Source organism: Phyllopteryx taeniolatus, chromosome 7 (assembly GCF_024500385.1).
Source record: "Phyllopteryx taeniolatus isolate TA_2022b chromosome 7, UOR_Ptae_1.2, whole genome shotgun sequence".
NCBI lineage: Eukaryota > Metazoa > Chordata > Actinopteri > Syngnathiformes > Syngnathidae > Phyllopteryx > Phyllopteryx taeniolatus.
Genome location: NC_084508.1, coordinates 30,237,149 through 30,309,237, shown reverse-complemented (window position 1 = coordinate 30,309,237; position 72,089 = coordinate 30,237,149). Strand labels below are relative to the sequence as shown.

The 72,089-nt window shown below is 41.5% G+C and overlaps 3 protein-coding genes across 4 annotated transcripts; 1 reads left to right on the top strand and 2 right to left on the bottom strand.

Moving 5' to 3' along the window:
- Positions 1-6,182: 6,182 nt before the first annotated feature.
- fetub (fetuin B) lies at positions 6,183-13,036 on the bottom strand. The gene is made up of 7 exons (XM_061780342.1): positions 12,757-13,036; positions 12,279-12,392; positions 12,049-12,136; positions 11,772-11,938; positions 9,220-9,333; positions 8,834-8,920; positions 6,183-7,065 (listed from the first exon to the last, which is right to left on the bottom strand). Exons 1-7 carry the CDS (start codon positions 12,970-12,972, stop codon positions 6,325-6,327), a joined length of 1,527 nt encoding a protein of 508 aa, XP_061636326.1. The 5' UTR covers positions 12,973-13,036; the 3' UTR covers positions 6,183-6,324.
- A 21,816-nt stretch (positions 13,037-34,852) lies between these two features.
- Positions 34,853-40,121, top strand: LOC133480754 (regulator of G-protein signaling 4-like). Of its 2 annotated transcripts, none has more exons than XM_061779325.1 (5): positions 34,853-35,126; positions 35,308-35,412; positions 36,019-36,083; positions 38,001-38,161; positions 39,293-40,121. In XM_061779325.1, exons 1-5 carry the CDS (start codon positions 35,083-35,085, stop codon positions 39,533-39,535), a joined length of 618 nt encoding a protein of 205 aa, XP_061635309.1. In that variant the 5' UTR covers positions 34,853-35,082; the 3' UTR covers positions 39,536-40,121. The 2 variants fall into 2 exon arrangements, with proteins under 2 accessions (XP_061635309.1, XP_061635308.1); XM_061779324.1 differs by having other exon boundaries at positions 34,858-35,126; positions 37,998-38,161.
- Positions 40,122-54,863: 14,742 nt separating this feature from the next.
- On the bottom strand, positions 54,864-65,430 carry LOC133480933 (regulator of G-protein signaling 5-like). Its single transcript, XM_061779688.1, has 6 exons — positions 65,284-65,430; positions 62,668-62,909; positions 61,632-61,745; positions 60,782-60,843; positions 58,054-58,220; positions 54,864-56,936 (listed from the first exon to the last, which is right to left on the bottom strand). Exons 2-6 carry the CDS (start codon positions 62,709-62,711, stop codon positions 56,772-56,774), a joined length of 552 nt encoding a protein of 183 aa, XP_061635672.1. The 5' UTR covers positions 62,712-62,909; positions 65,284-65,430; the 3' UTR covers positions 54,864-56,771.
- Between the last annotated feature and the right edge of the window lie 6,659 nt (positions 65,431-72,089).

The window sequence follows — 72,089 nt, the reverse complement described above, 5'->3', positions numbered from 1 at the left end:
TTTAAAGCTAATTGCCTGGTATTTTTTCACCAGTTTTGAGATTTGGAGATCGCAACCAACCAAGCGATCGAATGGCACTGCATTCCTAAAGCAACACTACCACCTCCCGTTCGTAAACGTTCCCTACATCACGTAACTTGATTTAGCCTGCCACAATCCAATAGTAAACAATTACTTCACAGATTCATTCACGAGTGGAGTTTACTAATTAATGGCTTGGTTATTTTTAATCACTTTGGCGGTTTTATATATGTATTTTTTAATTTGATTTGAATGTTTTTTTATTTTTTTTTACTCCCCAAAAACTATTTTTCTTTTGAATTTATTTTCTTTTTTCCCCTCTCTTCACCGCTCTGCCAAAGTCAACATCATTGTGAGTTAATTAATACGCTCACATGCCGAAGTATGAATATTTTTTAACTTCCTTCATGGTCTATGTTTTGGTTTGGGTTGTGTTTTTCATGTCTTGTGCGCTCATTTACCTGTTCTTGTCAATCTACCTTGTGTCGACCAATCAGCTCCCTCCACCCACTCGTGTCTTGTCCAGGTGTTCATCGTTGTCTTGTCAATCTGTTTGTATTTAGTCCCCTGGTTTCTTTCACTTCTTGTTGGTTCATTGTCGTTGTCAGGTGTCATTCTCTGCCTGTGCCACATCATAATCCCCAGTTGTCGCACAGTTATTTCGCCAGTCATGTTTTGTTTCCAGTTTTAGGTTTATTCAAGTGTTTCTTTGTTACTTTGGTTATCGGTTGTGGGACTTTGTTTAGTTGGCTTTTTCCACGTTCGTTGTTTGCCTTTTTGGGGGGAATTAAATATCATTTTTAGAGACTCCTGCACTCCTGCCTTGCTTCCCTGCTTCCCTGCACTTGGGTCCTCCATGTTTTTGCCTTTCCATCCTTTCCTTCAAAAACCCTAACAGTGACAGAATGAACCAACCGAAACGGGACCCAGCGGGAAGAACGCGGCCTCACCCTGCATGCCACCAGTCTGCCTCCCAGTGCTCTCAGCTTGCCAACCATAACTACCCTCCTCCAGTAAGCCCTACCGTTCAATCTTTTGTCCTTTTCACGTGTCCCCCACTTTTCCTAGTTATTCCCCATGCTCTACAATTTTACCTCCACATTGTTTTTTTTTTAGATTCAGATTTTTCTGATTGTGGATTCCCGAGTTTTTCCCGTCCTCGTCAATTTTTGTTACGTCTCTCCTTTTCCAACCCCTGTGAGTTCAAGCCCAAGTCATTTCCCTCTGACTTTTGCTTGGGCACCCGTTGGCCATCTATCCGGACTGCCGGGTGGTGGCCAACGGACGTACCTGAGTAAAGGGGGAAAAAAAAAAGGAGGACAAAATCCTTTTTTTTTTCCCCCTTTCCCTCCTGCCTTGCCTCCCTGCTTCCCTGCATTGGGTCCTCCACATTTTTGCCTTGTCTTCAAAAACTCTTAACTGTGACAACTTTTTTACCAAAGTTAAATAAAACTTAAACAAAGTTCTAAATTTATTTCACAAGTTGAATTAAGTTGCTCAGCAAGTCATGACAGCCAAATCGATTTACTTAATCATAACAAAATTTAATTGAAGGTACATTTTGTTGCATTAGTTGAAGGTTCAAATTTAATGAGCTGATTTGATTTACTTCACCACGGTGCCCTTTGCAATGGTTTTAAATCAACTATTAAATTGATGTCAATTTTAATTTGATCATTTAAACTGCATAAAATTTGACTCAATTTTATTCTATCCGATCACTTCTACACATTTGCGAACAGATTCAAAGCTACGTGATAAACCCTCACACCATAATTTGTGAATGCCATTTAACTGTTTAATAATTACCTCACTTGTACTGTGCATGTATCCCAAATTAGATGCGCTGCTTAAACGAGCTTGCAATACTAACAAATGAGTTGCGTACAATGTACAGTTACTGCACACGCAACGCAATTATGGCGGAATGTTGAGAAAGCCCCCATCAATATGACAATTTTGACACGTTACAAGAGCTCGTGAGTAACCTAACTAAAGACCTCGTCCCGGGTTATCAAGAATCTGTCAAATACTCTCTAGTCTTGAAGTCCTTAATAACATCGCACAAATTATGAGTGATGCCGAACACAAAACTAAAGATAAAAATCTCACTTGCACGCTCGGTTGCATGGTGTTTAACTTAATGTCCCGATTAAAATGGAGCGACCTAGAGGACGCCCAGGTGAAGTGCAGTCTGGAAGCTTAACAATACAAACAAGTCCAGTTAACTGCACAACTGACACACTATCGCGTGTTTGAACTTGGCTGAAGCCCACCTCTTCAATGTTGAAATGCAACGTGATGATGCGGAGGCTCGTATTGCCGACCTCACCGCTGCAGTTGGACCACTTGGGTGTCTGCGAACTGTCAGACCGCACTCCTTCAAGTGACACCACTCCAAGTGACCACACCGCCAAGTCCCCTGTAGCCACCTCACCCCCGCTGAACTGACTAAGAGAACTCGACACGTTCCTCTGCCATCTCGTCCAACCACCGCACGAAGAGCACTACTGCCCCAATGTTGCTGGTTTACACAATCATTGCGTCAACAGCACAGGACGTGGATTTTGTCTCTTCTCAGAGATCTCGAACTTTACTCACACATCCTCTTTGGCGTCCCAACCGGGCCTCGGAAAGTGTACCTCGGTGCCATTTTGCCTACCCTACCCACCCCTTGGTCTCCCAGGCAACGCCTTGGTCCTGACTCTTCGACTGCACCTCGACTTAACCATCCTCAGTAACTATATGACTTTCGGCATCGGCTACCTGCTCTATCGGAAGACTCAGAAATTGCAGGGTCTTCTGAATCAGCGCTCAAATGCGTGGCCCAAAACTTTCCGTAGGAAAAGAACGGCTGAACCCGAACCTGACCCCATACGGATAGTTGAAGAGGCCCTCCTTGACCTAAATTGTCCACCGGACCTCTCCGCCTCCTTTTGAATCTAGATTAGGATTTAATTCTTTCATCAAGATTAGAACCTCTACTTAGCACCTTCCCTCTCCTTGATTGCTGAATTGGGTTCTACACCTAACTGTCATTCCCCCTGTGTGCTAAGTTGAAGCTAGTTTTCTCTTGTCCCTTGTTTCTTCGGAACCTTGTTGAGTTCTTTTGTTTTTGTTTTGTTTTTTTGCCAAGGACTCTACACATAGTGTTTACCCTTAGTAATAGCTTCTTCCCGGCCCCACATTACCGGTCTCACTGCCATCCAAAATACAACCCCACTTCCAATGAAGTTGGGACATTGTGTTAAAAATGAATAAAAACAGAGTACAATTATTTGCAAATCATGTTCAACATATAATTAATTAAATACACTACAAAGACAAGATATTTAACATTCAAACTGATAAACTTTGTTTTTAGCAAATAATCATTAACTTAGAATTTTATGGCTGCAACACGTTCCAAAAAAGCTGGGACAGGGTCATGTTTACCACTGTGTTACATCACCTTTTCTTTTAACAACATTCAATAAACGTTTGGGAACTGAGGACACTAATTGTTGAAACTTTGTAGATGAAATTCTTTCCCATTCATGCTCGATGTACAGCTCCAGCTGTTCAACAGTCCGGGGTCTCCGTTGTCATATTTTACGCTTCATAATGCGCCACACATTTTCAATGGGAGACAGGTCTGGACTGTAGGCAGGCCAGTCTAGTACCCGCACTTTTTTACTACAAAGCCAAGCTTTTGTAACACATGCAGAATGTGGTTTGGCGTTGTCTTGCTGAAATAAGCAGGGGCGTCCATGAAAAAGATGTTGCTTGGATGGCAGCATAGGTTTCTCCAAAACCTTTATGTACCTTTCAGCATTAATGTCGCCTTCACAGATGTGTAAGTTACCCATGCCATTGCACTATCACAGCCCCATACCATCACAGATGCTGGCTTTTGATCTTTGTGTCCATAACAGTCCGGACGGTTCTTTTCCTCTTTGGCCCGGAGGACACAACGTCCACAATTTCAAAAAACAATTTGAAATCTGGACTCGTCGGACCACCGAACACTTTTCCACTTTGGATCAGTTCGTCTTAGATGAGTTTGGGCCCAGAGAAGCCGGCTGCGTTTCTGGGTGTTGTTGATAAATGGCTTTTGCTTTGCAGAGTAGTTTCAAGTTGCACTTACAGATGTAGCGCCGAACTGTATTTACTGACATTGGTTTTCTGAAGTGTTCCCGAGCCCATGTGGTGATATCCTTTACACATTGATGTCGGTTTTTGATGCAGTGCCACCTGAGGGATCGAAGGTCACGGCATTTAATCTTGGTTTTCGGCCTTGCCGCTTACATGCAGTGATTTCTCCAGATTCTCTGAACCTTTTGATGATATTATGGACCATAGATGATAAAATCCCTAAATTTCTTGCAATTGTACGTTGAGGAACATTGTCCTTAAACTGTTCGACTATTTTCTCGCGCACTTGTTCACAAAGAGGTGAACCTCGCCCCATTTGCTTGTCAATGATTGAGCAATTCAGGGAAGCTTCTTTTATACTCAATCAGGTGTTTGATGAGCATTCCTCAACTTTGTCAGTCTTTTTTGCCACCTGTCCCAGCTTTTTTGGAACATGTTGCAGGAATCAAATGGGTGGGGGGATTTGGCTGTTCGGCAGCAGTGTCGGGGACCTGGCAGTCATAGTAACGGGTGTGGGTGGGTTCTCACTAGCTTCATGGCGGTGCTCCTGTAGTCGGGCCCCCTGAGCTGGATGACTGCTTGCCTCTGCGGCTCCCCTCTCATGCCCCGGGGCTGCTCCCTGGGTTGCTCCTTTCCAACAAACATGGGACACCGTCCCACCCTCAGGCTGGCCGGGGACTGACTGCATCGTGGGCCCTGCAGGTTGGGTGGGCGTCTTGGTTTCCTGAGGGTGAGGGCGAGGTACGTGGGGCAGTGTGTGTGTGTGTGTCTGTGTGTGTGTGGGGTCCCTGAGGCCTTCTTCGGGTGGCCAGTTGTCGTGGCGCCTCGGTAGGGCCGGTGGACCGCCCTGTGGGTCTCAGTGTGGGACCTGTCCCATCCGCCGGGCTTCTCTCGGGTGAACTCCTGGGCTCGATCCCGCCTCTCGATTGAATGGGTGGGGTCCTCAGTCACCGCGGTGCAGGCACAGCAATTACACAACACTTCTGTCAGTCATACATAGCCACTCCCACCACACAAGAAGAAGGAGGAGGTGGGGTGCAAGAGATAATGAGGAAAGGCAAACATAATGGAGAGAAGACAAAATGAAAAAAAACCAATCAAAAATGACCCCTTAGAGCATGTGGGGGAATAAAGAATGACGCACCGAGCCGGTTAACTTTGTTGCAAAGCTATTGCGCAAAATACCGAGCCATATGGCAACATCCCCGGGCGCTTGCCGGCTGATCGTCTGCCGACCAGGAACAAAAGTCACGTTCATTTACAGTACATTTTCATTGAATTATGGTGTTTTTTTGCATGTGAAATTCATGTTTTGTTGGTTTATTTTATCAAGTTATTTTGTTTGTTTGTTTCCACACACACACACACACGCACACACACACAGACACACAGTATGTACTATATATGGGCCTATCGCAGCGACTTTCAACTGGAGACGTCTCTGAGACATCTTCCCGGTGAGAGCGCAAGCATATTTTTACTCTCCCGGCTTCCGCGACTGACCACCCTCGACAGTTTCCGCGACGTCTCCGCCAGTGAGATAGGGATCTAAGAAGGCTGTGCTTCGTAAAAGAAAATTTTTTTTTATCTGTATGTAATGACAGAATTTTTTTTTTAACTTTTGTACATAATAATTTGTAACACTGTATTTTGAGTAAATTCAATAAAATACTCTTGTCTAGTTTTTTGAAAAAAATACATTATTATAGAAGCTAATATAATTGCATTTTTTAGGCGTCAGTAAATTCGCAGCACCACTCTGTGTCAAAAGTGAGATCTACAGTACATTGTAGACAAGCACAAGCCTAATGGGTGCTGTGTTGTTTTATTCTACAATATGCCACAGGCTGGTCAAAAAAAGATTGCTGTTTAATTGAAAATAACTCAATTCATCCATTTTCCGTACCGTTTATCCTCACTAGGGTTGCGGGAGTGCTGGAGGAGTGTACACCCTGAATTGGTCGCCGGCCAATTGCAGTGAAAATAACTCCAAGTTGAAAATGGCTTCAAACATTACAGTCGATGAGTATTTCTGATATCATTTATTTATATTGTGCAACCAAGAGTTGATACAGTACAAACAGAATGAAACATTATGATTCCAAGTGAATGTCAAGTTAGAACATGTACTGCACTTCAGTCTATTGGTGTGTGTATCCGTCTACCATCTTAGGCGGCTGGCTTGAACATTGGGTCTTCTTCAAAGAGTTCCTCCACCAGGGTTTCGCCTTTTTTTGGTGATGCACACTGAGATGAAACTGAAGTGGGGAAGGACCTAATGGTTGGTTGCATCTCACCGGGGATCTGGGGATCAGCGACAAGAGGCAGCACAACACCTACTTCACCTGCAGGTACATCAGGGAAGGAAGGCAGGGTCATCAGTTGGTCCATGGCCAGCAACACCCTAACGATGCCCTCCGGATTGTCATGGACTGTTGTCTCATGGTCATGCGTATGATGATGATGGTGGTGCTCATGCTCATGCAAGTGAGCGTGCTTGTGGTCATGGTCCAGGGAAAGTTCATGGTCATGCTCATGGGTGTGCACCAATTCTTCATGCTGGTAGTCATGGTGGTGGTTGGGTGAGTCGCTGCTATGATTGTGCGCCTTGGCGTGGTGAGTGTGTACATGATCGTGTCCATGTCCATGGTCGTGGGAGTGGGCGTGAGCGTGCCTGTGGGCACTTCCCTCATGATGGTCGTGTGTGTGGTGGTGGTCACTGTCCTCAGCATGCTTGTCGATTTTATCATGGTGAGCATGACTCTGGGTGTGGTCATGGACGTGATCATGAGTGTGGGCCGAGTCTGCAGCATGTGCTTCGTCGTGACTGTGGCTGTGCGGGTGTGTGTCATTGTGACTGTGATCGGTCACGCCGCCCAAAATGTGGACTTTCTTCTCTTGTTCACCAGCCTGGAAAGAAACTGTGAATGAGTGTTTGTGGTAGCATAAATGTTAATAAAACTCCAGCATTCAGGATAGGGTAGGAGAGTGATTCTCAACTGGTGGGTAGGCACCCACAATTGGGTCGTGGACAGCTAGTAAAAAAATTACAGGGGTCCTTGGTTCATGACGGTACCAATATGTGACTTTCTATTTATTATTTGATAAACATAGAGGATGACGCATTCCGACGTTCATAAAAATTTGGAGGAGTGGAAGTCCGTAGCAAACTGAGGACTCCCTGTACAATGGAATATTTACTGTGCATGCCAGGTCGGACTTGCCTTTTATTTGGAAAATATAATTTTCTTAAAGGTCCCATATTTTGGCTATTTAGACCTCCACAGAGTGACTCTCTAACATGGACTTAGATTAAAAGTGTCAATTTCATTAAAAAAAAACACCTTGTTTTTATCATACTAGTGTCCAGAAAAGGCTCCTCTGACAGCGACTTCTGTTTGACCGAGTTTATCTTGTCAACTCAAACGTGACCGGATACACCCGTTACCATGGTACCGACAACAACAATGCCCCGCGTCATGTGTATTATTAGAAAAAAATGGGGAAAAACGTGTGCTGGTGGTCACTGGTGCTCGAGAAAGGACTTTAATTCAATGATTGCTAAAGGTATGTTCGCATACTTTTAATATGATACAGCTCGCACGCAGGCAACAAAACGTTAAGTAGCCTAGCAAGCTAGTGCTAGTACTAACGGTCGTACATATACATGCCGGTGTTATGTCGAATCATGCTCTAAAGTTTTGGTGTGTGTGAAGTAAATTAATTACAATAAAGTAATTTAATTACAGTAATTTAGCACTTATTTATGTCATGTTCTAATTAATGTTGGTTTGACCTGACTGATTACAATACATACTGAGTAGAGAATACTGTAAGATACTCAGTATACAGTACACAAGGATAGAGAGTAAGTCATTTAAATAGACACATTATCCGATCACCAATCCGATTCTTGTGATCGGATTGGTAATCGGTTATTGTTTCTTTAAACTTGCTGATCGGTGATCGGCCCAAAAAATCCTGATCGTGTGAAGCCTAGAAAATACACACCATCAACAAAAAAGAGCGCAAAGTGTGCTGTGACGAGACGGCCATTACAGCGGTTGGAGCAGCGTCACTGGCGTGGGGAAGGATCGACACTCAAATGTCAATGCCTCTGATACCAGAAGATCGATCCTCAAGACAATGTTGATGCTTTTGATACTTTAGTCATTTGAAGGACTCTATTTGCAGTATCATACGACAAAGGAAATCGGTGGTATTGATCATTAGCAGACGAACAGAAGGAGCGCATAGCGGCACAGTCTCAGTGGCAGCAAAAGCCAAAGCCAAAAATAGGGAAACGCGGTTCCCAGGCTGACAATAATTGAGAACCACTGGGATAGGATATAGACACATGCGCAAACACACATGCGCACATGCAAGTGAAATAAATATATAATAGATGTAGTTGATGCTGAGAATATAACTATATCTAGGAATATTGGGGCAACTAGGCTCAGTCCACATCGTTAATCATTGTGTGAATGGGTGAATGAGGTGCGATTGTAAAAAGCCTTTCTACCTTGACAATAGAATGACGCTGTACTAGTGAAACCAATTTTACCATGCAAACCCATTTTACAGGGTAAAAACTCCCTATCATTATTCAGTTTTGAGCAATACACTATACATCATACCAATTATAAGAAGATAAAATAATGTTTTGTGGCCTTACCTCAGGTTCATAGATCTCACATGCTATGCTGATCTGACTGTCACCAGTGGGAGTTTGGAAGTGGGAGGCCTTACAGAAACCTTTGTGCTAGAGGAAAGTAAGAAAAAAGACAGGAGAATGTTATTTAATAATCCATCTTTTCATATGAGCTGGAGCCTATCCCAGCTGACTTGGTGATAGGCAGGGGGCACTCACTGGTTGCCAGTCATTTGCAAGAAACATATAGATGAACAATGATTCACAGCCCACACAAGGATAGGGAGAGCATGCAAACTCCACACATGAAGTCCAGAAGAAGGCATCTAAGAATATATTATTTATCCCAGCCCTAAAAATCATACTTAATTTAGTTGTATAAAACAAGTTTAGGGTTTGTCTAGACTCACAGCAAACTCGCAGTCCATGATAGGACACTTGCTGTCCGTTCCGGTTTCGTTGTTCTTGGTGCAGGTTGTCTCCTGGATGGTGTACTCAACATGGTAATACATTCCAATGGCCATCTGGACAAAAAAGGAACAGGCATAACAAAATTAGGCAATTGTTCAGTGATTGGCCATCATAGTGAGAACCTCACTTTTAAATATCGAATACCCATAAAATCAAACAGTTAAATAATCAACAGATTATGTTATCTTTAGAGTGTTTTATGGTAAAATTATTTGTACTCTATAGGTGACATACATTTGCTTTTTATGTCTTGAATACAATGGAAGATGTTTATTTTCATCCTGCTCCCCTTCAGTAGCAATGGTTCTAAAATGTTCAACTGGTTAACACATCTGCCTCACAGTTCTGAGGACCTGAGTTCGAATCCCGGCCCCTCCTGTGTTCTCCCCGTGCCTGCGTGGGTTTTCTCCAGATACTCCGGTTTGCTCCCGCATCCCGAAAACATGCATGGTAAGTTGATTGAAGACTCTAAATTGCCCGTAGGTGTGAATGTGAGTGCGAATGGTTGTTTGATTATATATGCCCTCCGATTGGCTGGCGACCAGTTCAGGGTGTACACCGCCTCTCACCCGAAGATAGCTGGGATAGGCTCCAGCATGCCTGCGACCCTGGTGAGGATAAGCGGTACAGAAAATGGATGGATGGATGTAAGCAGAGCTGAACTTTGCCTCTTGGCAGAGGCGGGTGGAACTGGGTGGGCCTGGGGGGCATGTGCCCCCACTTTTTACTCTCAGTGCCCCTTTTTTACCCTAGGTTTTTGTGCGGCAAAAAGTGCCATCGGAGAGGTCAAAAGTGCCCTCGGACCGGCCATGACAGCCCTCGGAGAGGCAAAAGTGCCCCTGAAATTTTACGATCAACCCCTCGTCAACAATTGGTTTTTAGGACAGAAAGTGTTGGATTAACAACAACCACCCCACGCCCCCCACCCCCGAACCCATCGATGATTGTTTTTTTTATGACAGAAAATGTTCAATCAGCACCCCACACCCCTGTCGATTCATTTCAGAGGGGCAAAAACTGTCCTTAGAGTGGGAAAAAGTGCCACAAAAGTACGGTGACCTCCCACTTTCAAAGTTGTTCTGCCACCCCTGCCTCTTGGTGAAAACCAGAATCGTGTCTCTGTACTGATTGATGTGCATAATGCAGAGTACAGTAAGTGTTGGGAAAATTACTTTGGCAATGTAGTTACCCCATTGAAAACGTAATAGTAGTGTAACTATTTCAATTACTTTCTCAAAGTAGTATAACTATCACAATTACAATTGATTACATTTTGATTACTTTGCTTAATTTTGAATGAATGCATCGACACAATCCTGAATGTGAATAATAACCTGATAACAAAACATGATGAAATTTACATTCATTCATTCATCTTCCGTTCCGCTTATCCTCACTAGGGTCACAGTCGTGCTGGAGCCCATCCCAGCTATCTTCGGGCGTGAGGCAGGGTATACCCTGAACTGGTCGCCAGCCAATCACAGGGCGCATATAAACAAACAACCATTCATACTCACATTCATACCTACGGGCAATTCAGATACATAACAAAAAATGTGTTTTTTGCATTACATTGCATCACAGTGTACAGCATGTTGAAAATATACCATGTTGATATAATGACAAATGTGCACAATTTAGATTGCTTCATATCGCTTTTATCGCTTCATATGAAAACCCAGATTCGTGAATGTTTCATACAAAGTCCAAAATTATGAAAATGAAAGTGTTCAAAAGTCAATGTTCTTTAATGTTCAAAAGTGTATTAATGAGTCTAACCTTTTCAAAATCTCAGACAAACTAAGAGACTGCACCACAAGTTTGCGCTTCAAGGTCATACAAAAAAATACAGTATGCCATATGTTTGAGACTACGGCAGAATAGCACATGACCAGAGAGAGCCAATCACAAGCGTTGGCTTTGGAAGGTGGAATAGCCATGAAAAAAAGCGGAGCTTTTGCTGTTGTTTTTCAAATGTAACTAAAATTGTCCATCCATCTATCCATTTTCTGTACCGGTTATCCTCACTCGGGTGCCAGAGCCTATCCCAGCTATTTTCGGGTGAGAGGCGGGGTACACCCTGAACTGGTTGCCAGCCAATCACAGGGCACATAGAAACAAACAACCATTTGCACTAACATTCACACCTACGGGCAATTTAGAGTCGTCAATCAACCTACCATGCATGTTTTTGGGATCTGGGAGGAAACCGGAGTGCCCGGAGAAAACCCACGCAGGCACGGGGAGAACATGCAAACTCCACACAGGAGGGCCCGGGATTTGAATCCCGGTCCTCAGAACTGTGAGGCAGATGTGCTAACCAGTCGGCTACCGTGCCGCCCAACTAAAATTGTAATCATGGAAATTTCATAATGTAAGTGTAATTTAACTTCACATTTTCTCTCAAAAAAGTAATGGAGTACAGTTACAAATGTTTTGTATGTATATGTCACACAAAGTCTTGGTGAGTGTTGGCAAGTGAAGATCATACCCCTGCTGTTGCTCGGGTAATATTCAGCAGAGCAAATTTATTGCTCAATCCACTCTTGTTGTTGAACTTCTCCAGAGATTCAGAGACCGTCTTCTGAATCTCAGCATTATCAAAACTGATATAACTTGAACAGTCAGGGCACAAGCGGTTCACCCTTGATGCAGGAACTAAATAGAGAGAGAGAAAAAAATCAATACACAGATATTACACTGTTGTTGTTGCACGTTTTAGTCTGATTGGGGTGTGGAAATTAAATTAGATAATCACTAGTATGTACCTGGTCTAACAACACATTTGTACTTGTAGAGACGCACCACCTTGTGCACCCTGTTCATGTAGATAGCTGCTTTGCACTGTCCATATACCTGAAGGGAAAAATTATGAATATTTAAAAAGAATGTATTTAGTGTTTTAGAATTATTATACATTGCATTTTCTTAAATAGTTATTGTTAAAAAAAAAAAAGAGTATTGTGTAATACTGAGAAAAAAAAAACTTGCTACTAACGGGTGTCTCTCCTGTAGGGCGAGCCTCGCAGTCCTTCCAGTCCTTTTTGCTGAGAACACTACAGTTGGTCTCAACAACATCCAAAGTTAGATAGAAAACAATACCAGTTTCTCCCTGTAATGGACATCAGAGACAATCAATATGTAATTGCAGTATTTGTTTGAAATGGTCACTTAATGATTAGTTAAGCAATGAGCAGCAATTTTAATAAGAAGTTGTACTGGATTCATGCCGAATTTAAGTTTTTTTCATAAAAAACAAATGTGTTCTAATTACACAAATTAACTTGACAGGATACTTTATTTCACAAAAGTAACTAAACCTTGGAATTTCTTCATCAATATATTGTTACTGGTAGTATAGCAGTTCTACAAAAGTGAATATAAACCAAACATAAAAAACCCTTTCCAACACAAGAAAGCGTGTTATCACAAGAAGTGTGTTCGGTAGTTCAAGAGCAGTCACTGGTGAGACTCACATGCTTTGTGGAGTGTGCGTTGGATAAGCGATGAAGGGTCAGGATGTAGCCCTCCTGCCGGTCCTGGTTAATCTTGGTGAGAGCTTCCCGAGCAGCGCCCATCGCCAGAGCATCTTCACAAGACTCCATCACCATGGCGTCCTGGTCCACTGGTGCAGCCTGGATGTGCACGCAGCCTAATGCCAATAGCAGCGAGAACAGTAAACAGTTCTTCATATTTCAGGTCTCTGATCTCAGTCTCCCAAGCACTACACTCTGGTCAGAGAGATGTGGCGAGAGGTATAGTGGGACCTTTTATATTCTGCAGCTAAAAGCCACCCCCGGAATCCATCCAACACACACACACATACTGCTTGTTCTTTGTCGCACCAAGTAAATACAACCATTGACCTTTTACCTTCTTTCAAAACACACAGTCAAAATCGATCTGTTGATTGACCTGTCGACCTATTGATCAAATACTATACAGACTTCCATAACGGACCTTATCACTCTCTGTTTGCTTGGTTTACAAAAGACAGTAAGTGAGCAACAAATCACTTGACCTAATTATGGACCTGAATATAGATTGAATCACCTCGATCTGGAACCAGTCATCAAATGTGATAATTGTCTTTTAAATTAAAATCTTTTCATATTAAATTACACATTCAGAGTAGCATGCTGCAATACATACTGTATAATAAAACAGAACAAACAAAGTTCCTGAATTCGAAAAGAGATACAGCACAAACTTGGTCACAAAGGCTTTAGAATGTTGTAACTTGTGGTGGTGGTGGTGGTGGGGGGGTTAAAATATTAAGCATTGGTGGTCAAAGAGCCACAGTAACTGGACATATTGGTCAACTTGAATCAATTTATATCAATTGCCTGCTTGTATGCAAATCCATCCAAACATTTTCTACAGTATACTCCTTATCCTCATGAGCAGATGAGGTAGAGGCCATCCCAGTTGAGTTTGACTGAGAGGGTACCCTGGACTGTTCGCCAGCCAGTCGTAGGGCAAAATATAATCAAACCAATATTCACACTCACATTCAAATAGATGGACAATTGAGAGTCTTCAATTAACCTAACATTCAGAATGTGGGAGGGAGCTGGAGTACCCGCAGAAAACCTATGCAAGCACAGGAAGAACATTCAAAACTCCAAACATGAAGGATGTGAGGTAAACATCTTTAAGCACTTGTTCACCGTGCTGCCCCCATGTCCAAAAACTGTCTGAAAAAAAAGAACATTGAGGTTTGGATTCAGGTAGCAGACTGGTCATCCCTTAAAGTAAAATGCACTCCCTCCCTCCAAGATTATTGGAACAATGAGGCTAATTCTTTTATTTTCGTTGTATGCTGAAAACAGATCGTGAGACGAGATCAAAATTGCAGCTTCTCTTACCAGGTATACAGTTTATCTGGATTGGATACACACAAGTGGGGGTTTAACCTCAAAATCAAACGACATAACATTTGGTTTTAAAGGAAGTTGCCTAGAAGTGGATTAAGTATGTATGGGACTCCACTTGAGAGAGTGAAAGTTATTCAATTTGGGGGGTGTTTGGTTTGATGAAAGGTAAAACTCTGACACCCACTGTGTATGGTTCTGCGACAAAATTAATACTTGAAAAGCTCGATCCGTTACAGTCCAAGGCCCTGAGAATATGCTGTGGAGCTTTTAAGAACACCCAAATTCCAGTGTTATTCGTGGAAATTGGGGAAATGCCACTTAGTGTGAGGCGAAAGAAGTTAGGGCAGCAGTATTCGGCAAAATTCAGTTGGACTAGTCCAACTGTCCCCGGGGCGGGAGATGGGCCTAAGAGCAAGTCATTCCTTTACATTATTGATCAGTGGGCCAGGAAGCTTGGTTTACATCAGGTAAGGGTTGCGGAGCACACTCGCTGGCGATCAGTGGCATTCTGGCGAATTCCAGATCGAGAGGTAAAACACAGTTTCTTGCTGAAGAAAGACAAGAGCAATGTTAAAAGAATAGAGGACTTCCTGTCAGCCTCAAGGTCTCTGGAGGTGTTCACAGATGGCTTTATAGATCCAGTGAGTGGGAAGGCGGGATTTGGGTACTGTGTCCTTAAGGTGGGAATTGTTAGAGGCCAGCAAATCTCTGACGGCAGTTCTGTTTGTAACAAAGTTACTTGCTAATCTCTGGGCATTGTAGTGGATGGAGGAAATTGGACCAAGTTAGGTGAAAATATGCAGCGACCTGGCAACTGCGTTGTTGGCATTGAGTGGAGGTAGATCTAAGGCTCAGCCTGACCTTATTAATGAAATCTCCTTTGCGTTATAAGAAGAAGAAGAATCACCTTTTATTGTCATGAACATTCATGCATGCACACAAAATTTGTTCTCTGCATTTTACTCATCACAGTGAACACATACACATGTTAGTGGAACACACTGGAGCAGGGGGCAGCTGAAGCGCCCGGGGGGCATTTCAGGGTATCAGTGTCTTGCTGAAGGACAACACAGCTGTGAGTCCAGGGGATGTTGGTGGATGTTCCAGTCAGGGTTTTGAACCTAGGTCCCCCACAGTGGTAGGGATTGATCTTAACCATTGGGCCACAGCTGGCTATAAAGGATTGAGAGAGCACAGGGGCACGCTGGGATTGAGGGGAATGAGATTCCTGATTCTCTCGCAAAGAGGTATTGTGATCTGAGTGCATGTGTTGATGTAATTATTATTATTTTTTTCATCTCCCGTGTCAGGACAATATAATTTGTAAAGAATCTTAAAATAGCTTTATGTCACAAAACTGTGACCAATCGGCACCAAAATTTACATGGACATCTCTAATTATGCTCCCTTGCTCATCTGAAAATATCAGAACAAAATCCACTGTAGTATGGATTTCATGGATTTTATATCAATGTGGGAGCGCCTGCGAGGATGTCATGATTCTCGGGTGAGCAGTAAAAATTTACTGTGTATATACTCATGTATATACTGTGTATATGTACTGCATATATATATATATATAAAGAGAGATATTTATCCATCCATCCATTTTCTGAGCCGCTGCTCCTCACTAGGGTCGCGGGCGCGCTGGAGCCTATCCCAGCTATCATCGGGCAGGAGGCGGGGTACACCCTGAACTGGTTGCCAGCCAATCGCAGGGCTATATATATATATATATGTGTGTGTGTGTGTGTGTACAACCCCAATTCCAATGAAGTTGGGACGTTGTGTTAAACAGAATACAATAATTTGCAAATTATGTTCAACCTATATTTAATTGAATACACTACAAAGGCAAGATATTTAATGTTCAAACTGATAAACTTGATTGTTTTTAGCAAATAATCATTAACTTAGAATTTGATGTCTGCAACATGTTCCCAAAAAGCTGGGACAGGGTCATGTTTACCACTGTGTTACATCACCTTTTCTTCTAACAACATTCAATAAACGTTTGGGAACTGAGGACACTAATTGTTGAAGCGTTGTAGGTGGAATTCTTTCCCATTCTTGCCTGATGTACAACTTCAGCTGTTCAACAGACCAGGGTCTCCGTTGTCGTATTTTACGCTTCATAATGCGCCACACATTTTCAATGGGAGACAGGTCTGGACTGCAGGCAGGCCAGTCTAGTACGCGCACTCTTTTACCACGAAGCCACGCTGTTGTAACACGTGCAGAATGTGGTTTGGCATTGTCTTGCTGAAATAAGCAGGGGCGTCCAGGAAAAAGACGTTGCTTGGATGGCAGCATATGTTTCTCCAAAACCTGTATGTACCCTTGAGCATTAAGGGTGCCTTCACAAAAGTGTAAATTACCCATGCCATTGGTACTAACACAGCCCCATACCATCACAGATGCTGGCTTTTGAACTTTGCGTCCATAACAGTCCGGATGTTTTTTCCCTCTTTGGCCCGGAGGACACGACGTCCACAATTCGGACCACAGAGCACTTTTCCGCTTTGCATCAGTCCATCTCCGATGAGCTCGGGCCCGGAGAAGCCGGCGGCGTTTCTGGGTGTTGTTGATAAATGGCTTTTGCTTTGCATAGTAGAGTTTCAAGTTGCACTTACGGATGTAGCGCCGAACTGTATTTACTGACATTGGTTTTCTGAAGTGTTCCTGAGCCCATGTGGTGATATCCTTTACACATTGATGTCGGTTTTTGATGTAGTGCCGCCTGAGGGATCGAAGGTCACGGCCATTCAATGTTGGTTTTCGGCCTTGCCACTTACATGCAGTGATTTCTCCAGATTCTCTCAACCTTTTGATGATACAGTGTTCCCTCATTTTTTGCGGTTATTGGGGACCAGAACCCCCCGGAGTAGGATTTGCCCCCCCCTAGGAATTTTCGTGGATATGTATGTGGGTACCAGAATGTTTAAAAGATATAAACACTATTTGAGACGAAAATTACATTAGTACACATATTTACTTAAATATTTAATTATAAAATCTTATACAGTAATTAACATTGATTATACAGTAATTAACATTCATCTACATTGCCTTCTGAGAGAGGAGAAGAGGCTTGAGTTTTTGACAGAGGAGAGGCTCTCACTTGACTCGGAGACTCTTCTGCTGGAGGCGCTGACGGTGTAGCTGGGGTTTTTACCTTGGAGAAAAACATAGTGATGGGCATTTGTTGTTTTGTTTTTTTGTAAGCGGATTGTAAGGGCTTGCTTAACTAATACAAAAAAATATCGCTTAAACAAAAAAAGCTATTGCGAACACAACAGCGTGGACGAGACTGGCGAGACACAACAAGGGAAGATGCTGGGTGAGGCTGCGATGATGCGCAGCCAATCAGCTCACGGGATAAATCCACTCATGCTCTCATTGGCTGATGTCGCGCCGGGAACCAATCACACGCCTTGTATGAGTGCCCGTACAGTACAGGCATGGAAAAAGCCTCTGAGTCAACTCATCTCTTTGTTTGGCATGCAGGGAAACCTTCTCTCTCGTGCATCAACATGAAACAACGCGTCTTTCCGCAATATGGCTGCCGATATGGCTGTATTTAAAAAAAAAAACACATTTTAATGAATATTTTGGAAAAACCCGCAAAGCACTGAAGCCGCAAAACGTGAAGCGCGAAGTGGCGAGGGAACACTGTATTATGGACTGTAGATGATGAAATTCCTAAATTCCTTGCAATTGTACGTTGAGGAACATTGTCCTGAAACTGTTTGACTATTTTCTCACACACTTGTTCACAAAGAGGTGAACCTCGCCCCATCTTTGCTTGTGAATGACTGAGCAATTCAGGGAAGCTCCTTTTATACCCAATCATGGCACCCACCTGTTCCCAATTAGCCTGCATCTTTTGCACAATTGTCAAAAATAAATAAATTTACCGGCATTACCAGATAACTAGCAACCCTTTATTGCTCAGTGACTGTTTTTTTTTTGTCAATGTCTTTATGTCTCAAAAGAGTTCTCTGTCAATTGACTGTCTGTTGTCGTACTAGAGCGGCTCCAACTACCGGAGACAAATTCCTTGTGTGTTTTTTTTGGACATACTTGGCAAATAAAGATGATTCTGATTCTGATTCTGATTCTGTTCTGATTCTGTTCACCTGTGGGATGTTCCAAACATGTCATGGGTGTGTGTGTTTTTGTCTTCCCCCTGTTTCATACACACCTGCTCCTGAGAGCATCTTCACCACCTGTGCCTCGTTCACCCTAATTACCCCTTGCATTTAACCTCGTGTCTCATTCTTTCTCGTCACCAGTTCGTTGTACCTTGTCGTCGCGTTCCAGCATTCCTTGTTTCCACGTCAAAGACTCACAGTAAGACTAGACCCTGTTCCGATTATCGACCTTGCCTTTTTGCCTCATGATTTTGGACACTTTTGCCTTTTTTGGATTGCCTGCCTGTGTACCGACCTCTGCCCGTATATTAAACCTCTCTTTTTTTTTAAACTGTCCATTTGTTTTGGAGTCGTGCATTTTTGGGTCCTATCCTCTGTTCCGTTCATGACAAAACAGGTGTTTGATGAGCATTCCTCAACTTTCTCAGTCTTTTTTGCCACATGTCCCAGCTTTTTTGGAATGTGTTGCAGCCATAAAATTAGTTAAAGTTAATTATTATTTGCTAAAAACAATCAAGTTTTTCATTTGAACATTAAATATCTTGTCTTTGTCGTGTACTCAATTAAATTATAGGTTGAACATGATTTGCAAATCATTGTCTTCTGTTTTTATTCATGTTTATCCCAACGTCATTGGAATTGGGGTTGTAGAATTATTTTTCCGAATAAAAAAGAACTGCATGCCTGAGTGAATTGCAAATGTGAATTTATGATAGAAACAGTATTCTGACTACAGGAAGTTGTTTTGCTTTTTCCAAGTAATTAGGAGGCTGCTAAGAGTGTAAATATTTTTTTATTCGCACAGGGATAACAGAATCTGAATCTTTGAACTATGGCCCGAACCCTCAAGCTTCCTCCAGTTCAATGTAAAAATCGATATTTTTTTATTGAACTGTTGTGTTGCAAGGACTAACAAGTTCCCTTACATAAGTCAAGCATGTGACTACTGCAAGTACGATTTTACACAGGGTACATTGCTGGTATCCTTCCATCAAAAAAAGGTAACTGAAGTAACAAACAGACAAAAGCAATAATCCTGGAAAAAATAAATAAATAAAAATGTGGTCCAACAGAATTATTTTAAAAGACAAACCAATGAAACTAGCTAGTAAAAAATGTATGATACCCTTAATACCGGTAATTTGTTGCACAATGTTTTGAGGCAATTGCTGAAATCAAATGATTTATCCAACTCTCAATTGGTTTTCTGTACATGTATTCCTCGTAAGGAAACATCTCCAGCTGTCTCAGGTTTCAAGGGTACCTTCTCCAGACTGTACGTTTCAGCTCACTCCACAGATCGTATTTCAGCTCAAACCTCAAAAGAAGGAAGTTGATACCAAGCTTTCTGAAAGTGGGCATTTCTTGCTTGTGAATTTAATGTCGAAAGGACAGATAGCAGATTGGGCCTCAGTGTACATGGGTGCGCATACATGTAATCTGATGACCTATGAGATGAACTAACACAAGGGTGAATATTGCCTCATGGTCTTTATAAAGTACATTTATAGATTCAACAAATTGTAAAGCAGTTTTAACTTCTAACCTCTAATATATAAGATGAAATGAGAAAATTATAAGAGAGCAAGATAAAAACAGATAAGGTTAGAATTAAGAAAAATGCCCAAAAGTAAAAAGGCTAGGGTGAAGGGGTTCTGTGCATACTCCCACAAAAAAAAAAAAAGTTTAAAAATCATGAGACAAATGGATATGGACCAGTGAAATTAAGAAAAACATGACTGCAATACATCCACCAGGTACAAATAAATAAATAAAATAAAACCAAGTTTTAGACTGGAACAGGGCTTCGATCCGGTTCAAGTCAAATTCGAGACCTCACATTTTAGAGGGTGGACTGGTGTTTTTTGTAGTTGTAATAAAATTATTTTTGTTTACTCCTGGGAGGGTACGAGCAGTACACTGTGTGGTGTGTTGTCTCCGGGTCATGACCAACACCTGGAGACTCGTGAGGAAAATTGATTCTGTTCTTTCCAGGAGAAAGCGGAAGAGGGCAATAGAACTGAAGAATTTAGGGACATATCAGAAGAATAGGAAAACAAATGTCATGTTTTGTGATTTGTTCAAGTCATGTGAGTGCAGTACCCCAATTCCAATGAAGTTGGGACGTTGGGTTAAACATAAATAAAAACAGAATACAATGAAGTGGCACGGTGGATGACTGGTTAGAGCGTCTGCCTCACAGTTCTGTGGAGTGGGGTTCAATCCCTGGTCCCGCCTGTGTGGAGTTTGCATGTTCTTCCCGTGCCTGTATGGGTTTTCTCCGAGCACTCCGGTTTCCTCCCACATCCCAAAAACATGCATGGTAGGTTAATTGACAACTCTAAATTGCCCGTAGGTGTGAATGTGAGTGCGAATGGTTGTTTGTTTGTATTTGTCCTGCGATTGACTGGCAACCAGTTCAGGGTGTACGCCGCCTCCTGCCCGATGATAGCTGGGATAGGCCCGCGACCCGAGTGAGGAGAAGCGGCTCAGAAAATGGATGGATGGAGAATACAATGATTTGCAAATCATTTTCAACCTACATTTAATTGAATACACTACACAGACAAGATATTTAATGTTCAAACTGATAACCTTGATTGTTTTTCGCAAATAATCATTAACTTAGAATTTCATGGCTGCAACACATTCCAAAAAGGCTGGGAGTGGGTTCAACACTCCGGGGTCTCCGTAATCTTCATAATGCGCCACACATTTTCAATGGGAGACAGGTCTGGACTGCAGGCAGGCCAGTCAAGTACCTGCACTCTTTTACTACGAAGTCACGCTGTTGTTACACGTGCAGAATGTGGTTTGGCATTGTCTTGCTGAAATAAGCAGGGGCGTCCATTAAAAAGATGTTGCTTGGATGGCTGCATAGGTTTCTCCAAAACCTGTATGTACCATTGAGCATTAAGGGTGCCTTCACAGATGTATAAATTACCCATGCCATTGGCACTAACACAGCCCCATACCATCGCAGATGCTGGCTTTTGAACTTTGCGTCCACAACAGTCCGGATGGTTCTTTTCCTCTTTGGCCCGGAGGACACGACGTCCACAATTTCCAAAAACAATTTGAAATTTGGACTCGTCGGACCACAGAACACTTTTCCACTTTTCATCAGTTCATCTTAGATGAGCTCGGGCCCAGAGAAGCCGGCGGCGTTTCTGGGTGTTGTTGATAAATGGCTTTTGCTTTTCATTGTAGAGTTTCAAGTTGCACTTACGGATGTAGCGCCGAGCTGTATTTACTGAAATTGGTTTTCTAAAGTGTTCCTGAGCCCATGTGGTGATATCCTTTACACATTGACGTTGGTTTTTGATGCAGTGCCGCTTGAGGGATCGAAGGTCATGGGCATTCAATGTTGGTTTTCGGCCTTGCCGCTTACATGCAGTGATCTCTCCAGATTCTCGGAACCTTTTGATGATATTATGGACCGTAGATGATGAAATCCCTAAATTCCTCGCAATTGTCCATTGAGGAACATTGTCCTTAAACTGTTCGACTATTTTTCCATGCACTTGTTCACAAAGAGGTGAACCTCGCCCCATCTTTGCTTGTGAATGACTGAATGAATGTTTCAGGGAAGCTCCTTTTATACCCAATCACTGCACCCACCTGTTCCCAATTAGCCTGTTCACCTGTGGGATGTTCCAAACAGGTGTTTGATGAGCATTCATGTTGCAGCCATAAAATTTTAAGTTAAAGATTATTTGAGCGGCACGGTGAAGGCTGTTTAAAACGTCTGCCTCACAGTGCTGAGGACCCGGGTTCAATCCCCACCCCTACCTGTGTGCAGTTCGCATGTTTTCCCCGTGCCTGCATGCGTTTTCTCTGGGCACTCCGGTTTCCTTCCACATCCCAAAATCATCAAGGTACGTTAATTGACAACTCTAAATTGCCCGTAGGTATGAATGTGAGTGTGAATGGTTGTTTGTTTATATGTGCCCTGTGATTGGCTGGCAACCAGTTCAGGGTGTACCCCGCCTCCTGCCTGATGATGGCTGGGATGGGCTCCAGCACGCCCGCGACCCGAGTGAGGAGAAGCGGCTCCGAAAATGGATGGATGATTATTTGCTAAAAACAATAACGTTTATCAGTTTGAACATTAAATATCTTGTCTTTGTAGTGTATTCAATTAAATATAGGTTGGACATGATTTGCAAATCATTGTATTCTGTTTTTATTTATTTTACGTCCCAATTTCATTGGAATTCGGGTTGTAAAATGGGGAGCTGTAAGGCAGCCGTTTACATGTTGGAACTGTTTCTCCACAACAAAATATTAAAATAGTCAAAACCCAGAGAGTTTGAGAGCTTTGCAAGCAGCCTGTGAAAGGAAGCTGCCTTGTCGTAATTGTTTGCAAATTATAAAAATGGATCAGCTTCAGTCATCCAACAGCAGTGTCATTAATTCTTTTGTGACACTAGGTGGTGCCACTTTATTACATCACACATGGTGCAGGCTTGTCTTCAGCTTTACGGCATCCCTCACTGCTGGTGTCCACCAACGGGTTCGGGGACTGCCGTCACGACAGGCACCCAAAACCTTACGGCCACAGCTCCGGCTGTTAAATAAAAAAAAAAATTGAATGCACTGATTGTGTTCAAGGTCACTGATGGTGTAGTTGTGCACTCGCCGAACTTTGGTGTGGGCAGCGTGCGTGGGTTCAGTTCCCACTCAGTGACGGTGCGAATGTGAGTGCGTATGGTTGTCCGTGTCTGTATGTGCCCTGCGACTGACTGGCGACCAGTTCAGGGTGTAGTCAGTCCGCCTTTCGCTCAAAGTCAGCTGGGATAGGCTCCAGCGCCCCGTGACCCTAACCAGGATAAGCGGTGTTGAAAATGGATGGATGATTGTGTTCATGACTTTTAGGCATGCAAACTCAACACCCAACATGAATCCTTCATGACCATATGAACACAAAGAGAATACCTGGAAAAATCATCAATTTGAGCAGACACAATACTAATTTGGGCATGCACACAAAAACTCATCAGCTCATTGTCTCATCCATCATCACTGTAGCCATGTCAGATCAAAGCAGTGAATGCTGCCACCAAACAAGGCTATCTGAACCTGGACTGTGCATGCTGTTCCACATGTAAGCCCATCACAACTCATTATTGTTCCGTGAGTTGCTTACTGATAAGGGATCCAAACCAATTCAGCAGTGAACCTCTAACTCTCCCTCTTTGACAGAACCATCATGTCTTTTTTATGGGTCATTAAGGTAAAGCTGGAAACATCTATGTTTGTTTCTGTTTGATATGCTTTTTCTCAGAGTGCAGAGAATGAAAGTTGTCTTTACAGTAATTCCTCGTCCTAAAACTCACTTAATGGCTTCCATGCCTGACTCAACTTTTCATGGTTACCAGCTGTAGACGTAAATGGGGTATGTGGTGCTCTTTTGGGGTTAGGGTTATGGAAATGGTAGTTATTATTTTTTCAAGTTTTTTTTGAAGTAAGCCTTTTATTTCTAGTATCTCCTGGGTCTAGTATTTATAAAAAAAAAAAAAATAATTTGGATCAGAATGATCTTGTTTTTGTAATCCCTTTTTCTCCTATCCCTGATCAAATTGATCTTGTAGTTTTTTATTTATTTATTTCAAAGGACTTTCAAATAGGCTCAATTCGATCCAGATAGCACAAGATCTTCATTACAGAACCCAGATTTGAGGTCTTTGAGTAAGCCGACTACCAGGATTCATCCCAGTTGTATTTTTATCCTTCACCTGTTTAAGTTTTATTCTGAAATTCTTCAAGTTGCCTTCATCATGAGATTATATTCTTAGTCACTTCTCTTTGACAAAAATGCACTTGTTAATTTGCTGTAAAAACAATTAAAAGTATCTTGGATTAAAGTGTCCAGTGATGTCAGGTGAAGATGTTAATTTTAATTACTTTATACAAAATTTACTCTATTGACCAAAATAAGGATTTAGGTAGCCCAGAGGTTCTCAAAACATTTTACACCAAGTACCACTTAAAAATTGCTTAGCTTTACAAGTACCACTATAATTACCAACAGTAGTATAGTAGGCCTCAGTGTTCATGAAAAACGAGACAGAGGTTTTATTCCTAAAAAAGTGTATTTAATATTGTAAGGCAGTGCAACATTAGCACTGCGCTTAAATATAGGAAAATACACAACTGTACTTAAATAATGCCATCCATCCATCCATTTTCTGTACCGCTTTATCCTATCATCGGGCAGGAGGCGGGGTAGACCCCGAACTGGTCGCCAGCCAATCGCAGGTACTTAATGGTTATATTAAAATTTATTGCACATAAAAGTTAATGAGCTAGTAATTTTTTTCACCTAAAAACAAAAAGTTTTTAAAGATTAAATTCAAATGTATTAAATTTACGGGTTAACTAAATCTAAACTATACTTAGGCAGTGACTCGGGGGAACCAGCGTACCACCTGTGGTACTTGTACCACAGTTTGAGACTCACTGATGTAGCCTACTGTCTAGGATGAGTGTGTTAAAGGTTACCGTAATAATAATATTTAGTGAAATAATTTTGATTTAATTTTTAAATGTTATAACCGGGAATTGGTTGAGTCAGAAGGGCCATATTTATTTAATATTACTAAGTATCTTATTTATTATGATCTTGTACGGTGGCTTTTTTGATGGAGATTAAGGTATATTTTGTACTCTTACATTCTGGGTTTTATTTGTTCTGTTGTCCAGGGAAAAAAAAAAAAATCTAAATTGAATAATGGTAGTATCCATCACTCTGGCTTGACAGTCAGTTTTAGTAGACTGTAAAATGTATTGTGTGTCTATATCCACCGTGATCCACCTGTCCAGTAGGATCAGGATAATCCTGATCATTAGCATCAAAACTATCCTTATCTTGACCTTGGAATTTTGAAATATCCAAGAACAGATTCTGGGTAGGATTGGACTACGAAATCCATATCCCAATTTGACTAGGCTTAGGATCACATATCCTGGTTTGAAATTAAAAAAAAAATTTAAAAGAGAGATTTAATCCTATCCATACACATCTGATCTAGAATATTTTTTTTCAACTGGGCCCTGGGCCCTGGGTTGATCGGACAAACAACAGTTTGTGTTGTTCAAAACGTAATAGGATTGGACTAATTTTGATCCCAGCAGTTTAGTGGATTCAGGGTGGCTATCAGGAACAAAATGTGATGTGTTTTGGTTGCCTGATTGGTAATGCCTTTCTCTCTCTCTGCCCTTCAGTGTTGCCAAGATGTGGGCGGAGTCACTGAGGCACGCCTGGCAATTTGCTCGTAGTTGTATTTTAGGGTGGCTCATGCTGGAGGAAGGTGCAGGAGTATTAGTTTTGCTGCTGTTTTGCTTATCTACCATTCTCAAGTCTCCTAGCTTTGTTTCTGTTGCTCTTGCCTGTGCTACTTTAATGTTTGTATAAGTACTATTTTGTACTTATTTATACTATTGTGTGTTTCTGTTTGGTAAAAGTATATTTGGTTTTCCAGAAATACTCAGTTTTGTGTTTAACTACTTCTGTAATTTTGGGGTTCGAACTTTCGTATTGATAGATTTTTGTGTTTTTTTTCCGCTAAGGGCCTTCTTTCAGCTGTGGCTCTGTCCACCTCTTTTTGTTAGGCTTTTTTTGTGTGCTGTTCTTGGTTTCTGTACTCCCGCGTCAGCACTTTTGTTTTTGTATTTTTTTTGTTCTGTGATGTCCCGTTTTCTGTTCTTTGCTCGCAAATAGTGGGTATGGAAATTTAACCGGAAAAAAATTTATTATTAAAATTTTTGCAGATTTATTAAATAAGAAAAACTGAACTATCACAAAGTCATAAGTATTCAGACCCTTTGCTGTGACACTAGAAAGTGTCTAGAAAGTCAACCATCACTGCAGCCCTCCACCAGTGCGAGTTTATGGCAGAGTGGCCCGACAGAAGCCTCTCCTCAGTGTAAGACACTCCCGCATGGAGTTTGCTAAAAAACACCTGAAGGACTCCAAGATGGTGAGAAATAAGATTCTCTGGTCTGATGAGACGAAGATAGAACTTTTTGGCCTTAATTCTAAGCGGTATGTGTGGAGAAAACCAGGCACTGCTCATCACCTGTCCAATACAGTCCCAACAGTGAAGCATGGTGGTGGCAGCATTATGCTGTGGGTGTGTTTTTCAGCTGCAGGGACAGGACAACCGGTTGCAATCGAAGGAACAATGAATGCGGCCAAGTACAGAAATAGCCTGGACGAAAACCTTCTCCAAAATGCTCAGGACCTCAGACTGGGCCAAAGGTTCACCTTCCAACAAGACAATAACCCTAAGCACACAGCTAAAATAACAAAGGAGAGGCTTCAGAACAACTGACTGTTCTTGAATGGCCCAGCCAGAGCCCTGACTTAAACCTAATTGAGCATCTCTGGACAGACCTGAAAATGGCTGTCCACCAACGTTCACCATCCAACCTAACAGAACTGGAGAAGATCTGCAAGGAGGAATGGCAGAGGATCCTCAAATCCAGGTGTGAAAAACTTGTTGCATCATTCCCAAAAAAGACTCATCGCTGTATTAGCTCAGAAGGGTGCTTCTACTAAATACTGAGCAAAGGGTCTGAATACTTATGACTGTGTGATATTTCAGTTTTTTTTTAAAATAAATCTGCAAAAAATTCAACAATTCTGTTTTTTTTCTGTCAATATGGGGTGCTGTGTGTACATTAAAAAAAGGGAAAAAAAGAACGAATGATTTTAGTAAATGGCTGCAATAAAACAAAGAGTGAAATATTTAAGGGGATCTGAATACTTTCCGTACCCACTCTAAAACCCGTGCAACAGTTTCCAACTCTAACTTCTGTGTGGTGGTCCATTCACTGTTCTTTGGCTGTTCTTGACAGATTTTAAATTAAATTCTAACTGGTCAAAGGAATAACATGTATCTGTTTAGTCATTCTCCCCCTCCCCCCAACTGATTTTCAAACCATACAGTTGAAATAATAGACTACTACAGACTGTTAAAGTAGAAATAAAATAATCCTCTCAAAAGTTGTAAAAATCAAAGTATTCAATTAACTTTTATTGGAAACTTAATATTTACAGACACATCCAAAAATCTTTGCTCAATACTAGTTTCTGACAAAAGCATGCCTTACTGCATGTCCAGTCACTCTCTTTCTGAAAGTCAGTGGTATGTCATTTTCAGAGAGTGGCATCATTGAGCTCATCACTGCTTTGTGGCAATATTGTGTATGACAGTTCAAGCAAGTATTATGTTCACACTCCTTGGGTTTCCACTCGTAAGGAATGCAAAGTGCCTCTTCAGAACGCTCAACTGCAGAGCTCGTTTTTCTTAATGTTTCATGGATTGAAATTTGAATTTAAAGTATTTGGGTTGGTAAAAGATATTGAAAATGGGGTACTGTCTTTTGTTCAAATACACATTGAGTGATGCCATGCTGGCTATATTTTTTTTTTACACACCTAGTAGCCTTCAGTGTGATATGCAGTCTAATTAAAAGTATTAATCCGGATTTGGTGATTTAGATAAAATTCTGCCTTGAGCAATTGGATAAAAGTAAGATGATCCTGGATAGCAAAAAAAAAGTTATTTCAGAATCTCGATAATTTTGATCCAGATTGCACTTTTTGAACAACTTGGCCCTGGTTACCTCTGCTTGAGCCGTGACCTTATCATGGTGGAGGGATTTGTGTCCCAATGATCCTAGGAGCTAAGTTGTCTGTGGCTTTATGCCTCTGGCAGAGTCACCCATGACAAACAGGTCCTAGGTGAGCGACCAGACAGGGCTCCAAAGACCCCTATGATGAGAAAAATTATTGTATCGCGATTTCCATTGCCTGGATGCGGGTCACCGGGGCCCCCCTCTGGAGGTGGGGCTCAAAAGCTAGTGCCTGGTTGCCTGGCCTGTACCCATGGGGCCCGGCCGGGCACAGCCCGAAAGGGTAACGTGAGTCCCCCTTCCCATGGGCCCACCACCTGTGGGAGGGGCCATAGGGATCGGGTGCATTGTGAGCTGACCGAAGGCAGGGACCTTGGGAATCCAATCCCTGGCTGCAGAAGCTGGCTCTAGGGACCTGGAACGTCACCACTCTGGCAGGGAAGGAGCCCGAGCTCGTGTCCCCCCCCCCCCCCCCCCCGTTCGGAACCAGAGTGGTGTTCTGTTATTGGACTTCTGTGCTCACCACGGATTGTCCATAATGAACACCATGTTCAAGCATAGGTGTGTCCACACGTGCACTTGGCACCAGGACGCCCTAGGTCGCAGTTCGATGATCAACTTTGTGGTATTGTCATCGGACTTGCAGCTGCATGTCTTGGACACTCGGGTGAAGAGAGGGGCGGAGCTGTCAACTGATCACCACCTGGTGAGTTCTCTCCGATGGTGGGGGAAGATGCTAGTCTGACCTGGCAGGCCCAAATGTATTGTGAGGGTCTGCTGGGAACGTCTGGCAGAATCCCCTGTCAGGAGTTTCAACTCCCACCTCCGGCAGAACTTCACCCACGTCTCGGGGGAGGCGGGGGACATTGAGTCAGAGTGGACCATGTTCTGCGCGTCCATTGCCGAGGCGGCCGACCGGAGCTGTGGCGGTAAGGTAGTCGGTGTCAATGGGTTATTGGCAATGACCCATAGTATACGAGCAAAGTTCAAATGAAGTATTGAGTTTGCTAGCTGGCCTTAGAAATTTCCCCATCAACTTGAGGTGACCTACCGATGTCAGATTTAGCTCTTCAGCCCCAGCTCTTCAGGGTGCTGTAAGGCGGTGAAATGTGATGAAGCTTATAAGAGCCATGACTGACAGGGACCCTATGACATTTGCAGCACTGAAAGTGGTAGGGCAAAAATTGGGATTTAAAAAAAAAACAAAAAAAATGTTCAATTTTCTGAGCCCCTTATCCTCACAAGGTTCATGGGAGTGCTGGAGCCTATGCCAGCCATCATCGGGCAGGAGGCGGGGTACATCCTGAACTGGTTGTCAGCCAATTGCAGGGCACACATAAAGAAACAACCATCCGCACTCACATTCACACCTACGGGTAATTTAGAGTCTTCAATTAACCTACCATGCATGTTTTGGGGATGTGGTGGGAGGAAACCGGAATGCCCGGAGAAAACCCACGCAGGCACGGGAAGAACATGCAAACTCCACACAGACGGGGCCGGGGATTGAACCCCGGTCCTCAGAACTGTGAGGCAGATGCTCTAACCAGTCATTCACTGTGCTGCCATTTTTAAAAATTTATTTTTATTTTAGTTTATTTATTTTCATGGGGCCTCAAATGCCTGTCTTCTATCCTATACTCTGCTGTCATGGATGATGGACGACAGAGGTAACCTCCAGGGCAATAATTGATTAACCTGCAAATGTCTTTAATTTTAATGACTGTCTTTTCAGAAACGTGTCACCAGAAAGGAAGTGAGCTGCTTCGAATGTACAGTATGTTTTGATGAAACAACTGGCAACCAGTTCATTGTGTACCCCGCCTCCTGCCCGATGACAGCTGGGATAGGCTCCAGCACTCCCGTGACCCTTGTGAGGATAAGCGGCTCGGAAAATGGATGGATGGATGGAATTTACTTTAGTCACACAGAACAAATCATTTGTGCCTAAAAATCTTGTCATGTTTTCGAGTAAGGGTGTTAATTTCACAGTGGGCCAAAATAAAAAAATTTGGCCAAAGACACAGGTCCAACATTTATTGAAACTTGACTGTGATTGGGCGGCATGGTGGCCGACTGGTTAGAGCATCAGCCTCACAGTTCTGAGGACTGGGGTTCAATCCCCGGCCCCGCCTGTGTGGGGTTTGCATGTTCTCCCCGTGCCTGCGTGGGTTTTCTCCGGGCACTCCGGTTTCCTCCCACATCCCAAAAACATGCATTAATTGGAGACTCTAAATTACCCATAGGTGTGACTATGAGTGCGAATGGGTGTTTGTTTGTATGTGCCCTGCGATTGGCTGGCAACCAGTTCATTGTGTACCCCGCCTCCTGCCCGATGATAGCTGGGATAGGCTCCAGCACGCCAGCGACCCTTGTGAAGAGAAGCGGCTCAGAAAATGGATGGATGGATGACTGTGATTGGGCATGTGATCCCTTTCCTGCAGATACTGTATGTAGTATTAAATCTTATATGAAAACACACTTGTTTTGCCTAACACCAAATGAGGAATCAGCAAACTTTAATATTCTAAGCACATGAGAAATATATATACATATATCAGAATTTTTTTTTAATGGAAATCCTGTTGAAAAGGCCAACAGGAAAACAACCCATTAAAAAATGTCCTTCAATGAAAACCATTAATAGTCCCCATCTTGAATTAGAAAAAGTGTGGAAAGAAACCATTCATTCAAGCCATGTTTGTTATATTCTTTTGTTATACCCATGTTTGCGCTGCACACAAGACAAACAGGTCTGTCCTTGTCTTTGAAAGCTCGTTTTCCATCTTTAATTTTGCCATTTTTTGGAAAGGGAGATGTAAATTTGCCCAGAGAGACTGGTGTCATGGTTGCAAATGACTGCAACAGAAAAACAGGGGCCACTTGCCGGTCTTGAGTGACGCGCCAGCACACTAGCAAAGCATTCTACGATTTGTAGTATTAGCAGTGCATATGCTATATACAGGCGTGCCCGCTCCAATACACATTTGATATGGTCTTGCAGGCCAAATACAATTGCATCTGGCCCGTGGGGCTGAGTTTTGACATACAGTATGTTTTGGAACAAAAGCTAGGAAATGTGGAAAGGTGGTAAAACAAATCTCGCTTGTGGTCAATTTAATGATCACACACAACTAATTCAGCCACGGGGTTTGCAGACTGAAATTAGATCTGAATAATGTATGCAAAGGTTAATTGAGTCAATTAGTGTGTTTTCACCTTAGGACACCAAAGCAACATGATGAGAGACTTATCTTAAACATTTAAATGTGTTGTTGTTTTTTTCTGCTGGCAACCAGTTCAGGGTATACCAGCTCACCTGTGACCCAATGTGGACAAAGCTGGACAGAAAATTATTGGATAGATGGATTTCATTTCCACTTACGTGCAAAGTTTATCTTTTATTGGTCAGTCTGCCAAAGTGCGTGAATGGTGTAAAGTTTAGAAATACCAGTATGTACATGTCCATCATACACATATGGACAGTAGTATAGGCTACTGTATATATACAGTTTCTGGAAGTAACTTGCTGAGCACTGTACTTCAAAGTAGTGCGTTTGATAACAAAAAAGACAGCAAAAAAACCAAAACCTTAGTCAATCAAAGTGAACAAAACATTTAGGGGGGGGGTTCAGAAATTTTATTTATGAATTCTCTTTTTCCATGACCAGGACCTCGTTACCTCCACTCATGTCATCCAACCTTGAACAAAGTTTAATCAGCAGCTGGTACGTATATCAAATCTGTAGAAATCGCTAAATCTACCCATTTTTTTTTATTCACTGTGTTCCAGTCTGCTTTTGGTGTCCAGAAGAAAAATAATTCTACTAATGTCCAAACAACTAAAATGTGCTAGCTTTTGAATGCATTACTCCTTTAAAAGAAAACCTTTGGCCACACTGCATGTCTTAAATGCTTACATGTGTTTCAAACAAACCATAAACACTGAGGTCACTTGTAGATAGAAATTTGAGCTGGTTTCAGACAATATCAAAGAGGACAAAAATGTTTAAGATGTACATATGAGGTCCTGTGTGTAAAAGTGCCTTATTTTCTGTTTGTGCTCAGATGCTTTCAAATGTGTAGTTTTTCTGATCAATACCTAATGTGCTATAAATGTTTTAGTTGAATGGAAAGAAAAAGTGTAATTATTGAAATACATTAGGCTGCATTATTTGTGGTTCACACCAGGGACTCATACATATAGAAACTAAACTCGTATTGAGGTATTATATTTGTTGTTTTTGTAATTGTAATTGTTGTAATTGTAATTGCATAGATTGGTTTATACCTTTTTAAATTTTTTAAATGTATGTAAAACTTGTTTATGCTCTGTCATGATTTGACATTTTCTGACAGAGGTGATCAAATGGTCAGCAAACAAGCGTGCAAGAGGCAAAAATACCTTGCACACATTTTTCCAAACAAGCCAGGTACAATAATTCCTCGTATATAATGCGCACCTATGTATAATACGCACCCCCAAAGTTGATCTCAAAATTCTGGACTCTGGGGCACTGATACACTGGGTACGACCAATGAATGGCAGTCGGGGACCTGGCTGGGGGGTGCCATTGGGTCCCTGCGGCCCCCACTGGGTGGCCAGTTGTCGGGAAGCCTTGGTGGGGCCGGCAGACCGCCCTGGGTCCCTGCGGCCCCCACTGGGTGGCCAGTTGTCGGGAAGCCTCGGTGGGGCCGGCAGACCGCCCTGGGTCCCTCTGTGTGGGACGTGTCCCGTCCACCGGGCTGGTCTCGGGTGGACCCCTGGGCCTGATCCCGTCACTCGATTGATTGGGTGGGGTCCTCAGCCTCCGCGGTACGGCCACAGCAATTGACACTTCTGTCAGTCTTTGTGCATGTAAAACGGTGTCAATTCACTTGCATGTATCCGCAGGCACACACACCCCTGGGACTCTTTCACTCGGTGTGGGGTCACGCACTTACTGCGACAAATAACTCATGAATATGCAAATCGCTTGTGTATCCCCTCACTTATACTCTCGTCCTGTAGACTTTTATCATTTACATAATTAATCCCACCACACGTCAGTTGTACAGCCGGGTTCACGACCCTTGTCCTGCATGGTTCTTGCCCTGTTCTATTTTGTCCTGTCCTTCCCTAACAGGGTGTGGCACTACAGCCCCATGCAACACTCATATGTAATGTTTCATTGTTGTAGATAATGTAATGATTTACTTCTCTCATCCTGTTTACAATTAGTGCTTTGTCTTTTGTCTTTTGTATCTCTCTCCCCTCTAGAAACTTTATTCTGTTCGACTGATCAAGTTTGATTCTCAATTAAAGTTCAATTATAATACTAAGAAACCACAGCGGAAGCTTAAAAACTCCACTGTGACACAATAAAACTGTTCCGGCATAAAAGGGATACAGATTTTCCATTCTGCTTGACCTAACAGCCGAACAGGAGAAAAGGGAAAAAAAAAAAAAAGCTTTTGTTTTTCATAGTCTGTAATGTAAACATGAGTCGTGCGCGGCTGTCACGACTCACTTTGATTGGCCCGCGAAGCCCAATAGAAGACTTTGTGTTCAGACGTGACTTTCTTGTGTCGTATGATTGGTGAAGTTCAGTCACTTGGTCATCACGGTGGATTGGAGCAACGGTGCCTGATGCGGAAGTCGAAAACGAAAGTCTCAAAATAGATGTGCACGTATCCATCCATCCATCCATTTTCTGAGCCGCTTCTCCTCACTAGGGTCGCGGGCGTGCTGGAGCCTATCCCAGCTGTCATCGGGCAGGAGGCGGGGTACACCCTGAACTGGTTGCCAGCCAATCGCAGGACAAATACAAACAAACAACCATTCGCACTCACAGTCAAGCCTACGGGCAATTTAGAGTCTCCAATTAATGCATGTTTTTGGGATGTGGGAGGAAACCGGAGTGCCTGGAGAAAACCCACGCAGGCACGGGGATAACATGCAAACTCCACACAGGCGGGGCCGGGGATTGAACCTGGGTCCTCAGAACTGTGAGGCTGACGCTCTAACCAGTCGCCCACCGTGCCGCCATGTGCATGTAATTATTGATAAATGAAAGTAGCGAGCGGCATGTAGATTATTGAAACGGAGTAAAAGTACCGTTTCTTCTTAACTTAAATACTCAAGTAAAAGTAAAAAGTATGCTTCATTATAACTCCTCTGACAAGTACTATTTATTCAAAATGTTACTTGAGTAAATATAACAGAGTAAATGTATCGCATTACTACCCACCTCTGAGTATATGTCACTTACCAGCAGGGTTAATAGTTTGGAATTGTGCATTATCGTTAGTTTTTATTTGTTTTAACTTGTCTTTTTCAAATTTAGTTAGTTTTAATTCATTTTTAGACCGGGTTTGTTAATTTTTATTAGTTTTTATTTTTTCCAATAATGCTTCATTTTGGTTTAGTTCTTGTTAGTTTTAATTTTTTTAATTCGGGGTATTTGTCAAGTGTGAGATAAAAAAAAAAAAAAGACATTACACAAAGGTATTGGGTAATAAAAACCAAAGAAAAATACCATTAAATATGGTACTAACTACTAAATTGTACTAACTTACTAACAGATGAACAACCATCCACAAATCAAATACAGGTACTGTGTAACAGTCCACAGAATTTTGCATTGCAATGCATTAGCCTTACTTTGAGTGCGAGAATCAAATACATTGGTAAGTACTGTATATTTAAAGAAGTGACATTTTTGAAGTGTCAGATTTAAACTCCCTTGTAATTCTGTTGCTCTTTTCAACTGCTAACTTTTGTGTAACATGAATGTACAATATATTGTAAAATAATAACAATAATAAATGAAAACAGGAAGAAAAAAAAGGATATCTGGTGGCATACATCTATGACTACCAATTCTAGTCTTACATAATTGCTGACTGGCTTCTTGGTCTAAACAATACTGATTACCAAACAAAGTAGCTATCTCAGGTCCTCCTTTTCCATTGCTCTCCCCCTGAGTCTGGTGTGATTATTGCGTTTCTGTCAGTGTGCACTCCAAGGGGTGGAGACAGCTACAGCCGGCTACGTTTAACTGAAGAGCAGCACTATAATAACTGCTTCGAGCCACCCCATTGTTATTATACTCAAACAGTGAAAACTTGGAATCCTTGACATTTCAAGATGTGTAAAGGGCTAGCAACACTTCCTGCAACATGCCTGAAAAGGTAAGTTGATCAAGCTGATTTCACATTACAGCTAAAATTCCTGAATTAAAATGAGTTTTATTGTCTCATAATTTTAGATTAAGATCATTTTGGGCCTTTTGGGCAGCTGCAAAGAAAATAATGGGGAAGATGCATTTTCTTAATCAAATTAGATCGTCTTCTCTCCTATTCATCTCTGCAGTGCCAAAGACATCAAACACAAAATAAACATCTTTCTCCAGAGGCAAGAGTCACAAGAAGTGGACCAGAAGCAGACAGACGAAAAGAATGAAGAAGCTGCAAAAAGGTCAGAAGAACATTTATTCATTCAGCTTTTGATTTGAGTAAAAATAAATAAATAATTGAAGGTAGACAGTGAAGTCACTAATACTGATACACGTAGTCGTGCCCTGTAGAGGAAAATTATATGCAGTTAGGCCCAGGTAATTCATCAGATGACTTTATTAGCATATGAGCAGCTCAGAATACATTTGAACAATTTAAATGTCTTTACCAAGAGTGACTCAATCAATGCTTCAGTAACAAATTGTTGTTAAATCCTGAGTCAGCAGAAACCTACACAGGAAACGACTTTCCCTGGATTGGACTTTAGTGTTATGGTCTTGTGATGAAGATGTTGTGGCTGTTGGGGGGGGGGGGGGGTGAACTACCATATATGCACAGATTTAAGGCAAAGACATTTTTCAATATCATACTAATATTGTTATAATTTGGTTTGTTTGTCAGCAAACAAGGGAAGATGGTTGGCTCTGAAAAATAAGAACTGCATTATATTCAGAACAAACAATTTATTTTAGTAATAATAATAATTATTATTGTTATGTTGTTGTTTTACAAGAAACTATTCGAAAAGGCCTTTACCTTAATAAGAATAAAAACACTACTGTTTTAGGGTGCCAACTGCTGCTGAGGTAGAGAAATGGAAGGAATCGTTCAGCTTTGTGATCAACTGTGAAAGTGAGTATGAAAAAAAATACACACATGAATTGTACATTTCTTCTTAAAAAAAACAAAAAAAAACAATTGTACATGACATAGCAACTGTCCTAATGATGAGTATTTTTGGACCTAAACTAATTACTGTATGTTATTGTTTTAAATACCATCATAATGGTCAGATACAGTGGTTTGGATTTAAATTAGAAGTTTGGAGGACTTGGCCCAAAAACCCAAACATAGGGACGGGATCACTACATTCATTATCAGGCTCTGCTTTTCCGCTACGTGTCGCAGCGCATTACTGGACGGTCCCTCAGGGGTTTGTCACCAGTGCGGAACAGCTATTGTGTGTGTGTGTGCGTGCGTGAGTGCGTGCGGAGGAGCAATGGCCTTAGGGTAACCAGCTAGCATCTGACCTGCTTCTTCCATGACCTCAATTCACTGAAATTGAATGTCAGGACGAGTTTTCCAAGTCTTTCTGACTGGACATAAAATGTCTACACACCCCTGTTCAAATGCTAGGTTTTTGTCATATAAAAAAGACCAAGATTAATAGTCTCACAAAATTTTCCCCCCACTACTAATGTGACCTGTAACCTTACAAGTCAATGGAAAAAAGGATATCATTTTGAAAAGTGAAGTAAAAAAAAAAAAAAATGAGATAATGTGGTTTCACAAGTGTACACATCCCCTTATAACTGGGGATGTGGCTGTGTTCAGAATTACCCAATCTCATTCAAATTCATGATAAATGGGAGTTAGCACACATGTGGCACAATTTCAAGTGCCTCTGATTAACCCAAGATAAAGTCTTCTAGCAGGCTTTTCTTCAAATTTCTTTGCTTTCTAGTAGAAGTCTGAAGGTTTATACTGACTAGTATTTGGAACTGTTCATAATTCTCTCCACCTTTACTAAGGCCTCTGTTCAACCTGAAGTCCTGACTGTTCTTTTGGTGAAGGGCAGTGTCGTGTTTTCCCACATGCGTTAGGGAGATTTCAAGTGTGTTTTTGTCAAATGTAGCCGGGCTTGGATATTCTTGTGTGGACGAAAAGGCTCCCGTTTTGCCACACTAACCCATATCCTGGATGTACTGTATGAAGAAGACAGCAGATTGTTGTCACATTCACTAAATAGCCACTACTTGCGTGAAATTGCTGCAACTCCTTCAATGTTGCTGTTGGCCTTTTGGCAGCCTCCCTGAACAGTTTTCTTGTCATGTTTCCCATACTAGAACATCTGAATGTTTTTGAGGGGCGGGGGTTAATCAGAGCCACAAGGGCGTGTCGACTTTTTATATGTACGGTCTCTGCTGGTCACACTTAGCATCAATATTAGCTGAATGAGCATCATTGCTTCTTAGCGCATGATGCTTGACCTTTCTTTATTCTATCATGTTATTTAATTTGTTAAATTATTACCAGAGGGCGGCACGGTGGGCGACTGGTTAGAGCTTCTGTCTCATAGTTCTGAGTACCAGGGTTCAATCCCCGGTTCCGCCGATGTGGAGTTTGCATGTTCTCCCCGTGCCCGCGTGGGTTTTCTCCGGGCACTCCGGTTTCCTCCCACATCCCAAAAACATGCATGGTAGGACATCTCTAAATTGCCCGTAGTTGTGAATGTGAGTGCGAATGGTTGTTTGTTTGTATGTGCCCTGCGATTGGCTGGCAACCAGTTCAGGGTGTACCCCGCCTCCTGCCCAATGAGAGCTGGGATAGGCTCCAACACGCCCGCGACCCCAGTGAGGAGAAGCAGCACAGAAAATGGATGGATGGATGGATATTACCAGAGGCACAAAATGTAGCAATTGAGCTTTTCTAAAAAGCGTCAAAAACAGAATAATGTTAAATAGTTTTTTTATACTTGCGTTACATATGGATCTGCAACATGTTTTGACGATTTAAAGAGCATTATGTATTTCATATCTTTGTTAGTAGGTCGAAATGTGTTTACCAGCTTCCTGCGGTCGGAGTTCAGCCAAGAGAACATGCAATTCTGGGTTGCATGTGAGGACTTCAAGAACACTTCAATTTGCAAGTTGGAGAAGAAAGCAAAGTTCATCTACCAGCAATATGTGGCAATAGACTCTCCAAATGAGGTAATGATGAAATACTACGACAGAAAAGAACTGCATTTAACTCCAACTTTTATCTTAATTTACAGTATGCATACACTCAAAAAAAAAGATCATTATAGATTTCAGTGGTGTTGTCTGCTTTATGGTACGGATATATTTTGCATAGCCAATCTTTGCCTATTATTGCAATATTGTAATCCCGCACGATATTGCAGTTCGCTTATTGCAGATTCAGTGCATGGTGGATTTATTTAAAATAGTTTTTTTTTTAATTTAAATAGGTTAGTGCAGTTACTCACCTGCATGTCTCTGATACAGCTAGCTTCATTGGTGAAAATATTTTAATGTGGCAGTAATGACTTGCATAGGGTAATTTAGGCTCTTAATCTTTACAGAAAAAAAATCGTACTGAGAAATTTCAACTCAGACATTTGGTGAGTCAACAAATTGCTTGAGGATACGAAGAACGTGACCAGCATTCCACTATTATAAACAGAGAGGAGCCAGATGAGTTTTATGAAATAAAATTCACAAATACCAACCTTGGCCCGACGAATAGCTAATGCACACACTCATAACAATATAGACAGCAAGAAATGCAAGTAAAGGGCAACGTTTAGCTTGATTTTCTACAACTACCGTACTGTAGTTACAAACATCACTGCAATGAATTCTGGCTTCCCAGAATGCTTTTCGCTGATTACATTGCCCGGACTGTCACTGTGAGAACGGTGCCAATGCTTAAGACAGGAAATCGCCTGTTGATACCATGTCTGCAAGGGCTGTCGTTTACATCTCCCAAACAGAGCACACTCACTTATATAGGCATGTACTCGTGCAGAGTGTGTAGATGGTGACCTCAAGTGGACAAATAAAATGCCTGCCCCTCTTTAAAGTATCCCATATTGGCATTGGATTGCATATATATGAAACATAAATTTACATAATAATACAATAAATAACGGGTTGCTACTTCATTTATTGCAGGGGTTTTCTGGAATGTATCCCCCACAATAAACGAGGGAGAACTGCACATATTATTATAACTACATTTATCATTTGTACATCGCATTAGTTTACACGCACTCATTGATCATCCTTCCAAATACTTTCACTTTCTTACCATAGTGTTTCTCCTCTTGTTAATTCAAGGTAAACCTAGATGCTGGGACCAGAGAGGAAACAAGACAGAAAGTTATGAGTGCCTCTCATTCTTGTTTTGACGAGGCTCAGAGGAGGATCTACATTTTGATGGAGAAAGACTCCTACAGACGTTTCCTACACTCCAAATTGATTCACGATTTGTCTCAGGCCCACACTTCTGTTGTACGGAAGAAACAAAACAGTGGCTACAGCACCACTGATATCAGGGAGGAATTCGCTCGTGTTGCCTAGACAGGAAGAAAAACGGGAAGAATATTTCAACAGTTGCCGTACAAGATAGCTGTTCTTGTTAAAAGCAGCATTTGCATGCAGGATGAACAAGGTTTCAGTCATGACAATACGTACATATTGAGGTTAAAAGCGGAATAAAATCCAGAAATGCATGCTTAGTGTCAAATGTTCTATTAATTACTACCTCTGTACTTATAATTGAACAGCAACAAGAAATGTTTTGTTTTTGTTTTGGAAAATCCTAATGCTTTCCTTTTTTGTGTTAAAAAAAAAAAGTTAACTGCTGACACATTTAGTAAACTATTGTACTGTTTAAATCTTTTAACTAATTGATAATAACAATTGATGAAATATAAAAATATCATACAGTATTTGATCATTTAGCATGCCTTAATGTTGGATTACTGATTTCATTAAGCGTTTTGCAAGTAAAAAAGTCTTTTTTTTAATGTGGCCTTGCATGATTATATAATGCATAAAAAATACAGTATGTATTGCAATATTGTTATATATTACTTACATTCCCTAACACAAAATATTTTGTTTGTGTGTGTGTTTAGAATTAAAATAAACAGAAGACATGGATGATGCCATTAGCGTATTTTATTTCTTTGTGATTTTTGTGGGACTGCATTTGCAAATGATTACTTTTATTCCAATTTGTGCTTTTTTAAAATTACATGTGTATATCCTACTTGGATGTTATTTTATATCATATTTACATGTTGTTTTTAGTTTGGTGACTGAGTGATTTTTAAACAAGGCATTAAACATGAAACAAAGTAGGCCTATTCAAATCTACAATACAATTAAATTACCTGAGAAAATAAAAATTAAATATGTTGGTGGAGGGGAAGGTAGTGTAAACAAGAATGTTTTATGCTTTGACTTAAAACGGCCCAATTGGAGCTCAGACAGGAGTTTAGGATAGTCAATAGTTCCAGCATATACAGTACAGCATTTTTGCAACAGCAATATATTGGTTTACTAAGAGATACAATGTTTGTGTCATTGAATGTGTTTCTTATTTACTAACAGACATAAAGTAGTATTGGAGGTATGGCATAACTATTCCAGTTTAATAGAGCAAACATTATTATTATTATTACTAGAAGCGTACTTTGCCAGCATGGGATTTTATGTTCACGTATTTTGGGTCACCATCTGACGTAAACGTCAGTAAACGTATACTGTATGCATGATCCATGGTAGCTTGAGAACCCACCATCAAATCTGGTTTATGGTCTGCTGGTCCATTAAGGTAGTTCAGTAAAACGTTATGAGCTCAGTGAGGGCTAGCACACAAAGAAATGAAGAAGACTGGGAATAATTTAACCTTGAATTGTAAGTGCTCCTCTTGGTTTTGTGCTAAATAACAAAATGCTGCTTTATCATATTTTATTACGTAATTTGTGGTCCCATCAGTATATCGCTTTTCTTTACAGTAACAAATCCTCTCTAACACATTCGACAAAACAACTTCTGGACAAATTATCCATTTTTTTGTTATGGTGACAAAATCTACAGGTCGGCCTCCAATCCCTCCACAAACTAGATGTTTTGTACCAGGCTGCCATACCATTTTGTGACTGAGGCTCCCTTTAATACTCACCACTGCCAGGTGTGCTCTCAATGCTCAAATGCATTGATTTCTGTTCATTTATACAAGTTAAAGTCTTAACTGTTGGGAAAACTCCTTGTTTACATCCATGCATTTTCTGTACCGCTTATCCTCACAAGGGTTGCGGGTGTGCTGGAGCCTATCCCAGCTATCTTCGGGCAAGAGGCGGGGTATATCCTGAACTGGTCGCCAGCCAATCGCAGAGCACATATAAACAAACCACCATCCGCAATCACATTCACACCTACAGGCAATTTAGAGTCAATTTAGTAGCTTTAGCAGGGACGCCCAGACTTCCCTCTCCCCAGCCACTTCATACAGCTCTTCCGGGGGATCCCGAGGCGTTCCCAGGCCAGCCGAAGGATGTCGTCTCTCCAGGGTGTCCTGGGTCGTCCCCGGGGATGTGCCCGGAGCACCTCACCAGGAAGGCGTCCGGGAGGGATCCGAATAAGATGCCCCAGCCACCTCATCCTCTCGATGTGAAGGAGCAGCGGCTCTACTCTGAGATCCTCCCGGATGACCGAGCTTCTCACCCTATCTCTAAGGGAGAGCCCGGACACCCTGCGGAGGAAACTCATTTCGGCCGCTTGTATCCGGGATCTTGTTCTTTCGGTCACGACCCACAGCTCGTGACCATAGGTGAGGGTAGGAACGTAGATCGACCGGTAAATCGAGAGCTTCGCCTTTCGGCTTAGCTCCTTCTTTACCACAACAGATCGATACAAAGTCCGCATCACTGCAGACGCTGCACCGATCCGCCTGTCGATCTCCCATTCCATTTTTCCCTCACTCGTGAACAAGACCCCAAGATACTTGAACTCCTCCACTTGGGGCAGGATCTCATCCCCGACCTGGAGAGGGCACGCCACCCTTTTCCGACTGAGGACCATGGTCTCAGATTTGGAGGTGCTGATTCTCATCCCAGCCGCTTCACACTCAGCTGCGAACTGCTCCAGTGAGAGTTGGAGGTCACGGCTTGATGAAGCCAACAGAACCACATCATCAACAAAAAGCAGAGATGCAATACTGATATTATGCAATATTTGCATGAAAAAATCCCCCAAAAAACAGACTGTGGACTGCAAATATTTATTTGTGAACGTACAAACACAGACAAAAAGCCAGGCTTCATTTCCTTGTTTTGCATTAAGGCAAACACGTCATTTTTTTCCACAGGCTGGTGGAGCGCCTGTCTGGGAAAGTTTTTTGTTTTTTTGTTGTTGTCCCCCCCCCCGACTGACTGGACTGGACCATCAGAGCGTCACCGCCGACCAGCCTCACGGCAGCAGAAAGAGCACTTTTCTCATCCCGGGGAATAAAAAAGAACAGCTGCTTGAGCACCACTTGGAGTCTATCTGTGCAAGTGCCTGTGTATTGTTGTCGGTATCATGATTAACAAGGGCAGAGAAGCACATTAGGCAGCGTTAAGCAATTGTGGCCATTCCATGCATGTTCTTTAAAGTAGGGATGTCCACAGGTCCTATTGGACCAAAAAGACAACTCCTTAAAAATATTTCGGTTTTCAGTAAAGGGATTATGGGATTTACTTCCATTAATCGTATAACGTACTCCAGAACACATCACAGAAAAAAAGTAAAATCTTTCGCATGTAGTTCTTATTTCAGAGACACATTGTATTTGTTGCTTCTTTGCCTCCAGCTATATTAGATAATGCCTGATCAGACACAGACTCCCAGCCAAAGCAGAGATTCATTTCACATTAACTTGCTTATCACTGGATGTTCTCTCCTGCCTCCCTAACATCAAGCCACTGTAAGCACCGCTAATGAAATCCTGAGAGGATCTGGCGATTTAATGTGATCATCCATGCGAGGGAGCACGTACACACACAGACACATGCAGAGCCACCTGTGTGTTCCACACGTGTACAGCGTGACCCGAGATGGACAATAAATTGCGTACAGCTGGAGGTGCATGTCTGAATGTCTTTTGTTGATCTCTTTAAGGTTTGACAGTAAACACTGCTAAAAGGGACTGAGGTGCTACAGCCTTTGCTGTATCGATTTTATGCGAATTGTCTTATGCTAATGTGAATATTGTACAGTATATAAACACATGGATAAAATTGTTCGTACCCCTCTGTTAATGAAAGGAAAACCCACAGTGGTCACATAAATGACTTGAATATGACCAAAGTAATAATAAATTTGGAAAATGGAAATCAGACATTGCTTTTAAATTGTGGTCCAACAGAATTATTTTAAAAAAACCCACATGAAACAGGCCTTGACAAAAATTATGGAAAACAAAATAATTTGAACACAGGGACATGTTCAAACAAGCTGTGTCCCCTAATGAGCAACACAGGTGTCTTCAAACGGAATTGATCAGTTGGCCTATTTAAAGGGTGACAAGTAATCACTGTGTTGTTTGGTGACATGGTGTATACTCCACTAAACATGGACCAGAGGAAGCGAAGGAGAGAGTTGTCTCAGGAGATTAGAAAGAAAATCATAGACAAGCATGTAAAAGGTAAAGGTTATAAGACTATCGACAAGTTGCTTGATGTTCCTGTGATTACAATTGCACATATTCAGAATTTTAAGAACTACTGGACTGGTGCCAACCTCCCTGGATATGCCCGCAGGAGGAAAACTGATGACAAATTGAAGAGATGCACAATACGAATGGAAAGAAAAGCTACTGCCCCCGCAACCCGACCTCGGATAAGCGGTAGAAAATGGATGGATGAATTTACTAAATAGCATGTTGACAAGCCACAAAGCTTCTGGGAGAATGTCCTATGGACAGACAAGACAAAACTAGAACTTATTGGCAAGGCACATCAACTCTATGCTCAGAGATGCGAAAATGAAGCAGAACAAGAAAAGAACACTGTCCCTACTGTGATACATGCAGGAGGCTCTGTTATGTTCTGGGGCTGCTTTGTTACATCTGGCACAGGGTGTGTTGAATCTGTGCAGGGTACAATGAAATCTCAAGACTATCAAAACAGCTGGAGCGTCAAAACAGCTGGAGCGTTAGTAAGTCCAAAAGGCATTACCAAACACTCATAATGTCCCATTGGTGTGTTGAATGCTGTTTTCCATTCATCCCCCTCCCTTATCCTGACGAGATGATACGCATTTCTTAAGTCCAGTTTGGTGAAAATCTTGGCTCCCTCCAGGAACTCAAAGGCGGTGGAGATGAGAGGAAGAGGGTGCCCGTTTTTTACAGCTTCCTCGTTGAGACCCCGGTAATCGATACAGGGTCGCAGGGTCTTGTCCTTTTTGTCCACAAAGAAAAATCCTGCTCCCGCAGGGGATGAAGATGGGCGAATGATCCCGGCTGCCAGTGATTCTTCCACGTACTCCTTCATGGCCTTGTGTTCCGGCCCTGAAAGAGAGAACAACCTCCCTCGTGGGGGTATGGTTCCAGGCAGCAAGTCTACAGCACAGTCATAAGGTCTGTGGGGTGGAAGGGATTTGGCCTTGGACTTGGAAAAAACGTCTTTAATATCCTGGTAACAGGTGGGCACTTGAGATAAATCAGGATCCCCAGATGGGGTCTGTGGATTGTCCTTAGAAACATAGCCCTGAACATCACATGGTGGCTTGAAACAGTTCCGGGCGCAATTGCTGCCCCATGACATAACCTGCCCAGAGGACCAGTCAATGTGGGGGTTATGTAATTTCAACCATGGGTTCCCTAAGATAAGGTCATGATTCATGGCGTCAAAAACATGAAAACTAATGCGTTCCGAGTGAGAATCAGGAAATGTCAATGTGAGTGTTTGAGTGCGGTGAGTGATCTTGCCCATAAAACTGCCGTCTGCAGCATAGGTGTTGCGGTGTCGTTTTATTTGAAAGGTTCTAAGGTGCATACGTCTAACGAGGAGGGAGTTAAGTAAGTTAGCGTCAGAACAAGAGTCAATTAATACAGGTGTATGAATTTCTTGATCAGGAGAGCATAGTGTCACTTTAGGAAGAACCCGTGTAGGGTCTTCCTTAATGAAATTCAGACTCACCTCTTTCGTGCCCTTGCTACCGGCACCGGCAACTTTGACGTGACAGTTGTTCACGGAATGACCCAACTGACCGCAGTAGAAGCACCGCCCTTCCCTCAGCCGACGTTGACGTTCCTCAGGGGAGAGACGGAACCAGGGGATCTGCCTTGGTTTGGCTGGTCACCGAGGCTCGTCCTCCAAGTGCGCGGAGACGCAGCCCTCCGCCGATCGCCATTCAGCTCACGATCCAAAAGCCTCTTGTTGATTTTTACGGTGAGAGCGATGAGAGTGTCCAAGTCGGTCAGCAGGTCTAGCGGGACTAAATGATCCTTGTCGGCGGGGGATAGTACTTGAAAAAAGGCATCGAGTAGCGCCCGATTATTCCAATGACTCTCAGCTGCTAGAATGCGAAACTCAATCGCGTAATCTGACACCCTGCGCTTGCCTTGTTGTAAGGTGACAAGGGAGCGAGCTGCCTCACGATCTGGTGTGGAAAATTGAAAAATTTGCTCCATAGTCTTTATGAAAAAAAGCCCATGAATGACACACGGCGGAATTGCGGCTCCATTCAGCAGTAGCCCACGCCTCCGCACGACCAGTCAGGTGGGAAATGATGAAAGCAATTTTTGCCCGCTCGGTGGGGAAGGCAGCTGCCTGCAGCTCAAAGTGGAGTTCGCACTGCGTGATGAACGGCTTAATGTTCCCAGAATCTCCAGAGAACCTCTCCGGTCGAGAGATCTGTGGGCAGACAGCAGCGGAGGTGGCAGGTGGCTGCATGGTGACTGCTTCACATGGAAATGTTGGTACCGTGGCGGTATCGGGTGTGGTGCCAACTGGTTTCTTTTCTTGAATAATTTTCATAAGATGTTCAAACTGTGAGGCCACCTGTCTCATCATATTGTCCTGATGCCTTGACAGTCCCTCTAGATGAAGGTGGAGGGCAGCAAGCTGCTCATCCTGCTTCGAGAGGCGTTGAACCTGCGCTTGAAGGGCTTTACGCACCGGGTCTGAGTCTGCTGGGTCCATGTTATGGCCAGTTCGTTCTGTCATGAACGGAACAGAGGATAGGACTCCAAAACAAATGGACAGTTTCCAAAAAGAGAGGTTTAATAGACGGGCATAGGTCGGTACACAATCCAAGAAAGGCAACAGTATCCAAAAACATGAGGCAAAGAGGCGAGGTCGATAATCGGAACAGGGTCAAATCTTACTGTGAGTCTGTGACGTGGAAACAAGGAATGCTGGAACGCGACGACAAGGTACAACGAACTGGCAACGAGAGGGAATGAGACACGAGGTTAAATACAAGGGGTAATTAGGGTGAACGAGGGACAGGTGGTGAAGATGCTCACAGGAGCAGGTGTGTGTGAAACAGGGGGGAAGACAAAACCCGGAACACACACACCCATGACAAGGGATGCACGTTCTGAATGTTGTTTTGACTTATCAATTGTTTATCAGCGACCATAGCATCTCCCTAATCTGGATATAACAGAATTAATTGCTTCTGGCTTCTGTGAGATCTCTCTCTACTTCCTTATTACCCGATATAACTATTACTTTATCAAACATTAATATAGCACTATAGTAATATAATAAATAAGAAATAATATATACACATCCTTGATCAGAGTGTATGTGGATGACACAATTCTGTGGGGCTCCATGCTTGAGCAACACAATGAGAGGGATACTAAAGTACTGCAAGGAGTCCGGCAGTATTGGACTTAAACTGAACAGAGCAAAATGTCAGTTTGGAATGACTGAAATCACCTTTGTCAGAGACAAGCTGACAGCAGATGGCATTGAATCGGACAAGGACAAATTGAGGGCTATAATGGAGATGGCACATCCTGAGGACAAAAAGGGTGTTCTGAGAGTACTTGGGATAATCAACTTTATCGGAAAATTTATTTCAAACTTGTCTTCAAAAACAGTACACCTAAGACAACTTTTATACAATCGATGTGAGTTCTTAAAGGAGTGACAAGCTGGAAATGGAAAGGCAACAACTGAAAAAGACACTAACAACAGAACCTGTTGTGGCATATTTTGATCCAAGGAAAGAGACAAAAATTTCCACTGATTCATCAAAGGAAATGATCAGACCCGTGTCATTACAGGCTTATGAAGACTACTGCAGGCCAGTGGCCTAAGCCTCAAGACCAATGATAGCCTCAGAATGTCGTTACACCAAAATCAAAAGACTTTAGGGCGAGTGTATGGATTTGAAAAGTTCCACAGCTATATCTATGGGTTATCAACATTTGTGCCAGAGAGAAACCACAAGCACTTGATAGCCATCATCACGAAAAGTCTGAGTGAAATGTCTCCACGGATTCAAATATTCATAATGAAGCGACAGTGATATGACTTCAACTTGATCAACATGCGATGTAAACTCACTGTGGTGGCCCGAGACACCACACAAAGCAAAGAGCAAAGCTCCACTGAGTCAGATGTAAATGCACATGTAAATTTTTATAGCTTAGTCACTTCCAATGTGAGACATCAGAATCAGAATCATCTTTATTTGCCAAGTATGTCCAAAAAACACACAAGGAATTTGTCTCCGGTAGTTGGAGCCGCTCTAGTACGACAATAGACAGTCAATTGACAGAGAACACTTTGACACACAAAGACATTGACAAAAAAAAAACAACTCTCACTGAGCAATAAAGGGTTAATAGTTATCAGGTAATGCCGGTACATTATTATTTTTTTATTTTTGACAATTGTGCAAAAGATGCAGAGTCCTCCAGCACTTAGAGCAGTTAGAATGACTAATATTGCAATAGTCAGGTGCAATGACCGTTGTGCAAAGGGCGCCGAGACTTCAAGGAGTGTATGCAGTTTAAAGTGACGAGTAGCGCGATAATCTGGGACAATGTTGATTGTGCAAATGTTGCAGATACTCCTCAGTCAGTGTGCAAATGGAGCAGATGCTACTCTGGCATGAGTGGCCAGTATTGGTCAACAACAGATATGCAAATAGTGCAGCGTGGCGAGACTACTACAGTGAGTGCACGAGTAATATATAATTGGCCCCATGGAAATGTGACAACGAACTCAAGACAAAAAAAATTGCCAGCATGTTGCAATAGAATTGTAGGTTAGGTGTCTAAGAAGTTGATCGCAAGAGGGAAGAAGCTGTTGGAATGTCTGCTAGTTCAAGTTTGCATTGATCGGTAGCGCCTACCTGAGGGAAGGAGCTGGAAGAGCTGGTGACCGGGATGTGGGGGGTCCGAGAGGATTTTGCACAGTCTTGTCTTAGTTCTGGCAGCTTACAAGTCCTCAATCTTTTCAGCCATTTTGATTGTCCATTGTAGTCGGAGTTTGTCCTTTTTTGTAGCAGCACCAAACCAGACTGTGATGGAAGAACACAGGACTGATTCGATGACCGCTGTGTAGAACTGCCTCAGCAGCTCCCGTGCTTTCTCAGAAGCCGCAGGAAGTACATCCTCTGCTGGGCCTTTTTGAGGACGGAGTTGATGTTGGTTGCCCACTTCAGGTCCTGAGAAACTGTAATTCCCAGGAACTTGAAGGTCTCGACGGTTGACACGAGGCAGCTGGACAACGTGAGGGGCAGCTGTGGCGAACGATGCCTCCTGAAGTCCATGATCATCTCTACAGTCTTGAGCGTGTTCAGCTCCAGGTTATGTCGGCCGCACCACAGCTCCAGCTGCTCCACTTCCTGTCGATATGCAGACTCGTCACCGTCCTTGATGAGGCCGATGACAGTGGTGTCATCTGCAAACTTGAGGAGTTTGACAGCTGGGTGCGCTGAGGTCGTTCGTGTAGAGAGGGAAGAGCAGCGGAGAGAGGACACAACCTTCGGGTGCCCGAGTGCTGATGCTGCGTGTGGATGAGGTGGTCTCTCCCAGCCTCAGATGGCAGGTGAGACACTGAGCTGGAGAAGCTTGGATGAAAGGAGTTCAGGGGTGATGGTGTTGAACGCAGAGCTGAAGTCCACGAACAGGATCCTCACGTAGGTCCCTGCACTGTCGAGGTGTTCAAGGATGAAGTGCAGTCCCATGTTGAGTGCATCATCCGCAGACCTGTTCGCTCGGTAGGCAAACTGCAGGTGGTCCAGCATGAGACGTTCAAAGGACTTCATGACCACAGATGTCAAGGCGACAGGCCTGTAGTCATTTAGACCCGAGATTGCAGGTTTCTTGGGGACTGGAATGATGGTGGAGCGTTTGAAACAGGATGGTAATTCGCACAGTTCCAGAGATCTATTGAAGATCTGAGTAAAGACTGGCGCGGACTGGTCCGTGCAGACTTTGAGGCAGGATGGGGACACATGGTCTTGGCCTGCCGCTTTGTTAATATTTTGTTGTTTGAAGATGAGTCTCACATCCAGTTCGTGGATGGTAAACGCAGAAGTCAGAGGTGTGATTGTAGTCGGTGGTGTGGCTGGTGGGTGTGGGGTGTGAAAGTGTCCTTTTCAAATCTGCAGTAGAAGGTATTCAAGTCGTTGGCTAGTGTGCTATTGTTCTCAGTTTGGGGGGATCGTCGCTTGTAATTTGTCAGCGATTGGAATGCATGCAAGACTGATTTAGAGTCGTTAGCGCTAAACTGTTTTTCCAACTTTTCTGCAAAGTTCCTCTTTGCAATGTTAATTTCTTTAGTCAGCAGGTTTCTAGCGCGATTATACACGGCCCTGTCCCCGCTCTGATATGCGTCCTCCTTAGCTTGGCGCTGAAGTTTGGCAGTGAACCACGGCTTGTTGTTGTTGAAAGTGCGAAATGACTTTGTTGGTACACACACATCTTCACAGAAACTGATATAGGATGCAACAGTGTCCGTATATTCATCCAGGCTGCCAGCTGAATTTTCAAAGACACACCAGTCTGTGCAGTCTAAACAGCTTTGAAGTTCCATATTTGCTTCAATGGTCCACTTTTTCACTGTTTTCACTGTAGGCTTCACGCATTTAAGTTCTTTCCTGTACTTCTGTATTAAGTGAATTAAGCAGTGATCAGACGAGGCCAGGGCGGCGCGAGGTATAGCACGGTATGCGTTTTTTACGGTAGTGTAGCAGTGGTCTAAAATGTTATTTTCCCTGGTCGGACAGTCGATGTGCTGCTTGTATTTAGGGAGTTCGTGGTCGAGTTTAGCTTTGTTAAAGTCCCCGAGAATAATGAGGGATGAGTCCGTGTGTTTTTTTTTCAATTTCGTTGACTTGCTCGGCGAGCGTTAGCAGTGCGGCGTTCGTGTTAGCTTGAGGCGAAATATAGACGCCAGCGAGAATGAATGATGCGAACTCACGAGGTGAGTAGAATGGCTTACAGTTCAAAAACAGCGAAATCAAAGCAAATTGCAGCTGGGACACGAAATGACAGTTGTCTGCAAAATGTAATCCATCCATCCATCCATTTTCTGAGCTGCTTATCCTCACAAGGGTCGCGAGAGTGCTGGAGCCTATCCCAGCCATCTTTGGGCAGGAGGCGGGGTACACCTTGAACTGGTCGCCAGCCAATCGCAGGGCACATAAAAAACAAACAACCATTCGCCAGGCACATATTCACACCTATTGGCAATTTAGAGTCATCAGTCAACCTACCATGCATGTTTTTGGGATGTGGGAGGAAAACCCAAGCCTGGAGAAAACCCAAGCAGGCACAGGGAGAACATGCAAACTCCACACAGGGAGTTGAACCCTGGTCCTCAGAACTGTGAGGCAGATGCTCTAAATATGCTACAACATAAGAGCAGAGCTAAGTGAATGGAACTTTTCTAAAACAAAACAGAGCAGTGATCCCACACTCACTGAGACATGAACTGCTGAAAAGACTGCATGAAGTACATCTAGGCATAGAGAAATGCAAAAGAGAGCCAGAACATGAATAAATGCAGACATTGAGAATATTGTTTCAAATTGAGACACGTGTATCAAACATCAGGTTTAGCAGCCAAAAGAGCATTTGACCATAACAGACATTCCAGATTAACCATGTCAGAAAGGATGTTGCTACTACTGTCGCCTGGCCTACCAGCAGTCCAGACCAGTCTCCCATTGAAAATATGTGGGCCGTTAAGAAGCGCAAAATATGACAATGGAGACCAACTGAAGACATACAAAAAGACAACATCTTTAACCGACTATGCATGTTTTTGAGATGGGGGAGGAACTCGGAGTACCCGAAGAAAACCCACGCAGGGATGGGGAAAACATGCAAATTCCACACAGGCGAGGCTGGATTTGACATACAAAAAGATGTTCCTTTTATGACAGAATTTGTTGCTCCAAAACCTGTATGTAATTTTCAGCATTAATGTTGCAAGTTACCCATGGCATGGGCACTAAAACACCCCACCACTGGGGCCCTGCCACCGAGGAGCTTTTTACCACCTCGGTGACCTCAACCCCAGAGATAGGATACTTGCCAAAATACACTTTATGCATGTTAACAGGTCTAAAATGCTTCAAGGTAGAATATATCTGTATATCTCTTAATGGATGTAACTTACTATGCTAGTATGCAAGACGTGATTGCCTATTATTGTTATTAGGAATTTTACATATAAAGAAAAGGGCATATGCTGATTAAGAGTATTTTGGGTCAGTACAGCTATACCACTCGGGTGTTGTCTCAGCAAAAAACTACCTACTGTGGAGTAGAAGCAGCAGCATGATGTTGTTATTTTGAACATGCAGCAAGCAAGTTCATTAGAAGGCCAAAGCTGAAATCCAAGTCTATTTTTTTAATTATTTTTTTTATTGAAAACAAAAATCTCTTGGTATGCTGGAGCATTCAGAGTTCATTTCACTGGAAGTAAGGTGCCAAGCCCAGCTCCTGAAAAACAACCCCACACCATACTCTCCCATCCACCAAACTTTACAGTTGGCACAATGCGTTCAGATAAGTACCGTTCTCATGGCAAGATGGAGAAGCGTGATTCGTCACTCCAGAGAATGCGTCTACACTGCTCTAGAGTCCAGTGGCGGCATGCTTTGAACCACTGCATCCAACGCTTTACATTGCACTTGGTGATGTAAGGCTTGGCTGCAGCTGCTCGGCCATGGAAGCCCATTGCATGAAGCTCTCTGTGCACTGTTATTGAGCTTATCTGAAGGCCACATGAAGTTTGGAGGTCTGTAGCGACTAGCTCAGCAGAAAGATGGTGACCCCTTTGCACTATGCACCTCAGCATCCGCAGAACCCGCTCCGTCAGGTTCGTGGCCTACCACTTTGTGGCTGAGTTGCTGTTGTTCCCAAACACTTCCACGAAATTTCACAACTGCACTTGTTGCACAGGTGGCATCCTCAGTTCCACGCTGGAATTCACTGAGCTCCTGAAAGCGACCCATTCTTTCACAAACGTTTGTAGAAACAGTCTACATGCCTAGGTGCTTGATTTTATACACTTGTGGCCATGGAAGTGATTGGAACACCTGATTGTGATTATTTGGATCGGTGAACAAATACTTTTGACAATATAGTGGATATAATAATTGTCTGACAACAAAAGAATGCTGGACAGAAAAACAATGATTGACTTGATCAAACTTCAATCAATCAAACTTTATTTGTAAGTGGTTTTCATACATGGTAGCACTGGAAAATTGGAGTTCTGATTTGAAGCAATCTAATTGCTCTGATGTTTAATAACAATAACAATATAATAATAATAACATACATCTGTTTGGAAAACCCAGAAGGAGGACCCGGAAAAACCCACGCAAGCATGGGCAGAACATGCAAACTACACACAGAAAGACTAAAGCTGAGATTCAAACCCTGAATCGCAGAACTGTGCGGCAGATGTTAACCATTACTAATGTCCTAATGGTCCATTAGTCCATTATGCTTTCATATTGAAATTTGAACCAGGAATTATACAGGGGCATCTGACTCAGGATATTAAATGTGAGTGTTACCCCTCTCCAAGTCACAGTCTCTTTCATTTTTTATTTTTAAAAATTTTGCTTCATACCAATAATCCTACTGATTTTAAATCACATCTGCACCAAATGGACATTTAAACTGATTTTGCTCACTTTTGAAAGACTCCACATTGTGTGTCTTGGCAGTTAGGTGAAAACAGACAAATGTTATTACTGCCTGTTGATCGTTTGTTATCAAATAATGCATCTAAGGCTCGATAGCAGCCAATGCAGCTGATGTGAGCAGAAGGCAACAGTAACAACATTTAGTTAGTTGTCTGTTGTGAATCTTGTCTCAACAGATATCGTAATTGGCAGACAAATGATCGTTGTTGATATTACAGTGGAAATTATGTTCTTCCATTTTCCTCCTATTTTGTAGTCCATAACAGCAGATGACAGCTTTTCTGAATGGTGGCTCCAAACCTCTGAGGCCTCTGCGACAATGTGCTGAGGCCGACGTCATTCCCATCTTTCATGAGGCATGAAGAGAACATTATTACTTTGGTCCTGTACTATACTGTATGTGTATATGTGTTTTAATGACATTTGAATTCACATAGACAATGCTGGAAAATGTCAATGATTATGCGCTGTGCTCTGAGAAGGTGGTTTGAGGCTATATGTGACAACGCAATAGATATGTAAAACAAACAAGTTGTTAGAAATGTCATCAACCCCCTGTGAGTCCCAAAAGAATCTGAGCGTTTCCAATTTCTTGGAAACAGCAAAGGATGTGACCATGCAAGTCTCTGAGTGTTTGTGTTGGCAAACTCTCCTGTTTCCGTTCTGATTTTCACTCATCAGACAGAGTATGGAAAAAAAATACATTTACTTTGGGTACTTTTGCTCTCCAATTAGTTTTTACATAAGTTGCTGAGTCTAAGATGGGTTACCACATATTGTTAGGAGTGATACCATATTAGGAGAAAAGGGGAAGCCAATCTTTCAACAACCTGTTTTTAATTACAGTCTGGGGTTGAAATAACACAAATATGTCTTAAACATTACATCATATGAAAGCTATGTCAGGATTGGGAAAATGTTTTATTGTGAAACACAATAGGAATTAATTTAAGTCATCATACTAAGAATTATTATTTTTTTAAATAAGAATTTTACAGCCTAATAAGGCAAGTGTGCAGGCCCATTTGATTAATATAAATAAATTGTATATTCAAGTTATGCTTCTCTGTGTTAAATGTGATGTGTCATAAATGAAACATTCTGGTTAATATGAGAGTTTCCCCAACAGAAGTCAAATTGAGCATTATCGAACCAGACTGTAAATCCATGCCTCTTATTCAAGACTCTCAGGGTGACGAACTCAGGATTTGTTTCAAACAGTGGTGAACACAAACCTAGGAAACTAAATGACCATTACCGAAATACTCATACTTGGGACAAAAACGCTATACTGTGCACCTACAACTTTTATAGGGACAAATAGAAGGACATATGCTTTCTTCACCAAATCAATCACACTTTACTCAAACCAGTAAATCAAGTCAAAAAGTCTATACTCTCTAGATTTGCTTTAAAGAGACAGTTCAACTAATGTTCCAATTTATGCATCTAAGTATAAAATACAAAATAAACAAAAATAGAAAATATCTGTCTTCAAGGTAGCCACCAGGAAAAACTCACTATCAGCATTTTAAGACTACCGTGCCGCCTATGTTGTGATCTTTTATCTCAAATTTGCTTTGCCTTCATATTTATACAAAGTGACCAGTGAAAATTCTTTCCTCTTTTTATCAAGAAACATGTCTCTGGGAGAAAGCCTTGTCAATTCTCCATGGAAATGTTGAATCAACATTTGTATTTATGAATAAGTTAGACACAGTGTTATGCAAATATATATTTACATGTAAAATAAATACATCTTCAGCAGTAGTATGTAGTATGCAGATATATATTTATGTGGTCAACTCCAAGACATACATGCAAGATTTTGTGACATATTCAGCACTCCCCAAGTCCTATTTGTTTTCTTTATGGCAACAGACTGGCAAATCTGTCCCATATTGAAGCCTAACACTGTGCAATTCCCGAACCAAAAATTACTTAACAAATGGTGAATATGTAGAAGATAATATTGGGTTGATGAGGATACAAATGCTTTTGTAAGATAAAAACAACAACAACAGATTACATATGAGTATATCATCACACTTTGTGAACTCAAATTGAACACAAACTTTAAACCCACCACAGTTTCCATCAATGTTCACGTAATGTAAAAAAAAATGCATCAATAAATGAATTTCTAAGGAATAAATAATGTTTTAATGAGTTAGGAGGAGACTGTATATATGTATCATCATTCAGATTCATTTTTGATTTTGTTATGATCAATGTTATCCATATAAGAAAAGGATCGACTTTCATTGGTAGGATCTGCAGCAAATCAGAAATCCCTTCCCTTCTTTTTTAATGTTTGCTGGTATGTTAAGTCATGGCTTATAGCTGATTCAGTTTTCAACAATGTAAGTAAAAGCACATGGGAAAAACACCACTGCAGGTTGCTAATATCTTTGTGTATACTTTATAAAACCATATCGCCACGCAGTTCCCTTATTCTGAGACTCCCTCCCACTTGATTTCCAATCCAAGCAACATGCACTTTAGTGGCAGCTGAGGAGCTTGGCCACTGAGCCAACTAGGCAGCAGTGTTCTCAATGATGGCTCTCACAGGAGCCAAAATAGGAGGTTGGTGGATACACTACGTAAACTTATATTTGTGAGGAATGAGAAACTGGAAAAGACAAATGAAAGTTTTGTGAACATCATACATTTTCATTTGCAGGAAGGCTGGTGCACATTTTATTTTATTAACGTGAATAACTTGCGGTACCTGATATCATGTCATTGTTCAAAACAAACAAATGAGCATTTTTACATGGGTTAACACATTTGGGAAAACCATTACGATATAACAACATGGACCAAAGTATTGGGACACGAGGCTATTCCAAAAAAATCTCTTCCCTTTGCTCCCAGGGGAGCATTTGTGAGCGGTCAGTGATGTTAGATGCGTTCTGCGTTCTAGTTGATCCCAAAGGTATTTGATGGGGTTTAGGTCATGGCTGTCAGGTTCGTTCATAACAAACTCGTCCAACCATGCCATTATGGACCTTGCTTTGTGCATTGAGGCACAGTCATATATATATATAAAAATAAAAAGTTATTTATGTATACTTGATGATTAGCATGATTTCTAGTCACTAAGGCACTACCATAGAAGGTATGTTTGTATTTTTCTGAAGCAAGTGAAGTTATTTCATACTATATTATATATAATACTTTATTTATTTTTGGTTTTGAAGGTATTAAAAAATGTAGTTTGGTACGGTGCATAAGAGCTCTGCCTCCTAAAATAGAATTAAGTCTGAATAGCACAGCATAATTGGTCAGCTTGGATGTGCCAGACAAGAAGAGGATTTGAAACGGACTTGCTCTTCTTCATGTGAGTTGATTGGCATCGGTTTTGTCTAAATATTGATTTTGTGATTAAGTGTATGAGTTCTGTAGCACAAGGAATATAATTTAGGCGGGAATTTGAGAGTTCAATTTCATCTGAGCAGCTCACTCATTTAACTCATTGGTGCACTTTGTATCATATATAATCTTGAGCTTTAACACAAATTTTTAATCTTGATTTCTATTTTTAATAGATCATATTTGACCAAAAAACTAAACTGAAATCGATTTACCACCTCTCCACCCAGCTGCTTAAGTCTCCTGCTCAGGTTTAGTTGACCAAGAGCTCCTGGTACTGCTCAGACCTCAAGAAGCGACCGAAGGAGTCTTTTTCCATCAGGGCGTGGATCCTCTTTTGGGCCAGGTCAAAAGTTTCAGGCGAAAGATCCACCAAATTCCTTAGAGTTACATCTTTGGTGAAATGGTCAATGTTGACCTGTGGCAAGAGAAGAAAGTATATGCTGCTAAGACAAATTATGCAATTCGTTTATTGATTAACGAATGGGACGCTAGCCAAGCCAAGTATACTATAGAAAATACAATATCACTACTGAAAGATGAACTGATTGGTATTATCAAAGTATTAAAGGTATTTTTATACCCTTAGTGTGTGTGGTGTGAAGGTGAAAATTGATGGAAAATCAGTATTGAAACTGGACCATCCATCCATCCATCCATTTTCTGAGCCACTTCTCCTCACTGGGGTCGCGGGCATGCTGGAGCCTATCCCAGCTGTCATCGGGCAGGAGGCGGGTATACCCTGAACTGGTTGCCAGCCAATCGCAGGGCACATACAAACAAACAACCATTCGCACTCACAGTCACACCTACGGGCTATTTAGAGTCACCAATTAATGCATGTTTTTGGGATGTGGGAGGAAACCGGAGTGCCCGTAGAAAACCCACGCAGGCACGGGGAGAACATGCAAACTCCACACAGGCGGGGCCGGGGATTGAACCCGGGACCACAGAACTGTGAGGCTGACGGTCTAACCAGTAGTTCACCGTGCTGCCAAAAAAAAACTGGACCAAATTATTCAAACTTTCTTTAAAAACAATTAAAACAAGGTGTGTGTAGTAAGAGGTGGCGCCGTATTGCTGAACAGGAACGAGGTAATCTGGGAGAGGAAAGGTTATTTTGGTTGTGTAATTTTCTGGCAATACTTTTGCAAGGCAACAAGTAGCCAAAGTTGTATATCATACCCCAAATTCACCAAATTTGGTCATTTTCAAGTTACTTCAGCGACCAATTTTGTTCACAAACCATCCAACCACTTATTTTGGTGAGAAGCTATTCCGAATGGTTTTCAGGGAATCTATCACAGTATGATGTGGAGTCTTGAGTATTTGATTGATTGGCCGCAGTTTTCTTACTTGAAAGTTTTTATTTGATTTCAACAAAAAATGAATGAATCACTGTGTAAATGGTTTATTTGTTTTTCATTTACTTTACTAGTTAAGCAAACTGCCACCGTCATGCCACACTATTTTCTACAGCCTTTTTCTACTTTTTTTGGCGTACGAGCAATCAAGAACGAGAAGGGAAGCCTGACCTCTTTGGGTCCCTCGGACTGAATGTAGTCTTCATAGATCATTTTTGCCTTGGCAGCCATCTTCACTGGGTTCTTGGTCTTCTTGAAATCCTCACAAGCCATCCAAAACTCAATATTCTCATCACTGAACTCAGACTGCAGGAAGCTACGGAAGGTAGCAAGACCATCTAATGAACAGAGGGGAGCATTATTGGTGTACAGCTTTATTTGGAAAGAAATGAATGGTATTTTTTCTAAAATAACTTTAGAGTTTAGTTCATTAAAACCCATTGTAATTCAGCACAATGCCCTTAAAAGGTTCCATTGTCTGATAAAGTCTGTGCTACTGATGATAAGCCTTCTGCTAGGCCCTCAGGCTTTTATCTGCCATCTACCGTAATTGCCTGGTTTGGTTTTAAATAGCTCTGAGTAGCAATCAAGCTGCTGTGGAAAGATACACAAAAAGACACACACAACACATGCATTCACTTTTGACAAGCTGTTTGTATCAGCCAAACAAAAACACTGAGAAAAAAGGTAAAACATTCAGTCTCTAGAATGTTACATAATGAGGACACAATTATCATCATCAAGATATATGTGTTGAGGGTAGTCGGTGTTATTAATCCTGAAATACGTTCATTGGCTCTGTACTGCAAATATATATATCGCAGAGTATTTTTATCTGATATTTGACTTGGACCCTTCTCTCTAAATTTCTGTCCAAAATGTGTGGACATTTTTTGGTGTGTTTTGTTGAGAAAAGTAGAGAATATTTTATTCCAAATGTAGACTGAAATGTGTGGTTTTATTAGGTGCTCCACAATTTCATCCTCGCAGCATATCTGGCACAACCTGTCAGGCCTTGATTATATTCCTAGACCTTTGCGACTAAGGTCTAGGGATTGATCCTAAATGGTCAAAGAAGGAGAGACTGCAGCTGTTGCATTTGACCAGACATTCATAGCCATCTTTCAACCAAATCTGACAACCTTGTTTTTTTCTAAAAGTGTTAGGTTATTTTTATTATTCTATTTATTCTTACTGTGTTTCTATATTGAGTCATATCCTCAATATGTGGAAAACAGGTTAGCGCAGTGGTCCCCAACCAATTTGGTACCAGAAATCTGTTTGGAAAACGTATACTTTCTACTAATTTGAATTTTATGCCTGTAATTGGCTGGCGACCAGTTGAGGCACCAGTTCATTCACCACCCTAATAAGGACACGTGATATAGAAAATTGATGGATGACATTTTATGCAGTAACATCAGTCACCCGTTTTGTACTTCCTATTGCATATTAGGATCCACTAAATTATGCATATTTAAATCTTCAGGATAGGGTCGAATAGAGACCAATTTTGAATCCCATCTAAAAATAATGTTCATAAGAAACTATCATCGCTTATGCAACTTGCAGGAAAAGTGTGATAAATCACTGCTGGATTCTTTTATACTCTATACTCTCCAATGGATTTAAGACCATAACACACAGCCCCCCGTGGACCAATCCATATTAATTAGCAATCTGTCTATACAAAAAAAATACATGCGAGCACAGAGAAAACATTCATATTGCTGCTCCAGTCAGTTCAACGAAGGCTTTGAAAGGTCATCTGCCACCCATTTAGCTTGTTTTCAGGATCGCTCAATTGAAGTATTAGCAGGCGTGTTTGCTTGTGCTGCAAAACAAAACCAAACAAAACAAAAAAAAAACAAAAAACAAAGGCTCAAAATATATCATCCAAATTATTAGATTTGAATTTAAAGCCTGCCACACACTGTGCAATGCGCTCGTTCCCAATTGGACCGGTTCATCGTAAAAAAATGACAGCTGGCGGCTCACCTTTTTCGCACATTGAGCAATTGGATATGCGAGAATAGACACTCTGAATAGCCAGCCTGTATCGGCGTTTGATACTGTTCATACAGTATATTGTACTTTAGCACATTATTTAAACCATAAAAAGATAGATTCATAATTAGTTCTGGTTCTCACTGGCTTAAAACCTGGAAATGTATTTTTAGTGTGTGTGAAAAAGCTTATGCACATTTTGATTGGAGAGTTGCTACATCATGCAAAAAAAAAAAAAAAAAAAAATCAGTGAAAAAATATTTGCCACTTATCAAAACTGTTGCCAAACCCCGCAAACGGCGCAACAGTTCACTCGGGTTTGGCCGCATCGCTCGGTGTGCGGTAGCCTTTAGGCTGAGCTTTGAAAGGTCGATACTTTTGTTACTGCAGGCAGTTTATTTTTTGTTTACTGAGGTTGCACCACATTCATACACATTTTTCAAATGTCAACAAAAAACAAACAAAACGAAGACAACTTGTGTCTGGCAAGTACACGACCAAAAAAAATATAAGCAAGTACCCTATCAAAAAAATATAAACATTACACTGGTTGTACAGACCCTAAAGGGATACAAATTAAAACGCCCATTCCAATATAAACAGTCTCGCAGACAGACCCCAGACCTCAAGAAGGCATTGTTTCCTGTTTGGGAATGTTTAGTGTTCAACCTAAGATCAGCTGTTGTATAATCGCCAAGGAACCTTTGAAATAATAAATAGTATCAGTGTCTGGTCAAATGTGTACGCAATGAAGTAGAGCTAATGCAAACCAGCTTTCCAAGCAACATTGTTGTGTACGTGTATCACGTCGCACGTGCAGTATTAATATATGCTTTTGTGTGTGTGTTGCGATAGACAAAGTGTGACTGCGATAACAAGGGAGTAAACTTACAGCTGTTGTTCAGTACTCGGTCCAGACTCTCACGCCACTGAGCAGCTTCGTCACACGGAGGTCTGTGTACAGAATATTTTAGGTCAACCAAACTGTGGGGCATCTTAATGCGCAATTAGTATGCTAAATCAAATAGTTATTTTTCTGTTTTTTTGGAATACAGCAAATTCTGTTCTGTCACAAAAAAATATGATTTTCCACTGACTTCAAACTATAATTGAATTCATATTAATTGAGGGGTATTTAGTGGAACCATGAAATATGTATTCACTTGAGTGGAATTACCACTTAATTTATGGGTTTCTTAAGTATTTTTTATTTTATTTTTTACATAGGATATAAATACAACCATACATAACAAGGTGGCAAAAAGCTTCCTATCAGCTGCAGGATTTCCCAAAAACAACATGGTTAATTTTCATTTGTCAACACATTCTGGAATGCCATGCAATGCATGTAACATTTGAAAAATTAAACATAATAAAAACACAAAGATCCTGTTGCTGCTGATTATTTCATGTTCAGAGATTTGCCAGACCTGACCAATTAACTGATTTGACCGGACCTTTAACAACATGATAATAATAATAATTATCATATATATGTATCGGGTGACCATCCAGGCTTTATATTGAAACCATAAAATGGCAAAAATACAAAAAAACCCAAAATATTTTAATATTCAATCTTAATTTACCTACAGTATAAGACTAACTTGAGACAATAACAATCACGATCACATACCACAGTGCTAAAACCTTTTTAATGTTTTAAACCTTTAATCGTGTTCCTGCTTGAAGCTTTGGCTTGCTACTTTACCACACTCAAGCGAACAAGAAAAATTTTTTACTTCTGCAGCTTCTCCGGCTTCTTCTCAGTTTTCTCCGGATAGGGAATGATAAGGTCGATTGCATTTTCTGGCTTTTGCAGCAAAACTCCCAATTTTGACTTGATCTCTTTAGCCCTGCAAGACATCAAGCAGAGTAGGATGTAATAGCTTGTGTTAGTGTTTTTTACAATACTCATTATAAAACCCTCGAGGGGAAATTCAACGTACACTCTGCTGCATGTATGGCATATTTTGTTGCACACCACACATAGAACCTGATCACATACATGCAGGCATGCAAGGAGAGGAATCTGTGTAGAAAGGACATTCAAACAGTGCTGCACATCTGAGGGCGCCTTGCTCAAGGGCACCTTGACAGTAGTAAACGGACTAGAACCTATCCAACAACTAGTTGCCATTTTCACATTTTGTACAGTAAATCATGACCCCCCGGTTTCTTAATGCTTTATTATACACTCGCCAATATATTGTACTGTACACATCTATGATAAAACGGTGACATGCCAAAATAAAAACAAGACAAACTAATAAAAATCATTAAATGGGACAAAAACACACACAAAAACTTGCTGCTTATACTCATTTTACAGTTTTGTCGTTAGAATGATATTTTTCTGCATAGATACAATACGTACTAGATATATACAAAATTATGAGCAATTTTTAACAAACCAGTATGAATATTGAGCACGATTAGTTTTTCCTCTCATAAAAAAAAAAAAAAAAAAAAAACTGTGTTTGTCACCCCACCAGGAACATTGTATTTATCATAACAATGTTATCAGTAATATTACATGTGTGTGTGTGTGCGTGTGGGGGTAGTCACACCAGCTAAACCATTTTCTGAGAGCAGTAATTAAAATTCAGGGGTTATGACAAAATAAAGATGCTTCTAAAGATTAGGCTAATATATTTCATCCCTCCAATACAATTGCTATGACATAATATTTTCAGAGAAAGTCCAATGTAGCGTATATATTCCAAGTAAGAGAAATCTCTAATTATATGAAAATTTCCACTTGCAGGTAGGGCTTACCTTACAAGGCAGGTTTGGGGCAGGGCAGCTAATCCTTTACACATTTTGCACAATCTTCAGGCACAGTGCTCAAAATGTTGTTTAATCTTCAGTGTTTTAGTCCGAAGTGAGCCTGAGAGTACCTCTTGCTTTCTGGTCCTGGCTTTAAACACACACGGGTTTTATGCAGACAGCCTCTGGGCTGTGGGCCAAAAGTGAAGCCAATCAGACTGGAATGTGTGTAGCCCTGGCGGCTGCAGAGCCTGGACAAAGAAGGACAGGTGATTACATTTGAACACCTTTTTAGTTGGGATTGCTGTGTCCACTGCTGTGGACCGTTGCACCATATTCATTCTTTATTTCAGGTCTGTTTATATTCATTCAAATTTACTAATAAACATGACCACCCACACATATCCTGCTCTCGCAAATGTGCGACTTCTGAAGAACTCTTTTCCAATAAGCTGAAAATCTTCAAAACATAATGTGAGCGTTGTCAACTTTAACAACTGTGACATTTTCATGGAGGTGTTGTTGTAATAATGTTTTATTTGACAACAGCAGAATCTGTGGCAATAACCGACATACAAGCTGTATTTAAAAACGAAACCAGAGCTGTTGTTTAGGACACGACCGTTTCCTTGGAAGAGCGAAATGAAGCTACTGAGCGTGATGATTCGTAAGATGTTTTTGCCAGTCCACTATAGCTGGGCACACACCAAAAAAAATTATTGTCAGGACTGAATCTTACACCAGTCAATTATTGGAAAACGCCAATTTTCTTCTACAAGTATATTCACCCATGGAGACTCACAGCAGGCATCAGGCTGAGAGGCTGACCTTTCCCCAGCTCTCACTCTGGGAAACTCTTCTACTGACAAGTTGTTTCCTGACATTTTATATACTGTATAAACATGTATCTTCAGTTGATAATGAGCAACAATTTAAATTTAATAATCCTCTTTGCACAAAACATTGGCTGATGCCTGCTCTGAGATTGGTGCAATGCAGGCAAGAGACAAAATATTATTCTGACAATTTGTTCCTACAGTTTAGATTTAGATTTAAATCATTTAATGGTCAACTACACTTTTTCATCATTACAAGTTATTGTTCCGCAACCTGTTTTTAATGTTTATTTGTATTGTTTGCCTCTTGGCATAATAAAAAAAAAAAGATCACATTGTTATTCAAACACCCTGTTATTTGTCCTCAGTTTCTAAAGTTACAACAACCCTGTCTGACAAATAAAAGATATACATTTATTTTTATCATGACAATCCCAAATATGTTTCTTCCTGTATGTAGACACTACTATTGTATTGGCTTAATTAAAGACGGTACGTTAACTTTAAAAAATAATTCCGGACTATTGACCATCTGAAATCTGAATGTTTTGTGCTCATCAGGCAGAATGGAATGCGTATCAGTCTGTTCATTCGTTCATAATCATGATTCCTCTTTGAAAAAGATAAACATGTAACACCCCAACCACCCCTCTTTTCCCCTGACTAGTCTCATTGACCTGTCCTTTCTGTGACAGAGTTTGAGTAAGATAGCAGCTACAAGGGGCGTGCCTAGGCTCAGTGAAGCCAATACAGTAATCCATTAGTGGTGGTTGCACATTCATGACAAATATCCATTACTTTATTTCAATACTTGCGGTCAACAGTCCAGAGCAATGGTGAGTGTGGTCAGGAAGTGAAGAAATGGGTCCAAGCAGGTTGGAACGGGTGGAGGAAGGTGTCAGGTGTGTTATGTGACAGAAGATTCTCGGCTTGGATGAAGAGCAAAGTCAATAAGACAGTGGTGAGGCCAGCCATGGTGTATGTATTAGAGACTGTGGCACTGAAGGACCAACAGGAAGCAGAGCTGGAGGTGGCGGAAATGAAGATGTTGAGGTTTGCTCTCGGAGTGACCAGGTTGGATAAATTTAGAAATGAGCTCATCAGAGGGACAGGCAAGGTTCGCTGTTTTGAAGACAAAGTTAGAGAGAGCAGACTTTGATGGTTTGGACACATCCAGATGAGAAATAGTGAGTATATTGGTAGAAGGATGACGATGGAGGTGCCAGGCAAGATAGCTAGAGGAAGACCAAAGAGAAGGTTGAGGGATGTCGTGAGGGAAGACATGAGGGCAGTCGTTGTTCGAGAGGAGGATGCAGGAGATAGGCTTACATGGAAAAGGATGACCTCCTGTGGCGATCCCTCACGGGACAAGGCGAAAGGAAAAGAAGAAGTTGCACCAGATATTAAAAATGAACAAAAAACTAACACTATAGCTCCAATATTTTTTTCCATGACTATATTCATAATTTATATTTGTACGTAATTTACTTTACTCATACGTAATACTGTATAAGCTTTTCGTGTGCTGTATTCTTGTATATGACTGCATTTGATTTCTCCCATTGTATACAATCTATGTGCGCCACTGGCCAGTGCTGTGTTTCATTGCGTCTCGACAATCAAAAAGTGGACCTTTTTGTTCCACTTGTATTATAAGTGGTTTTCCTTTCGTATTTGGATGGATTTTTATTCTTTTCAAACCCCCCGATTTCCAGAGTGGTCTCCGACTTCGAGTGTAGCCTGTATCCGGGTTGGAGCCCTCCAAGGTGGGCTTCCGTGCGGCACTCACCGCGCGCTAAGTTGTCCCATGCTATCGATGTTATCCAATCTCCCGCTGGTAACGATGAGTCGTGTGTATCGAATGCCGAGTTTCCCTAACAGAAGAGGACTCACATAGCTTCGTGTCCTGTTGACTGTGAGGTTACCTCCGGGTGGCTAACGCTAATGCGTGCTAACATGTCTGCTAGTGGGCAGTTTGAAGCCATTTCATTATCACGGCTCCCACACAGTCGCGCGCTCACACAGAACCCTCGTACCTCATGCCACACTTAAAGCCCTTTTCTCACTTTTCGGGAGACAGGAAGTCATTGGCTGACTGTCAGCTTTTAGTTTTTAAAGTGTCGGTACTAAAAAAAAAAAAAGATGGTACAGTGCTATCTTTATTTTACGTCAGAATACTTCGCTCCAGGACTGGTACCGGTTCTTGGTGCAACACTCGTGGCAGGTGCGATATTTAACCACCAGGTTGATCAAGGTGTATGATTTATATATCCGTCCATTTTTTGTCACGCTTATCCTAGATCCCGCAACATTGTTTTTACTGGATCTGGATGGAATACACATGGTATAGCCTACATTCCTTAGCATATCCCTAAGAACACAAATACTTTCCCAAACTGTGCTTTCTATTTTTTATTTTTTATTTTTTTTTAATTGTGCATACCTCAAATCCAGCCCTCCTTATTGTCCTTTGGATGTCAACGTTGGAGTCAACACAGTTGCCACTGTATGGATAGACAATCAAATATGAACTGTAGTTGACAAAATAAATTTTTTAAAAAAGGTGTGTAACTGTGATAGCCTATTTAATCTGTTGTGATGGAGAGTTACAATGTGCAGTATATCTGGGGAAAAAAGATTTAACATGTAAACAAAGGGGAACAATTAATATTGGATTGTGCAAATTTAAGGCAAATACAGAAGATGTTAGAGTGCCGGATATAAACAACATAATATGCAGCTACAAGGAGAGCTGACAAGGTTCTCACACTCTGTACTTAAGTAGAAGTACAGATACATGTAAAATGACTCTGGTAAATGTTGACGTACAGATTCAACTCATGTTTAAGTCCAAAAGTAAACATTATTGTTTCCTGTGAATTATATACAATACCAATTTTGACGACTTGGCACAACAAAAGAATGCTTCTCTGCACATAAAATGTTTCCTCTTTTATTATCTTGTACTGAAGAAGAAGAAGAAAAAAACGTGTGTTCCTATAGGTTAACTCACAATGTGAATGAGTAACAAAAAAATGCTAAGTTCACTAATGTTAACTGAAAAAAATGTATTCTTCCTTGTCAGTCCTGTCCCTGTTTATTTTGCTTCATGAGACAGCAAGATCTCAATCAAACGAGCTCATGGTCGCCGTTGACCTTTAACTCTCTCATTTTACAGCATTTTGACACTGTGGCATCATCTGTGCAGGTTGAGAAAAGTAAAAAAAAACATATTTCGACAAAGTAAGGAGTAGAAAGTATAGATATCTGTTTTCAAATGTAGGAAGTAAAAGTAAAAAGTAGTCAGCAAAATAAATGCTCAAGTACATGAAAAATCTTTTTCAGCACAATAACTTATAATAAAGTATTTGTACTTTGTTTGTTCCAACCCCTGCACCTCACACATGAAAAGTGTAGAAGAGTATGAATACTGCAGTAAATGTTAAAATCCTGTGAAGTAAAAAGAGTACATAAGTCAGGATCACAATTACAGTATATTCGTCAGCCTCCTGGTGAAAGGGAATATTCAAACAAATACAAGCAGGCAACAAGATCATGGTGTGTGCACATCTTGACAGTTTTGTCAGACTTTAATCACACAACATCTCAGATATGAAAGATGAGCAGTGCAGCAAGAGAAAAGACAAAGTAATGGCAAATTATTGCTAAACCATATGAGCGGGTGAGAATAGAGAATCTGGAGGAGAGAATGACAACAATACGACACCCCAAGCATGGGAAAGTTTCAAACGCGGGTCCCTAGTGTAAAGAGAATATCGAAATATCTAGTAACCCAAAGTTCCTTTGAGGTCACATCCTCTGTCTTAGAACGATCAAGATGCTCTATTTCCATTCTTAAGAGTGTATTAACATGAAATTAACACGGATTTGAACTGGCATCTTATTGAATTCCATGGACATTTACAGTTGAATATGAAAAGAAATGAAATTAGATTCACAAAAAGCAACTATATTTGATAGATGCTCAGTCAGTACCGTCCCTCCGCTGTGGTGTATTTCTTTTCATTTGACCTCTCTGAAAATGATCAGTCAAATTTCAAATACACTAATAAAAGCACGTTTTTTTGAACATATAACCTTTTCTCCAGGGATTTTTGTGCAACACAAATTTCATTTTTACACCCCTAAAAATACCGATGGTAGTAATTAGATCATCATCACGTGACATCGGATTGGGTTGATTTTGAAAGTGACTTAGTAACGTGGACCTAATTGAATAGATTTTTGCAAATGTGTTTTTTTCCCCCCCACTGTACTAATCCCAGGTTGACATTCATGATGATGAGCTAAGGAAGTTAAAATGCTACAATCCAAAAAATGAATTGTAAATCCAACGATATAATTAAATAACAAGTTCAAATTATACAAATAATCAAGTTACAAGGTATACTAGAGTTACTCAAGAGTTTTGCTTCTTTTCATCTCTTCGGACTTTGGCCTCAACATCTCTTTAGCGTCATGTTTTATGCTCTCTTGATAAAACATGAGGCAAGTGCCTTCTGGAATGTCTCATCTGACGTCATCATTTGTGAGAAGTATTTACCGCTCAGTGAATTCATAGCATTCAAAAGGATGTCATGGGTACAGTGGTTGTAAACCTTCCACCCCTCTTTGGGCAAAACTCCACTTTGCGGTTTTTGAAAAATACAGTACATAAAAAATAAAAACATGGAAATGAAAAGCAAATGATTTCCGCATCCAACTGAAATCAAACTTGACAATTTTAAACATTACTGTTATAGTGTATATCAAAAAAGGATTAATTAATGAAGTACCCATTGTTTTTATCGCAGCATAAAGCATAAAACATTTAGCTATAATTCTGTTTTGAAAACATCTATCCCCATTAGCACTAGGTTGAAAAATGTACAGCAAATGCTCGGAAATACTCACTTCTGTCCTCAGTCTAGCCCCCACTACTCTTTCCCATAACTTCATTGTGTGGCTCATCAACTTTATTCCTCCATCGTTCCCACAGCCCTGCACATCACACTTGTTCTTAAAAATGGGCAACAGCACACTATTCCTCCATTCCTCAGGGATCTTCTCGCCCACTAGAATTCTGTTGAACAAGCTGGTCAAAACCTCCACAGCCAACTCTCCGAGATGCTTCCGTACCTCCACAGGAATGTCATCAGGACCAACTGCCTTTCTATTTTTCATCATCTTTAATGTCTTTCTATATTCCCCCTTACTAATCATTGCTACTTCCTGGTCCACCACACTTGACTCTTCTACTCTTCATTCTCTCTCCTTTTCCTCATTCATCAACTCCTCAAAGTATTATTTTCATCTGTCCAGCACACTACTGGCACCAGTCAACACATTTCCATCTCTATCCTGAATCACCCTAACCTGCTGCACATCCTTCCCCTCTCTATCCCTCTGTCTGGCCAGCCTGTATAGATCCTTTTCTCCTTCTTTAGTGTCCAACCTGGTATACATGTCATCATATGCCTCTTGTTTGCCCTTTGCCACCTCTACCTTTTCCCTACGTCGGATCTCAATGTATTCTCCTCTCCTTGGTCCTCTCAGTGTCCCACTTCTTAGCTAACCTCTTTCCTTGTATGATTTCCTGTACTTTGAGGTTCCACCACCAAGTCTCCTTCTCCCCTTTCCTACCAGAAGGTACACCAAGTACTCTCCTGCCTGTCTCTCTGATCACTTTGGCTATAGTGGTCCAATCTTCTGGAAGCTCCTCCTGTCCGGTCAGTGACCGCCTTCAGATTACACACAAGATGTAATCCACCTGCGTGCTTCTACCGCCGCTCTTGTAGGTCACCCTATGTTCCGGAAAAAAGTGTTCACAACAGCCATTTCCATCCTTTTTGCAAAGTCTACCACCATCTGTCCCTCGAAGTTCCTTTCCTGGATGCCGTACTTACCCATCACTTCTTCATCACCCCTGTTTCCTTCATCACATTGTCCATTACAATCTGCACCAATCACAATTGTCTCTCTGTCTGGGATGCTCAGAACTACTTCATCCAGCTCATTCCAGAATGTCTCTTTTACCTCTAGGTCACATCCTACCTGTGGGCACAGCCACTGATCACATTATACACACCCTGAATTTCAAGTTGCAGCCTCATTACTCGATCTGATATGCTTCTCACCTCCAAGACATTCTTAGCTAACTCTTCTTTTAAAATACCCCCTACTCCATTTCTCTTCCCATCCACACCATGGTAAAATCATTTAAACCGTGCCCCTAAACTTCTAGCCTTACTGCCTTTCCACCTGGTCTCCTGGACACACAATATATCAAACTTTCTCCTAATCATCATGTCAACCAATTCCCAAGCTTTTCCTGTCATCGTCCCAACATTAAAAGTCCCCACATTCAGTTCTAGGTGCTGTGCTTTCCTTCTCTTTCTGCTTAAGACCCCGCTTTCCACATCTCCTTCGTCTTCGACCCACAGTAGCTGAAATTCCACCGGGGCCCTGCAGGTTAACAGTGCCGGGGCCGGAGGTTGTTAACCTGGGCCACGACCGATCCGGTATGGAATTCTTTAGAAAAATGAATAAAAAAAAAAAAAAAAGTACAAAAAATAAAATAAATATATTTTTAAAAAGTAAATGAATAAAATAAAACAAAATATTCCCTGGTCAAAATTCAACCTACGGAAACTTAAAGTGCCATCTAAGGATATTTCTTTCAAGTTAAAGTGCCTTTTTAGGACAAATTGTTCAGAACTGTATTGCCTTTAAATGGTTAAAAAACAACAATTCAACAGAAGTGCTCACCTTCCTTTTTTGGTAAAACAACAAGAAGTTGAAATGGTGATTCGAAAGGCCTAAAACTCCAAGTACCCTAAGCAAACATTATTTTGTACAAACTTTAAGGACATAACAGTTTGAAAATTTTAGTGCAAAAAAATAAATAATTAATATAGAAAACCCATTGACCACACAATACGTCCATGACTCCTTCCTCTCTCTCACTGTCAGGCAGTTGCTAAGACGAACAAGCCTGTCCACATTACCAGAGCTCAAGGCAGCTCTATTTTTTGTAACTATGTGTCCTGTAAGTGAGAACAGTGTTTCACATGGAACAGAAGTGACAGGGCTAATCAGATACCTGTGGGCCAGGACAGAGATGTGGGTGAGTCCCTGCTGGACTGGGCCTCCACTGGAGTGTGCTGTCTGTTTCACTGATGGTGGATTCTCTGCTGTAAAAATTCAGGGCCCTGCTACACAGGGCTTCCTCATCTGAATTAGAGTCTAAAGAAACTGAAGAGAGAAAGAAGCTCTTTTTATTTGCTGGCTCAGGTTTGGTGGTAAATCCTGAAAGCATGGGTGAAGCACAGTGGCCATCTTGACGATACACGTTGGGATAAGTCCTTTGTGAAGGCAGTCTTGAATTTCGCAGTGTAGGTGGCATCATCATTGGAGACCGCCATGGGGTGGTACAGTTGGCGGAGAGCAGGTAAAACCATTGAACATGAGACATATCTCACCTCCAAGGAGTTGAGTCATAAATTTTTAGTAGACAATTCTGGAAAGTAATTATTAATCTGCAAAATAACTGTCAAGCAGAGGTTTTTAAACAACAATAAATGCCGTTAGAAATAGTTTAATTTACCTCCATGGCTCAAAGACTGTCACCAGTTTTTGGAGTTTTAGCAGCTTTGATGGCGTTAATATGACGAGCTTGTGTCTCTGTTTGTCTAAAGTAACAGCCTCTTGATTCTTCAGTAGATGAGAGATCATTTCCAGCATTCAATTCCACGTCATTTTCTAGCCCCAGTCTTGATTGTTTCTAGTGTAATTCCTATGTATTGTCAGGGTTGTGTTTAACATGACACACTATCTTGCAACATTTTTCCAACACATGACTAAACCCACTCTCAGCAAGGCTAACAGTGATGGCTCTTTCCCAGATATAAGCAATACAAGGCATGTGTTGAAACGGGAGGTTTCTTACTGAAGCTATCACTGTTCATTCACTGTCTGTTCAATTTGTGGTTACTTTTTGTAGAATTCCCCATTCCTCTGCCACAAAGAGAAAATGCTCTGCACAGTTTTCACCATAGTGTCTGGTGATTGTCTTCTACAGAGCCGGGGGCAAAAGACTGTTGATGCCAAGTCCCGTCTGTGACATCAGCAATGTGTGCAGAAATGCATAAGTACTTTGTATTACTAACGGAGGTCCTATGATGCACAGTCAGAGCCACTTAGTGAGCTTTTTGCAATGCATCCAATTTTGCTTGATTTTCGGTGTCAAAAAGTTGTTGAATTTTACCTGAAGTAGTGTTTCTGCATGGTAGTTGAAAACTTGGAAAGCGTGTCGCTATCTGTACCACATTTTCTAATCCTTTGTCTTCTACTACTAATAGTGGTCTACAGTGCAGAGCAATCCACTTTGCGAGTCAATTGGTGATTATTGACTTACTAGTTTTCGTCCTGAATCTGGTCACTTGCTCAAGTTTGGTTTGCCGACAACTCCGAGAACTTCTACCGTGACTGCTAGCGCTAACAGTTTCTGTGCTTGCGGCAACGTGCTTTGCATTTAGATGATATCGGAGAGTTAATGTGCTCCGACGGTATGCAAACTCCTTTGCATAATAACCA

What these genes read in the sequence shown, in the direction of transcription:
- fetub (XM_061780342.1), bottom strand. Translation starts at nt 12,972, where the DNA reads ATGAAGAACTGTTTACTGTTCTCGCTGCTATTGGCATTAGGCTGCGTG. An exon ending in ACGCACACTCCACAAAGCAT is followed by an intron (nt 12,393 to 12,756) that starts GTGAGTCTCACC and finishes TGTCCATTACAG; the next exon opens with GGAGAAACTGGTATTGTTTT. An exon ending in CAAATGTGTTGTTAGACCAG is followed by an intron (nt 11,939 to 12,048) that starts GTACATACTAGT and finishes CTCTCTATTTAG; the next exon opens with TTCCTGCATCAAGGGTGAAC.
- LOC133480754 (XM_061779324.1), top strand. Translation starts at nt 35,083, where the DNA reads ATGTGTAAAGGGCTAGCAACACTTCCTGCAACATGCCTGAAAAG. An exon ending in CTTTGTGATCAACTGTGAAA is followed by an intron (nt 36,084 to 37,997) that starts GTGAGTATGAAA and finishes TATCTTTGTTAG; the next exon opens with TAGGTCGAAATGTGTTTACC. An exon ending in CAATAGACTCTCCAAATGAG is followed by an intron (nt 38,162 to 39,292) that starts GTAATGATGAAA and finishes TGTTAATTCAAG; the next exon opens with GTAAACCTAGATGCTGGGAC.
- LOC133480933 (XM_061779688.1), bottom strand. Translation starts at nt 62,711, where the DNA reads ATGTGTAAAGGATTAGCTGCCCTGCCCCAAACCTGCCTTGTAAG. An exon ending in CCCCAAACCTGCCTTGTAAG is followed by an intron (nt 61,746 to 62,667) that starts GTAAGCCCTACC and finishes GATGTCTTGCAG; the next exon opens with GGCTAAAGAGATCAAGTCAA. An exon ending in AGTCCGAGGGACCCAAAGAG is followed by an intron (nt 56,937 to 58,053) that starts GTCAGGCTTCCC and finishes CTCTTGCCACAG; the next exon opens with GTCAACATTGACCATTTCAC.